Source organism: Thermobia domestica, chromosome 5 (assembly GCF_964235325.1).
Source record: "Thermobia domestica chromosome 5, izTheDome1.hap1.1, whole genome shotgun sequence".
NCBI classification, from domain to species: domain Eukaryota; kingdom Metazoa; phylum Arthropoda; class Insecta; order Zygentoma; family Lepismatidae; genus Thermobia; species Thermobia domestica.
Genome location: NC_137458.1, coordinates 42,346,598 through 42,418,686, shown reverse-complemented (window position 1 = coordinate 42,418,686; position 72,089 = coordinate 42,346,598). Strand labels below are relative to the sequence as shown.

General features: G+C 36.6%; 1 protein-coding gene across 1 annotated transcript; it reads right to left on the bottom strand.

The window, feature by feature from the left end:
* Nucleotides 1–16,291: 16,291 nt before the first annotated feature.
* LOC145684640 (uncharacterized) lies at nt 16,292–68,064 on the bottom strand. Its single transcript, XM_081757030.1, has 5 exons — nt 67,971–68,064; nt 62,965–63,076; nt 60,045–60,130; nt 36,675–36,828; nt 16,292–16,722 (listed from the first exon to the last, which is right to left on the bottom strand). The coding sequence occupies exons 1-5, from the start codon at nt 68,046–68,048 to the stop codon at nt 16,646–16,648; spliced, it is 507 nt and encodes a 168-aa protein (XP_081613156.1). The 5' UTR covers nt 68,049–68,064; the 3' UTR covers nt 16,292–16,645.
* Between the last annotated feature and the right edge of the window lie 4,025 nt (nt 68,065–72,089).

Sequence of the window (72,089 nt, the reverse complement as noted above, 5' to 3'; positions counted from 1 at the left end):
AAGATCATTGTTAACTCTAATCCTTCTAGATTATCAACTTTTAATTGGCCTTTCAATGAACTAGAACTGAACCCAGTTATATTGAGTCCCCAGTCTGATAGAAAAGTTAATTTTTAATTGAAAATTTTTAAACAGCAAATTTAATTAAAAATTTGCTGTTTCCTTTCCTATGAAAGAGAGTCCGCAATATTGAAATTTAGCATTTTATTCTGTTAATTGTGCTAGTGGCTACAGATGATTGTTATAAGAAATAGAAATAGGATTCATTTAGAACGATTGCTTTTTGCAAAACAATTGTCAATAATGTGAAAGTCAATAACATAACAATTTCTCAAAATTATTAACATAGTACGGAATTGGCTATCCCTAATTTTTCCTGACCGAGACTTGTTTTCAATATCAATATCAGCAAATCTATATAGTGCAAAGCATGCGTTGATGCAGTCTATAACCCTCACCATTTGAAACATAGCAACTTTCGCATTGCTCTGTACATTCGCTTTGTTCTCTATCCTCCACTTTATTATTTAACAATGTCCACTTGATCTAACTCCATCCTATTACTTCCTTTTCCCAAATATGAAAAATACAAAGTATTTGCGAGATAGGCGTTTCGCATGAGATGATGTCATTAATGCGCTGAAAATCTAGTTTTCCTCCGAGACTCCAGACTTTTATGAAGATAGCATTAACGGACTGATCCGTAGATAAGAAGAATGTGAAGTAATATCAAACGAATATTTACAAAAGGATGTGTCCGTGAACTCAAATTGCAAAATTTTTAAAATCTTATTTCTATCATAGTGATGTTAAGAACTTCCTCAATTCCCCTCGTATTTCAACCCAATTTTGACATACGTGAAATGGCTTCAGAGTACTTTTATTATTACATAAAATATAGAAGTGATTATGTAGTGCGCATGGTTATACCTTTAAAATACGTAGAAACAACCAAGGTGCAAAATTCTGGGAGGAATGAGGGAGAATTCCCCTCTCAGTTAATAAGTTTGGAAGAAAATTGTCCCTTTACTAAAAATTTACTGGCTAAGAAATAAAATGATGCTATTGTCAGAAGTTTGCAATTTAATTACATTAATTCATGCTATATAGGGCTGATTAACACATATTTCAAATGTAGCCCTAATTAATGAGTGAGCTAGTGATTAACGATATCCCGAATATTACGTCGTTTAGTAATCTGTGAAGTTGTTTCCTATTTTCTTACTTCTGTTCCCTCTTCGCCCACATTCACATACTTCGAATGTTACAATTTTGCACCCTGTTTGAAATCACTGTGCCGGGTAACTGGCAAGATGCGGTGTCTTCATGTCAGTACCTATCTGTAATAAGGCATATAAATACAAATATTGAGACTGTGACTACTTACCAGAAGATGCAGTATTTGTTCTTGCCGTAGACAAATAATGTAATCTCGATTATTACTGTATAAGGATGAAAGAGTCTGAGATTCTTAACAAATAACAACAGTGCTACTGCGCAACTGAAAAATGCATACAATAAAATGGAGAAAAAGGAAAATAGATTATTATCATTTCATCCAGTTTCAATATGTTACAATGTACCATGAACGTATGTACGAAAACCTTGAACTTTATTAACATAAAAACGGAAGTTCCATAAAATATCGATTGGTCAAATAGATATTGTCATTTTGCATGCAATAACATGAATATAATTTCCTGCCTGACATTTTGAACTGTTTACATGAAATATCGTAAATTATTTTCAAACAAGTATGATCCATATAATTGTGAAAAAGACGGTATAATATAAAACTTGTCTGTCAAGATGGACCGAGGCTTCCGACCAATCGTCTTAATCGTCAATTATAAAAGCAAAGGAAATTTCGGGAAAGATCCAAATTTTTACAGAAGTAGAATGCAAAGAAGTTACTGGTACAGGCATATAAATACAAATATTGAGGCTGTGACTACTTACCAGAAGGTACAGTATGTGTCCTTGCCGTGTACCCCGTAGATCCAGGGTACAGAATTGAAGATGGGTTGGATTTCTAGTAGCTAATAGTATCAGAAGCAGCTATGCTTGTTGGATTATAAACTGAACCACTTATTTCTGAGATTGATTGGGAGATCCACCTTTTCGTAGCTTCAACTTTTCGGGAGATCCAACTTTTCACTACGTTTCCAGCCGATTTATCTTCTTTTGAACTTATATATCAACAAACAATATGTACATTTGGAAACAGCATTAAACCTTTAAAAATGTACTATTATTGTTTTTTCTTAAGGAACGTTTTATCACTAAAAAAAAGGCGGAAGTGAAGAAAACGTTTCCGTTTATATTTATTACTCAGTTAATTTACAATAGGAAATTATTGAGTTTCCTCTTAGCTATCTGGTTAGCACACGTACCTTTGGTGTGACAGACTTGGGTTTCCACTGCGAGATCATGTGGTTTGGATCCCACGTTAAATTGGAGGATCTTTTCTAATACAACCTTGGGATTAAAAGAGAAGTTCAAGTGATAAAAGCTAAATCTTGACAAAAATAAATCCATAGAGATCTCGTATTTGTCCGAAGTCTCTTGTCTTTCTGAATTCTATATAAAAATTTGAGAAGCTCAAAATACTATATAAAACAATAATTATATCTGTTGTACTGTATAGTAGCGGAACATAGTCGCTTACTCTGAAAGAAAAACGCAGACTGAAGGTATTAGAGAATAAAATTCTGAGTCAGATGTTCAGATCCAAGAAGAAGAGTCATGGCGAAAACTCCACTATGAGGAAGTGCATAATTTATACCGTGCACCTAACATTGTTAGGATCATTAAGTCTATACGAAGATGAGATACGAAGCTCATATAACCACAATGAAAGAAAGTAGGAACGCTTTCTAAATTTTAGCTGGGAACCAATTCGGAATAATTGCAGCATTCAAGAAATGTCAAAACACCCACATAATCGTTTGTAACCCCCCTACAAATGGACAAACATTGCACACACATCAATGGTCACAATCTCCACAGAAATTTACAAAACCATCACACAGACAAAATCCACACATAACTGGACAAATACTCCACACATAGAAATGGTCATAATCCCCACACAAAACTTCCACAAGTCGAGCTGAATGGTCATAACCCACAAATAGACTAAACCTTCACACACCGAAACTGATGTAAGTTAATGAGTAAGTATGTAATGTATTTTCGGAGGGAAATTTGGGGCGCTTGAGCTTCCTCAAACAGTGATGAGCGCAAGAGTCTTGGTATTCTGCAGTTTTAGTCTTAGTCTTGCATGAAAGGCCAAGCCCAAAACCAAGACAGGGATCCCGATGCAAGACTAAGACCAACCTTCAAGATACTTGCACGCCCTACTTGAATATTTTTGTTGAGGAAATTATATTTTATTGACAAAAGTGTAGAAAAATTTTTCTTGGTGTTCAACTCAAAAAGACCATAACAAGTATCAATTTAAATTGATACTGTATCAACCAGAGCTAAACATAAAATACATAGATCTCATGCAATTGTACAAGGTTTCTTTTCGGTTTATACAATATACAGTATTACTATCCAGACATTCACGTTCCGCTTAATACAACTCTTTAAAATCCATACTGTACTTGCTCTTTACTGCTTTTTGGGGATCGTCCACATATTACGTAACTCGGAAAGAGGGGTAGTTTTCGACCTTGCGTTACGAAGTGTGACAGGGAGGAGGAAGGGGTTTATGTCTTCGTTACGTAACGGATGAATTTTGCTGTAATTCGTATTTCTATTCTCAGGTTTATATGCAATCTTTTAAAGATATTATTTTATTCGGTTCTTTTCTTTTTGCAAATAATTAAATAAATATTTCTATTGTTTTGGAAAACTGTAAATGTATAGCCTATATAAATTGGATCATGTAAAAGGGATACAGAGACTCTAGACATCAGCTTGACTGGTGACGAACACTTCCTGTATTACAATACAATAAAACTGCATTTTGTGGCTATCGCAGCATTGCACTTACTGCACACGCTTTTCTGGAGTTAGTTGTTAGTGATCGCAACCACCCCTTGAAAATGACCCCACGTCCTCACTCGTATCGCTATTCCTGAGAATATTATTTAAAACTTTTGATTTGAATCACTACGGATTCTATTCTTCTAAGGGGTTTTGCATGTGAAACAGAAGAAACTCTTTTTCGTAGAATAATATTTTCCGCGACGGAACGATCTACGATTTGCAGCCGAAAATAAAGTATTAAAATCTAATTTGTCGGATATTCATCTGGTACTTATTTTTTAAAAAAAAAAATATTTTTGGATTTGAATATTTCTGAAGGAATCGTCTTTATTCGCAATTTGGCACTGATTAAAGGACAAGAAGAATTTGAAAAGGGGTAAACTCAAGTCTAAAGTCCAAAGAAGATGCTCGAAAGCTTCTTCACAAAAGAGATATCCTTGCTCCTTCACGTGTGCAGCGATTTCGAATCTGTTCTCGACGAGGAAGGAAATTTCTTTTCATCGTCGAAACTGGCGAACTTCAAATAAACGAATCATCCTGGATCCCTGAGAAAAAGGTCGATAAAAGCTCTTCAGATCCTGTTTCACCTGTATATTCCGGCATTATTTCCTCTTGTCAATCGTTGGTGACCTAAAAGAATGGGGGCGATCTCCTTGGTAAAATAACAGTATGCAAAATTTCGAAGAATTAAGACTGGTTAATTAAACAACTTTATGGAGTTAAAACATTATTACGGAACTACCATTTTCTAATACTTTCACTTGTAGGCGGAAAAATATATTTAGAATACATGCATTTTATAACAAAAAAATCTGCCATAAAATTATTGTTTCATTGTAATAACCCCCCAAAACAAGCAAAATTGCCGAAAAAACAAAAATAAAAAAAGTGTGACGTACTAAACGGGGGAGCGGTTCTACATTATGTTACGAAGTGTGACAAGAGGGAGGGAGTGGTAAAAATTAGTCAAAAATAGCGTTCCATAATGTGTGAAAGGCCCCTTATTTTTATATACTTAAACAACTTACAATAAAAAAACTAAAGTTTCTTTAGAGTGAGTAAAACGTAACAGACTGAAGTATTGACAATAAAAATGGTTCAAATTCACAACGTTTACATTGATACATTCGTTTGACAGCAAAATCCTGCTCTACAATCTCGAAAGTGATTTTACTTTCGATCACTCGTTTCTGCCTGCCAAAACTCTCTTGAGTTATGACCAGACACATTATCATTTCTAGTCTGAGGTTATGGGCACGAGTCCTCCTTACCAAAGGCAGGCAACAAGAGTAAGTGTCGCCGATCTTTGGTCTTCCTTTGGAACTTACCTAGAGTTGAGTTGATTTTGAGTTTAATGTCCCTTTCAGCAGCGAGGCTATATGAAACGAGACCTACTGATTAACGTGGAATTCGAACCACATCAACTCCCACTGGGAATCGAAGCCAGGTCTCCCACGCCAAAAGAGCGTACGCTAACCGCTTAGCCACAAAGGAACTCGGAACTTACGTAGAGAGCGGAGAATGGCAATAAATTGGAACGGTGTGTAGAAGACGACAAATTGCACAATCTTATGAACTGCGTATCTGGATCTAGAATCGAGAATCGGGTATCGGGTTCCAGAACAGAGAATCGGATACCCGGATATCGGTTGTTCGGATCCATTATTACCTGAGACTTAGGTATTTCAGGGTCCGGTTCTGATCATTACTAGTTCCTCTAGTTCAGTGGTTCTCAACCTAATTCCTATCACGACCCCTATTTAATCACCTCCGCTTGCCAGCGAAACCCTTATAATTTCTGGTTTGTAATAAGCTTGTGTGGGATTTAAATATACCTATTGCGGAAATCTCATGATATCCGTCTAGTTTTATAATAGTAGAATGCACTTCTTGTACAGCGGTGGACACTTCTAAATGGTACACCTTAGCCGTAAATCTCCATATGGCTGTACCATTTAGAAGTGTCCACCGCTGTACATAGTTGATACAGTAACTTCTCTAAAAGCGAATGGATTAAAACCAAATTTGGTCAGTTCATTTATATTAAAAATATATAATCCAATCCGTCATACCGTTTCAAAATGAATGTCATTTGTCGGAATGGGTTTTCTTCCATGGTATGCATTAAAACAGTCAAGAAATCACTTATCAGTTGAAAGTGACTTGCTAATGTTCATCACGAAGATTGAACTGGACATTACCCCAATAATGAAATCACACCATGCTTAGATATCGCATTAACTTTCAACTTTAATTGTATTTCAATATATAGGTTTTGTTGCACTTGTATTTTTCTGATATTTCGATATGCAGTTTTCATTACTTTCATACCGTACCTCTTTCATTGAAATTGGTTTTTAAACAACTCTGCACCTGTTGAAAATGTTTAGTAGACCTATATTTGTTGTTCTTAAAAGTATGTATAAAAATAAAACAATATGCCGATGAGACCAAAATTCAAAATAATATTTAAAAATATTTTCCAGTATTAGATTCTAATTATATCTGTCTCTTCCTCCTATCTTTACGACCCCCATGAAATCCTCTCCGTACCTGCCTAAGGTTGAGGAACCCTGCTCTAGTTCATTTCAATGCTGTATTTTTATATCACGAAGTGTTGTGTGGCTAGAAATGTAGATGTCCTGCAGATCTTTCCACTTCAAAGCAAAATTTGGCAAGACATTAGTATCTTATCACTGGAATCAAAGCACAATTACTATTCATTTTTACCGTTCTTATTCAGTATGGAATGGACTTACCTCGTTTATTCAGCAAATGCTGACATTTTTCGTTCTTTCATCTTAAACACTTTTTTTAAATTGTTTTTACAAACTCTAAACTTTTCTGTGGCAAATAAATATACGCTAGAAACCTCATTCTCTACCTATTGACGCCCTAATATAAAAACCGTTAAAAATGGACTTTCCACTTTTTTTGCGCGAATTCTTCCCATACTGTACAGTTCAGATTTTTTTTCATACTGGTATTGGAAAGAAAGTTGAAGATGAGAATTTTGTGTTTCTTCTACTTGTATGAAATCAATCAATAAAAATCTTGCGATAGGATAACAGCAATATGTAATAATCGAATAATGTACCCAGTAACTAGGGTTGCCAGACGTCCCGGTTTTCCGAGACAGTCCAGATTTTCAATGAAAGAATTAACTGTCCCAAAACAAAAAAGGCTTTCAGGACCCCTGTTTGTCACGGTTTTCGTTCTTCCAGATTGAAAAAAGGATCAACCTGCAGGAACTAATATGTCTCACCTAAAAACGGAAAGTTTTCGGAAGATCTGTATAGCCAATTGATTTTACTAAACAAACAGCAAGTAGTTTGAAAATCAAATTCTTTAGTTTAGTTTCCAGAGGGGAAAACGGGATTTAAAGATATTCAAGACGGGGCATATGTTATGAAAGGGATGCAAATAAGCACCAACGTTTTACTAGCCCAAGAGAGAAAGCTACTAGTCCGCATCCAGCAAGAGAAATCATTACTTACCTTCGGTATTTTAATAGTTATATTAAAAGCTCGCCCGCACCGATGAACCACTCGCCCCGGGCGAGTGATTATTTGAATTCCTGTCTTACGGCAATCATTTCTTGAATACCACTTTCAATAGAAACGAACTGTATTTCCCGGTCACGGGCCTTAGCTAGTAGTTAGTTTATACTTCAATCGGTCGCGAAGAACTGCTTCATTGTTGGATTCTTGGAACTTTAATCAACAATGGCGATACTGCTCTCAGTCACTACATGTTAACCTCATTTAAACTGTCTATATCGTCCTAGTTGCCTTCTTATGGGGTACAATTTTACAATCAAACGTTTTATCGAGTCCAGCGGGTATACTATACATATCTTCGCAAGTGAAGTGAATTGAATTTTTCTGTAGGTGTTGAGAAAAGTCAACGTTCTTGTTTCACATTGCTGATGTCCAGTGTATACAGTGTTCCCAACATGCCCAAGAGCAAGTATTATTTTCAGAAGAAATATTCAGTGAAATGGTCATTTATAAAACGAGGAAGAAATGACCATGAAGTGGAGTGTTAAATGTATAAGTGTTACATTAATATTATATTTTTCTTGCTAAATGTCAAATTGAATTTCTTTTAGGGAAGTGTTTCTGACTCAGGTGATGACAAAAAAGTATCCCTTCAATCATAAATGGGAGGGTGTGTCGTAATTGGCGCAATATTTGGGACCTGTTGAACACAACAAACCGGAATTCGAAATAAGGGAAGCCAGGCAGCTCTTCTTATGTTACGGTTTCACATACCTTATACATCCCTTGTTGGGCTTCATTTGTGTTAATTGTGTATAGAGTGAATTGGAAAATTGTGAATAGTAACCTAGAAAAGACAGGTGATTAATTAATTCTTACTAAATGAATAGGAACCTGAGATTGGTGTCCCGGTTTTTCCTTTACCAAACCTGTTAACCCTGCACATTCCAGTTTCTTACTACAGCGAAACATATTTCTTACCACAATTTCTTCTTCAAATTTAAATCCGAATATTCTTGCAAACCTTTTTTGTCTAATGTTAGACATCTTTCTATTTCTTCAATTAACTTTCCATTGTCTCCATTAGCAATTAGAGACATGGTAATTTGCAACATACACTGTTTCTTCTTCTTCTTCTTCTTCTTCTTATTATTATTATTATTATTATTATTAATAATAATATCTCTCAGAGCAAGGAGCTCTGAGCAACCTCGGAGCTGTCGTTGTCTCCTAGTTTCGACACAGCACGGCTTCTTTTTGGCTCCATCCCTTCAGTATGCGCGCTCCCATAAGATTTAATTCCTTTAGGTAGGAAGCTAAAACAATTGGGTGACATAATGTTTACAGTGGGCATTAGAACTTATAAAAGCAGCGTATTCCTATATTTTTTTTTCGGAAAATATAGGTAAGAGAGTACTTAACTTCATTGTTTGTTCGGGTGCAGAGTAATTCCAGTTCAATACTACATAGACGTAGTGCCTTGTAATATTCTAACCCCGTACTTTGGACCCTTCTTAACAAAAATTTCTGGATGAGTACCTGTTAAGGTTACCTCATAATTGGATTCTGTGAAATCGTACAGATAGTAGTTGTGTTTCTAAGACATCAACAAACTAAAAGAAAAATAACGAAACATGTTAATGAAGTACTAAAATTAAAACGTAATGAAGCATTGAACTTCGGCAATTCAGTACGATATTATATCATACTCACGTGTAGGGGAACAATATTACATGTATAAGAACAAATTCTGTTTCTGTTGACAAATTAAGACTGGCAATGATAGCGTAGCTTTTACTATTTCTTATTCTGTGTGAAAGTTAACTATGAAAAGCTAAAGATTTCTTAAAAAGCAAGTTAACTTTCAAAACTCTTGCAAGCAAAACCAACACTGGATGTGCAAGACCAAGACCAAGGGCTCCAGTCCAAGAACGAGACCAAGGCTGGATATGCAAGGCCAAAACTAATATCATCTGGATCTTGATCTTCATCTTGCATTTGCTCATTACTACGCCCCAAATAACGCTTAATGGCACCACTGGTCCAATCCATAGATTTCAGGGTTGCTGAGATGAAGAGTGGCACACCCGATACCGAAGTTCAAATTCATCCCCCTAGATAAGGGCAAGAGTGACTACGAATTTTATCATTACACTTTCGTTGTTACGAGTATCCTAAAAAGAGGAGTTACAAAGATTGAGGGGTGGGAGTGAGTCAATAACCTATAGGCTATTAGTGACATATCAATACTTTTCGGGATTGTTGAAATGAATAGTAATACTCCGTGTAATACAAAAACTGGTGGGACGCCGCCGCAATGGCGTGCTCCATCATTTGACAGATAAGGGAGTAAAGTCGGGCTTAAGGAACGCTGGCATTTCCCAGAGAGATTTTACCTCTACTCCCTGCCTTCTGAGATTCCTAGCCGGAACCAAACATACACTCCCTCCGTTAGTTTCGATTACCCTATCTATCTTAAAATCAAATTAGCAGCAAAGTCCCAGAGAATTAGTCTGTTATGACCGGGAAATCGATACAGTATTGTCCTATTAAGTGTATTTTCCTATTGTGGCTGTAATTCTGCGATAACCTCGCGAACTGAAATCTCTTAGAAAACGAAAGAAAAGAAAAGAAAACTTACATACTTGCAAAATTTATTCTTAGATATGTCAGGTTATTTATATGTATGTATTGTAACAGACATCTACGATTGGAAATTAAAGCTTAAACAATTTATTAGGTTAAGAAAAATGTTTCTATCTGTAATTGTATAACGCCGACTGTTACATATTCCTCTTAAATACAAAAAGAAGTAAGTTCATTATCCGCCAAGCTGAAACCAACATTATACTCATTTTTGCACGTGAAGTGAGAATCATATCAATATTCTTTACTAAATTATTAAACCATCATTAAAAACGAAATAAAGCTCAGAAATTAAGCCAGTAACTTTAGAGATTTTTTGATTAATTCAAAAGTCACCTTTACACTTCCGATCTCAAAATGATGAAAGCTGAGAAAAATATTAAAAATTCCCAAACTCAAGGCGTATTTTCATGCAAGCGTCCGTCGAGTTCTTTGCTTGCAATGTGGTTGAATAGGCAATTGAGAAAGTTGTTTAAATGCCGTTCTACGTGTAACACAACATTCTGTTCGCTAAACATTGAAATAGCAAGCAACGAACGCAACGGGTGCGTGCTTGAAAAACGCGCTCACTTTTGCTTTTGCCTAACACTTCCATCAACAAGTGCGAAGCTATTCATCACCTACCATCCAGTTAACATGAAATGAATTACTAACGAAATATGTTACCTTAAGCAAAACTCCGTCTTGGCTGACTTCATCGATGGGGAGCCGATGCTGGTCACCGATGTTATCACCGGAAAGATTTCATAGTACGTCTGTTTCTGTGCCTCTGCTCTCCTCTTAGAAGCTATCATCCTTACTTAATTGAACAAAGATTGTGAATCAACCTGTTTACTTGTCGCAGATTGCACGTCCAAGGATCAGACCGATCTTCTGATGCCCGATTATATACCCCTTTGAGTATTTTCTTAGTTATATACATTTCTATTAAACGGGATTCCTTCCTCCATTAGGTATTTTCAATCATTTTCCTAGAAATGTTTTAGGTTCCGCTTCCATCGATGATTATGTATAAAGGGGTGATATGTTTATGTATTGTACTTATAAAATACACATATCGCATCCACAGCTAATGAACTGTATGATTAAACCCATTTTACTGATTCACCCAGATATCATGGAGGAACGAGAAATGAGACTTAATGAATAGTTTAGGTATTACTTGCTTAAATTCTTATTCAAAAGTACATGCGTTAATAGGATAAATATGAGATGCTTTGTTCATATGTTAATATAATGATATAATACTTAAAGGTTAGTACAATGAATTACTTATCTTAACTTCTTTCTGTAGTAATTGTTGCTTGCTTGCTAGCTAAACCACATGGTTGCTTGCTAAATCATCATACTTTTTTCTTCGATCACACATAAACTGAGTAGCACTCTAAAACACTGTTAAGAACATGTACATCTTGTATATTAATTAACGAATGTTTTTCTAAAAACTATGAATAAATATGCTTTTCTAAAACTATGAATGAATGTGCTTGCCTAGTTGTACTTCATAGCACATCGTCGAATGCACAGACACAACTTGGGGAGAACCCTGGACGCACTGTTGTCAGTCAATTCAAACACAATTCACTAAAACTCACCAAAAAATAACTAAAAGAATTCACTAAAACCACTAAACTATATACAAAAATGAAACTAATATGAATAAAAATAGTGCACATATGGAAGCTTATCCAATCGACACGCCTGTCAACCCACACTAAACCACAAACCAAAAAAAAAAAAATTAAAAAATGGAAATGTACATTTTCTCTTATTTTAATATTGTTTATCTGCACGGCTTACACTTCCTTTATCATCTTTCAACTTCCTTCACCACGAGGGTAATGAAAATTCATTTCCAATTATCTTAAGAGAGCTTGTAATTATTGAAGACAAGATAGATATAGGTAAAGTAAATTGAAAACTAAAGCAAACAGGCAATGGGTTATGGATCGTCTACATTCTTTCAATAGCGGAAACGAGTTACCAGTCCTGTCTTTATCGTTGTTGAAGCGCTTACCACGAAGGAAAGACTTCAGATGCAGAAAGAGATGGAAGTCGCTAGGACCGAGGTCGGGACTGAACGGAGGATAGCCAAAAGCATCCCAGCCAAAACTTTCAAGGATTTGTTTGGTCACATTCGTAGTGTGTGGTCGAGCGTTGTCGTGAATGAAAACCACACCAATTGAGAGCATTCCTCTGCACTTGTTCTGTATTGCACGGAGCAGTTTCTTAAGTGTCTCGCAATAAACATCATTATTGATTGTTGCACCTCGTGCTAAAAATTCAATCAGTAAAATGCATTCAGAAAACGAATTATATACCTCTAAAGTCACAATCACACTTAATTGTTTGCATACTTCCACAAAACATACAAACACTAAATTTCGCATATATGTTCAACATGTGATGTGAGTAACGGGAAAATTACGATATCGTGAAAAGGCGACATTTTCCATGTAAATGAAGGGTCGAAATTTTTCGTCGTTTCGAAATGCTGGTTTTTATAGTAGTTGCACACATCATAGATACATTATGATTTCTCAGGCAGTGAAGCTAGGAATATAGTTTATATTAGAAGAATGAGCATTAAAATTCGTTTTCGTTTGGCCTAGTAAAGCGAGGAAATATGAAATTTGAAATGGCTGTCTCTAGAACGTCGAAATTTCGAGCTGATGTTTATTCTTATGTGTAGTTTCCGAATGCGTGCTTAAACTTGAAAAAAGTAATCATCTTGGGGGTCAAAAAGTGCTACTAATGTTTTAAGGGGGCGTCTAATTCTAGTCAACTTGTAGATATGGTGGAAACACGAAATTGCGTTGAAATGTGTAGATTGCAGCGTAAGTAAGGGGGGAAATCAGACATGTTGGAAAAGTCGTCATCTTCGATTCAATATGGCGTCACAAAAATTTGTAACCATGAAACTTGTAAGTTATGTTCACGGTAGGTAAGTCAGGTTTTGGTATAGTATTAAGGATGAAGTGTAGTTTAAGTGAAGAAACAAATCGTTCGAGAAGTAGCCATCTTGAATGCAAAGTTGCCATGTTGTTGAATTGGCTTGATCTTCCTTGTTATGTGCTATGTTAAGGGTAATAAAACAAACATAAATCGATGAGTAGTAACTTGACTCTGAACTAACGCGTTTGCTTTCAAAGTAGGAGGTCAGGGTTCGATTCCCAGCAAAACCTTGTTTTGTCTTGCCTATTTTTCTTATCGCCGTTGCTTCATATTAGCAAAGTAGTTTGTCTTTGTATTGCGCGAACGAAATATTTTCGTTATTGCATACGTAGAGGGAAAGGATATATTTATACAGTAACTGTTGAGATTGTCTGGAGAGGAGGTAATATGTTCGTGTGAAGCTTCGAGACGACACACATGTCTTTAAATACAAACATATGTAGCTTTGAACATGGAGCATTACCAGTGTTTCTTTCAGAAACAATGTTCCTGAGAGCACTGCTAATAATATTCTATTTATTATTTTATTATAGACGTATTATTTTGGTATCCTCCGGAGGGCACTTACAGAGCCCTCCCAAAATATACATGTCTGGAAGAAACACAGGGCATCACTTCCACGATATAGTGTCCAGACCAGACAACAATACAGTTTGTCTCGCGATAACAGTGTGTGCCTCAAACCGGAAACGATACGATAAATCGCAAAATATCTCATTTTATGACCATTGTGAATTCTCGTTAAGATACATGCGTATACCAACTTTGAAGTCTATAGCACAACTCTAGCCTCCAAACCGGAAGTGCGTCAATATCTGAACAACGGCTTGGAAAATAGTCGTAATAGATGCTGGAAAAGCATAAGATTATAAATTTTAAGCAGTCTCAAACATACACAAAAACTTCTTTTGGCAATTGTCTCGTCGGCAGCTTACATAGTTCTAATATATGGGATGTGGGAAAGTGCTCCTTTCTATTCATTAGTTTGTCTGTTGGGCAAGGTGGAAATCAAATTCTGTGCGTAATAGACTCAAGCGTTTAAGCAGTTAATATAAAAGTAAACGTTCCAAGATAGAAAAAAAATAAGAGAAGTTCGTAGGAATCGAACACAGGTCTCTTAGTCAGTAGCCTCTCATGTTTTCGCTGGACTATTCATTTTTTATTTTTTATTTATTTTTTTACATTTTTACCTTTTTTCTACTTACTGCTCACATAGTACATATGGTTTCAGTGTAGATACAATTAAACCTTTAAAGTCGAAATTCTAATGACTTTACATATGTGCTTTTTTAAAGAATATCGTTATTTAATAAAATGTCTTGTTAACTCATTGTATTAATAAATTGGATTTTGAGAAATTCGGTAGCTATTATTGTTTTATTTACATGAAAGTTAGTAATGGTGAGAATTGCTGCATTGTGTGATTCATATGTTTTTTTATGTGTGAATATGTTCGTTTGTTTGTTGCTTTCTTACTGCTTCTAAGTGTGGATGTCTGTTGGATATCATAGTGTCTCTATCAGAGTTTTTTTTGTATCGTTCGTTTCCTTTGGTTAAATATGTGAATACTTCAATTTAAATATTTTTTCTATCGTCATATGAAAGATTATTTACATATATAAATTGGGGTAGTACATGACGTTTCAATACGGTTTGGTCGGATAGGTGAAATTTTATTTGTGAGATGCGTTTGACTATTCGTATTTGTTTTCAAATGGAGTATTTAAATGTGATGAATAGCGGAATTCTAGGTTTTCATTTACTATATGTTAATGAGTAAAATGTCTAATTTTTGAGAATTATTATTGTTATATATCGGTAGTGTCTGAACATAGTTAATTGTTCTCATACTTCCCGAAAACATAGAAACAGATAATTTCGCGACATGTTCAGCATGTCCTCTGAGTAACGGGACAATTCGGATATCGTTAGAAAGGCACAATTTTCGTTGCAAGTGAAGTATGGTAATTGTTCATAGTTTCGAAACGCTTGTTTTTAAGGTAGTTGGCACGTTTTTGAATGAACTTGCTCTGCGTTATGTACCATGTGGAAGTAATAGAATAGTCATTATTGGACGTAGTAGCTTGGGCAAGAAATAAGACGTCAGCTTATTAGTAGGACTTCTGGGTTCGATATAGGAGAAATCTTGTTTTTCTCGTATTTTTTCCTATCCTGATTATTTTGTGTTATGAAAGAAGTTTTATTTGTATTGCGGGAGCCAAGTATTTTCAATATTACATGATTTTATATATGCGTTTATTTAAAAAATATCTAATTAATATTACAAATAGCTTTAAAGAATAACAACTAAAAATGAAAATAACAAAGAGGATACTTCAATGCTGTATAAATCAATGAAAGTTTTCTACCAACTTATTGTCTACATACAGATATACGAGGTTTCTGGAGCATGTCCTACTTCTGCGTTGCTCATCTGCGCTAAAGCATTGCTAACGATTGTAAAGGTTTTTGAATACATTGTTTACATACAGTTGAAGACAATATGCAGGAAATCATGCCGTTTGAATTGAAGTGTGTTTGGTGAGAGGTCTCTGCAGTAAAAGGACGTAAATTCGTCTACACTACCTTTTTTTACAAGTCATCACGGTTCATGGCAAAGCTATGACCCAGCAGAGTCCCCAGTGAGCTTTAACGAGTCACAGATCTAATTTCACAAGCGGCGGGATTTTTGATAAACGCTGCCATTATAAAGAGTCACTACGAACGACATATAACACAGAGCGATATTTAACTGGCATCATTTTGTTCTGCTTGAATCAGAATAACTAGTGCGCATGAGCGGAACTGCGATCATAGAGCTGCCACGGTGAAAAATAGAAACGTGACTTATTTTACAAACTTCCTATTCTAATATTAAGAAATGTTTTTTTCGTGAGTCCGTTACATTTTTATGCGAGTGGTGTGTAAGTCACTTCAAATCTCCGTCTCAATGTTTTTCACAATGCTATGTGTGTGGCGCATAAGGGTTACGACGCTCGTGTCATGTTAGCTGACACGAGCTATACGCGTCTTAATTCGCGCCTAGTCTCGTAGACGAATGTAAATTCTATCCCTGTCTATTGCAGAAAGCTTTTGAATTGATACTGCTGACAAGGGCATTGAATACTAAGGTAAAAAAGAAAAAAAAAGTTATTCACATAAAATTTCATTGATATCGTTTTAATGTGTTCATAAAATAAAAAAATACAGGAAATTTTTAATGTTTAGTTACTTCTTACTTACTTTGTAGAAGACAAAGCTTCAAACTTACTTATTCCCCCACTCCTCTCTCTCTTATTCACGAAAATTCATAAGTAGTGCTGAATTGCTTAGGCAAGAGTCTAGAAGTATTTTAAACAAAGCTTCACACTTTTCTTCGTTTCCGACGATCTCTCATTGTTAACTGTTGTCTAACACTAATTTTCCCATGAAGTTATCATCATGATGTAAAGATGCAAAATAACACTACACGTTCTTCCTTCTTACGCAATCCATCCGTTTCAACAGTGATCAATTATCACTCAAGTCGTAGTGAAGTACACAATTTATTCTCTTGAATTCCTCAGTGGTTTCAGCTGTAGATAATAACTGAATACAACCAAGAAGCAGTACATAAAGATCACTGTGAACAGAAGAGTAGAAATAATAAATAACATGGTAACAGTCATTTATAATAGTTATTTCATTTTCCATAGAAATAAACATTCTTAGATTTGTGGACAATATCGCGTTGTGACAAGTTAGAACCAAATATTACTGGAATGCAAAAGGTGCTTAGCTAGAAGTTCAACACAAAGAGCAACAAGAACAAAACAAGTCTCAAGATTCGAAAGAAAAGAAAAATGAAATCTTCTAGTTTTAACGTCGCACGATTATATCCTTTAGACTACGAGAAACGGATGATTTGCACAAGTGAATGTTGAAAATGGTACAATAAGAATATGTGGGGGAAAATGGAAAACACATGGACATGATGTCGTCCACCACAAACTTACTTGTCCGGGATCGAACCACGAACCCCACACACCAGAGATAAGAGCTCTGTCACTGAGCCACCGTGCCTCCCAATAGGATGATTGGACACATTTTTAGGGAAGAAGGATCGCGCTGATACTTAGGAAGGAAGTTGCATAAAGAAACACTGAAATATACGAACTAAATATTTCAAAATAGAAGTTAAGACAAAGTACATAGAAATTAAAGGTCTGGCTCACGATAGGAAAAGTCAGAAGCTATGTTAATCAATAAAACAAGATGTAGGGGGGAAAAGTACAGGGAAATGAAAAGTCTGGCTCAGGATAGAAAAAAGTAGAAAGCTGTGTCAAACAATAATACAAGATGTGGGAAAGAGAAAGAACATGTAGACGAAAGGTGTGGCTGAGGATAGGAAAGAGTGGAAAGCTGTGTCAAACAATAATACAAGATACAGAGAAGAAAAGTAAAGGGAAATTAAAGGTTTGGTTTAGAATAGGGAAGAGTGGGAAGCTGTGTTAATCAATAAAACAAGATGTAGGGGGAAATGTACAGGGAAACGAAAGGTCTGGCTCAGGATAGGAAAAAGTAGAAAGCTGTGTCAAACAATAATACAAGATGTGGGAAAGAGAAAGAACATGTAGACGAAAGGTGTGGCTGAGGATAGGAAAGAGTGGAAAGCTGTGTCAAACAATAATACAAGATACAGAGAAGAAAAGTAAAGGGAAATTAAATGTTTGGTTTAGGATAGAGAAGAGTGGGAAGCTGTGTTAATCAATAAAACAAGATGTAGGGGGAAATGTACAGGGAAACGAAAGGTCTGGCTCAGGATAGGAAAAAGTAGAAAGCTGTGTCAAACAATAATACAAGATGTGGGAAAGAGAAAGAACATGTAGACGAAAGGTGTGGCTGAGGATAGGAAAGAGTGGAAAGCTGTGTCAAACAATAATACAAGATACAGAGAAGAAAAGTAAAGGGAAATTAAATGTTTGGTTTAGGATAGGGAAGAGTGGGAAGCTGTGTTAATCAATAAAACAAGATGTAGGGGCAAATGTACAGGGAAACGAAAGGTCTGGCTCAGGATAGGAAAAAGTAGAAAGCTGTGTCAAACAATAATACAAGATGTGGGAAAGAGAAAGAACATGTAGACGAAAGGTGTGGCTGAGGATAGGAAAGAGTGGAAAGCTGTGTCAAACAATAATACAAGATACAGAGAAGAAAAGTAAGGGGAAATTTAAGGTTTGGTTTAGGATAGGGAAGAGTGGGAAGCTGTGTTAATCAATAAAACAAGATGTAGGGGGAAATGTACAGGGAAACGAAAGGTCTGGCTCAGGATAGGAAAAAGTAGAAAGCTGTGTCAAACAATAATACAAGATACAGACAAGAAAAGTAAGGGGAAATTTAAGGTTTGGTTTAGGATAGGGAAGAGTGGGAAGCTGTGTTAATCAATAAAACAAGATGTAGGGGGAAATGTACAGGGAAACGAAAGGTCTGGCTCAGGATAGGAAAAAGTAGAAAGCTGTGTCAAACAATAATACAAGATGTGGGAAAGAGAAAGAACATGTAGATGAAAGGTGTGGCTGAGGATAGGAAAGAGTTGAAAGCTGTGTCAAACAATAATACAAGATACAGAGAAGAAAAGTAAAGGGAAATTAAAAGTTTGGCTTAGGGTAGGGAAGAGTGGGAAGCTGTGTTAATCAATAAAACAAGATGTAGGGGGAAATGTACAGGGAAACAAAAGGTCTGGCTCAGGATAGGAAAAAGTAGAAAGCTGTGTCAAACAATAATACAAGATGTGGGAAAGAGAAAGAACATGTAGACGAAAGGTGTGGCTGAGGATAGGAAAGAGCGGAAAGCTGAGTCAAACAATAATACAAGATACAGAGAAGAAAAGTAAGGGGAAATTTAAGGTTTGGTTTAGGATAGGGAAGAGTGGGAAGCTGTGTTAATCAATAAAACAAGATGTAGGGGGAAATGTACAGGGAAACGAAAGGTCTGGCTCAGGATAGGAAAAAGTAGAAAGCTGTGTCAATCAATAATACAAGATACAGACAAGAAAAGTAAGGGGAAATTTAAGGTTTGGTTTAGGATAGGGAAGAGTGGGAAGCTGTGTTAAACAATAAAACAAGATGTGGGAAAGAGAAAGAACATGTAGTTGAGAGGTGTGGCTGAGGATAGGAAAGAGTTGAAAGCTGTGTCAAACAATAATACAAGATACAGAGAAGAAAAGTAAAGGGAAATTAAAGGTTTGGTTTAGGATAGGGAAGAGTGGGAAGCTGTGTTAATCAATAAAACAAGATGTAGGGGGAAATGTACAGGGAAACGAAAGGTCTGGCTCAGGATAGGAAAAAGTAGAAAGCTGTGTCAAACAATAATACAAGATGTGGGAAAGAGAAAGAACATGTAGACGAAAGGTGTGGCTGAGGATAGGAAAGAGCGGAAAGCTGAGTCAAACAATAATACAAGATACAGAGAAGAAAAGTAAGGGGAAATTTAAGGTTTGCTTTAGGATAGGGAAGAGTGGGAAGCTGTGTTAATCAATAAAACAAGATGTAGGGGGAAATGTACAGGGAAACGAAAGGTCTGGCTCAGGATAGGAAAAAGTAGAAAGCTGTGTCAATCAATAATACAAGATACAGACAAGAAAAGTAAGGGGAAATTTAAGGTTTGGTTTAGGATAGGGAAGAGTGGGAAGCTGTGTTAAACAATAAAACAAGATGTGGGAAAGAGAAAGAACATGTAGTTGAGAGGTGTGGCTGAGGATAGGAAAGAGTTGAAAGCTGTGTCAAACAATAATACAAGATACAGAGAAGAAAAGTAAAGGGAAATTTAAGGTTTGGCTTAGGATAGGGAAGAGTGGGAAGCTGTGTTAATCAATAAAACAAGATGTAGGGGGAAATGTACAGGGAAACGAAAGGTCTGGCTCAGGATAGGAAAAAGTAGAAAGCTGTGTCAATCAATAATACAAGATACAGACAAGAAAAGTAAGGGGAAATTTAAGGTTTGGTTTAGGATAGGGAAGAGTGGGAAGCTGTGTTAAACAATAAAACAAGATGAGGGAAAGAGAAAGAACATGTAGTTGAGAGGTGTGGCTGAGGATAGGAAAGAGTTGAAAGCTGTGTCAAACAATAATACAAGATACAGAGAAGAAAAGTAAAGGGAAATTAAAGGTTTGGTTTAGGATAGGGAAGAGTGGGAAGCTGTGTTAATCAATAAAACAAGATGTAGGGGGAAATGTACAGGGAAACGAAAGGTCTGGCTCAGGATAGGAAAAAGTAGAAAGCTGTGTCAAACAATAATACAAGATGTGGGAAAGAGAAAGAACATGTAGACGAAAGGTGTGGCTGAGGATAGGAAAGAGCGGAAAGCTGAGTCAAACAATAATACAAGATACAGAGAAGAAAAGTAAGGGGAAATTTAAGGTTTGCTTTAGGATAGGGAAGAGTGGGAAGCTGTGTTAATCAATAAAACAAGATGTAGGGGGAAATGTACAGGGAAACGAAAGGTCTGGCTCAGGATAGGAAAAAGTAGAAAGCTGTGTCAATCAATAATACAAGATACAGACAAGAAAAGTAAGGGGAAATTTAAGGTTTGGTTTAGGATAGGGAAGAGTGGGAAGCTGTGTTAAACAATAAAACAAGATGTGGGAAAGAGAAAGAACATGTAGTTGAGAGGTGTGGCTGAGGATAGGAAAGAGTTGAAAGCTGTGTCAAACAATAATACAAGATACAGAGAAGAAAAGTAAAGGGAAATTTAAGGTTTGGCTTAGGATAGGGAAGATTGGGAAGCTGTGTTAATCAATAAAACAAGATGTAGGGGGAAATGTACAGGGAAACGAAAGGTCTGGCTCAGGATAGGAAAAAGTAGAAAGCTGTGTCAAACAATAATACAAGATGTGGGAAAGAGAAAGAACATGTAGACGAAAGGTGTGGCTGAGGATAGGAAAGAGTGGAAAGCTGTGTCAAACAATAATACAAGATACAGAGAAGAAAAGTAAAGGGAAATTAAAGGTTTGGTTTAGGATAGGGAAGAGTGGGAAGCTGTGTTAATCAATAAAACAAGATGTAGGGGGAAATGTACAGGGAAAGGAAAGGTCTGGCTCAGGATAGGAAAAAGTAGAAAGCTGTGTCAAACAATAATACAAGATGTGGGAAAGAGAAAGAACATGTAGACGAAAGGTGTGGCTGAGGATAGAAAAGAGTGGAAAGCTGTGTCAAACAATAATACAAGATACAGAGAAGAAAAGTAAAGGGAAATTAAATGTTTGGTTTAGGATAGAGAAGAGTGGGAAGCTGTGTTAATCAATAAAACAAGATGTAGAGGGAAATGTACAGGGAAACGAAAGGTCTGGCTCAGGATAGGAAAAAGTAGAAAGCTGTGTCAAACAATAATACAAGATGTGGGAAAGAGAAAGAACATGTAGACGAAAGGTGTGGCTGAGGATAGGAAAGAGTGGAAAGCTGTGTCAAACAATAATACAAGATACAGAGAAGAAAAGTAAAGGGAAATTAAAGGTTTGGTTTAGGATAGGGAAGAGTGGGAAGCTGTGTTAATCAATAAAACAAGATGTAGGGGGAAATGTACAGGGAAACGAAAGGTCTGGCTCAGGATAGGAAAAAGTAGAAAGCGGTGTCAAACAATAATACAAGATGTGGGAAAGAGAAAGAACATGTAGACGAAAGGTGTGGCTGAGGATAGGAAAGAGTGAAAAGCTGTGTCAAACAATAATACAAGATACAGAGAAGAAAAGTAAAGGGAAATTAAAGGTTTGGTTTAGGATAGGGAAGAGTGGGAAGCTGTGTTAATCAATAAAACAAGATGTAGGTGGAAATGTACAGGGAAACGAAAGGTCTGGCTCAGGATAGGAAAAAGTAGAAAGCTGTGTCAAACAATAATACAAGATGTGGGAAAGAGAAAGAACATGTAGATGAAAGGTGTGGCTGAGATTAGGAAAGAGCGGAAAGCTGTGTCAAACAATAATACAAGATATAGAGAAGAAAAGTAAAGGGAAATTTAAGGTTTGGTTTAGGATAGGGAAGAGTGGGAAGCTGTGTTAATCAATAAAACAAGATGTAGGGGGAAAAGTACAGGGAAACGAAAGGTCTGACTCAGGATAGAAAAAAGTAGAAAGCTGTGTCAAACAATAATACAAGATACAGACAAGAAAAGTAAGGGGAAATTTAAGGTTTGGTTTAGGATAGGGAAGAGTGGGAAGCTGTGTTAATCAATAAAACAAGATGTAGGGGGAAATGAGCAGGGAAACGAAAGGTCTGGCTCAGGATAGGAAAAAGTAGAAAGCTGTGTCAAACAATAATACAAGATGTGGGAAAGAGAAAGAACATGTAGACGAAAGGTGTGGCTGAGGATAGGAAAGAGTGGAAAGCTGTGTCAAACAATAATACAAGATACAGAGAAGAAAAGTAAAGGGAAATTAAAGGTTTGGTTTAGGATAGGGAAGAGTGGGAAGCTGTGTTAATCAATAAAACAAGATGTAGGGGGAAATGTACAGGGAAACGAAAGGTCTGGCTCAGGATAGGAAAAAGTAGAAAGCTGTGTCAAACAATAATACAAGATGTGGGAAAGAGAAAGAACATGTAGACGAAAGGTGTGGCTGAGGATAGGAAAGAGTGGAAAGCTGTGTCAAACAATAATACAAGATACAGAGAAGAAAAGTAAAGGGAAATTAAAGGTTTGGTTTAGGATAGGGAAGAGTGGGAAGCTGTGTTAATCAATAAAACAAGATGTAGGGGGAAATGTACAGGGAAACGAAAGGTCTGGCTCAGGATAGGAAAAAGTAGAATGCTGTGTCAAACAATAATACAAGATACAGACAAGAAAAGTAAGGGGAAATTTAAGGTTTGGTTTAGGATAGGGAAGAGTGGGAAGCTGTGTTAATCAATAAAACAAGATGTAGGGGGAAATGTACAGGGAAACGAAAGGTCTGGCTCAGGATAGGAAAAAGTAGAAAGCTGTGTCAAACAATAATACAAGATGTGGGAAAGAGAAAGAACATGTAGATGAAAGGTGTGGCTGAGGATAGGAAAGAGTTGAAAGCTGTGTCAAACAATAATACAAGATACAGAGAAGAAAAGTAAAGGGAAATTAAAAGTTTGGCTTAGGGTAGGGAAGAGTGGGAAGCTGTGTTAATCAATAAAACAAGATGTAGGGGGAAATGTACAGGGAAACGAAAGGTCTGGCTCAGGATAGGAAAAAGTAGAAAGCTGTGTCAAACAATAATACAAGATGTGGGAAAGAGAAAGAACATGTAGACGAAAGGTGTGGCTGAGGATAGGAAAGAGCGGAAAGCTGAGTCAAACAATAATACAAGATACAGAGAAGAAAAGTAAGGGGAAATTTAAGGTTTGCTTTAGGATAGGGAAGAGTGGGAAGCTGTGTTAATCAATAAAACAAGATGTAGGGGGAAATGTACAGGGAAACGAAAGGTCTGGCTCAGGATAGGAAAAAGTAGAAAGCTGTGTCAATCAATAATACAAGATACAGACAAGAAAAGTAAGGGGAAATTTAAGGTTTGGTTTAGGATAGGGAAGAGTGGGAAGCTGTGTTAAACAATAAAACAAGATGTGGGAAAGAGAAAGAACATGTAGTTGAGAGGTGTGGCTGAGGATAGGAAAGAGTTGAAAGCTGTGTCAAACAATAATACAAGATACAGAGAAGAAAAGTAAAGGGAAATTTAAGATTTGGCTTAGGATAGGGAAGAGTGGAAAGCTGTGTTAATCAATAAAACAAGATGTAGGGGGAAATGTACAGGGAAACGAAAGGTCTGGCTCAGGATAGGAAAAAGTAGAAAGCTGTGTCAAACAATAATACAAGATGTGGGAAAGAGAAAGAACATGTAGACGAAAGGTGTGGCTGAGGATAGGAAAGAGTGGAAAGCTGTGTCAAACAATAATACAAGATACAGAGAAGAAAAGTAAAGGGAAATTAAAGGTTTGGTTTAGGATAGGGAAGAGTGGGAAGCTGTGTTAATCAATAAAACAAGATGTAGGGGGAAATGTACAGGGAAACGAAAGGTCTGGCTCAGGATAGGAAAAAGTAGAAAGCTGTGTCAAACAATAATACAAGATGTGGGAAAGAGAAAGAACATGTAGACGAAAGGTGTGGCTGAGGATAGGAAAGAGTGGAAAGCTGTGTCAAACAATAATACAAGATACAGAGAAGAAACGTAAAGGGAAATTAAATGTTTGGTTTAGGATAGAGAAGAGTGGGAAGCTGTGTTAATCAATAAAACAAGATGTAGAGGGAAATGTACAGGGAAACGAAAGGTCTGGCTCAGGATAGGAAAAAGTAGAAAGCTGTGTCAAACAATAATACAAGATGTGGGAAAGAGAAAGATCATGTAGACGAAAGGTGTGGCTGAGGATAGGAAAGAGTGGAAAGCTGTGTCAAACAATAATACAAGATACAGAGAAGAAAAGTAAAGGGAAATTAAAGGTTTGGTTTAGGATAGGGAAGAGTGGGAAGCTGTGTTAATCAATAAAACAAGATGTAGGGGGAAAAGTACAGGGAAACGAAAGGTCTGGCTCAGGATAGGAAAAAGTAGAAAGCGGTGTCAAACAATAATACAAGATGTGGGAAAGAGAAAGAACATGTAGACGAAAGGTGTGGCTGAGGATAGGAAAGAGTGAAAAGCTGTGTCAAACAATAATACAAGATACAGAGAAGAAAAGTAAAGGGAAATTAAATGTTTGGTTTAGGATAGGGAAGAGTGGGAAGCTGTGTTAATCAATAAAACAAGATGTAGGTGGAAATGTACAGGGAAACGAAAGGTCTGGCTCAGGATAGGAAAAAGTAGAAAGCTGTGTCAAACAATAATACAAGATGTGGGAAAGAGAAAGAACATGTAGATGAAAGGTGTGGCTGAGAATAGGAAAGAGCGGAAAGCTGTGTCAAACAATAATACAAGATATAGAGAAGAAAAGTAAAGGGAAATTTAAGGTTTGGTTTAGGATAGGGAAGAGTGGGAAGCTGTGTTAATCAATAAAACAAGATGTAGGGGGAAAAGTACAGGGAAACGAAAGGTCTGACTCAGGATAGAAAAAAGTAGAAAGCTGTGTCAAACAATAATACAAGATACAGACAAGAAAAGTAAGGGGAAATTTAAGGTTTGGTTTAGGATAGGGAAGAGTGGGAAGCTGTGTTAATCAATAAAACAAGATGTAGGGGGAAATGAGCAGGGAAACGAAAGGTCTGGCTCAGGATAGGAAAAAGTAGAAAGCTGTGTCAAACAATAATACAAGATGTGGGAAAGAGAAAGAACATGTAGACGAAAGGTGTGGCTGAGGATAGGAAAGAGTGGAAAGCTGTGTCAAACAATAATACAAGATACAGAGAAGAAAAGTAAAGGGAAATTAAAGGTTTGGTTTAGGATAGGGAAGAGTGGGAAGCTGTGTTAATCAATAAAACAAGATGTAGGGGGAAATGTACAGGGAAACGAAAGGTCTGGCTCAGGATAGGAAAAAGTAGAAAGCTGTGTCAAACAATAATACAAGATGTGGGAAAGAGAAAGAACATGTAGACGAAAGGTGTGGCTGAGGATAGGAAAGAGTGGAAAGCTTTGTCAAACAATAATACAAGATACAGAGAAGAAAAGTAAAGGGAAATTAAAGGTTTGGTTTAGGATAGGGAAGAGTGGGAAGCTGTGTTAATCAATAAAACAAGATGTAGGGGGAAATGTACAGGGAAACGAAAGGTCTGGCTCAGGATAGGAAAAAGTAGAAAGCTGTGTCAAACAATAATACAAGATGTGGGAAAGAGAAAGAACATGTAGACGAAAGGTGTGGCTGAGGATAGGAAAGAGCGGAAAGCTGTGTCAAACAATAATACAAGATACAGAGGAGAAAAGTAAAGGGAAATTAAAGGTTAGCTCAGGATAGGGAAGAATGGGAAGCTGTGTTAATCAATTAAAAAAGATGTAGGGGGAAAATGTACAGGGAAACGAAAGGTCTGGCAAAGGATAGGAAAAAGTAGAAAGCTGTGTCAAACAATAATACAAGATACAGAGAAGAAAATGTATAGGGAAATGAAAAGTCTGGCTCAGGACGGGGAAGAGTGGGAAGCTGCGTCAAACCGAGAAATTGCTGTCCTGAGAAGAATAACAAAGATATAAAGCCAGTTGCGATTGTCTAAAATTTTTCCATCAAACGATTGTGCCTAGTTTCATTCTGTATTTACTATATCGTGTATTAATTTCTACTACTTTGTTAAATTGCACACATTATTCAATAAAATTATAATAATTTACGGGGCAACCATGTTACCTATAATTCTTGGTTTTAGGTCACCAATCTTGAGAATGATTTCACGGAGCTTTTTACTTTTCAACATATCCCGAGACAGACCCTTCACTTTCTTGTAGTTTTTCTATCCAGTTTTATCATTCTTAAATTACTGTAAGGCTGTCACCGCAAATCAGTAATCTAACGAGACAGGAGAAGCACATTTGGGGCGTTCAAGACCCAAGTGAATCAAGTGCCATTACCGAAGTTGTGATAAAGAGACAAAGTTCGTACGATACGCTTATATTCATGGAAATGTTTAACAAAGTTTTTAAGAGTATAAGAGATATTTACAATATTTGGAGGTTATTTTTTAAGCTATGAAAGGAGCTTCAGATAGAAATTTTAAACATGAATTAAGTGCACAATGCCTAAAAAAGAAATAAAATAAAATTTAAAAAAGAATGGACTTGATCCCCTTGTGCACTGAAATTGCCAATTGTGGAAGTTAATCCTAATGAGGAAAGGAAAACATGTCCGTCTGTTCGTCATGATATCCTGGAACGTAATATTATATTTATATTACTCTTTTAAAGAAAAAAAGTAATGAGCGTTTATAGACTTAAGGAGGAAATAAAAAATATTACATGATTAAAATTTTAGTTCACTTCAAATGGAAACTTCAGCGCAGGTGCTAAACGCTGTTAAAGGAGGAAATTAGGTGCAACAGTAGTTTGATCTGTCTATATGTGTCCGAATTTAAACCTTCACCCCTGCTCACACAATCGAGCGATCCGAATTCTCAAACAATAGGAGGAAATCAAAGGCACCTAGTATCGCGTCAAGTTTGGGTATGTGTGTAGTGTCACTATCATTTCTCTCAAGGTGAAACAGTTTTTCGTAGCACTTTTCCATGACACAGATGCAATAACAGTGCAGAGAGAATGGATGTGCATTGCGGTCAACGATCAAGGATATAAGTAATGGGCATAAATATCACAACGTTCCAAGACTTTGTTCACCCAGTAGGGGGAGTAGAAAAAGACAGTGTACTGCCATGACTCCACTTTTAGCTTGGAAGTTACGTTGCAAGGCCCTGCAGGAGAACCTTCCTACACAACATGTGATGCCAAGACGATTGTACGTGGCAGTCAACTGTGAACCGCAACCTGCGTGGAAATTAAATTTCCGGATGTTGTTTAAAAGTCGTGGACATACTCTTACTGCGGTCCATCGGAGGAAAAGAAAGACAGACTCGGACTGTTCAGGGCAGGAGGACAGGGATCCTTGCGGGGGCCCTCTATATATATATATATATATATATATATATATATATATATATATATATATATATATATAATGAATATTGAATAACATGGAAAGTAAGATAAAAATATCTGCTGTATTCGGCCATAGTTACTAGTTGTAGTTTGTTTCGTTCCCAGAGTACAGTAGCCCCCAGCTTTAAATGTGGTCATGGGAAATTATTGGAATGAAACTAACAGTATTGTAAATTCCTGTTTGGGTCCCTTTGTGGCCTAGTAAGAATATATTTCAGCAATATAAAGAATGGGGCTCCAGTATCATATTGTTTAAATGTGTATTAGGGCCTTATGAATGCCGAAATGAGACGACTTTTATAAAGTCGTGCTGGGGCCCTGTAGTAATCATTTGACAGTTATTACAACCATAAAGAAACAGAATAGGCGCCCACCCTGAGACCCCATTACCACGCGTAAATGAAGCTGACATCTTTATGTAGAAAAACCCCTCTCCCCGTAGCAGTAAACAGTGTGGAAGAAAGGTTAGAACCTGTTTCTATATTACTTAAGGATTTTCAGTTGTTAGATCCTAAATGTTTCAACTAAATAAAAGAACGGCTTCCAGAGAACGCATTTGCAGCACTTGCAACTAAGTTAAATCTCGATACGGCTCAACTATCGAAAGAACTTTTTTAATTCGCAAACATGTACGAAGCTTTATCTGTTAGTGACGTAACCTTAAAAAAAGTGGACAAAAGTACCAAACAGGGATACATCAAACGAGATTTCAATGGTGAAGACTCGGAAGAAAAGGAAGGGGAAGAAAGTGTGAAAACTGTTTGAGTTTGTGGCACTGATTGTCCTGTGAGCAGTTATTCTTTTTGACTTTATACAACAGACGAGTTCATTAAGTGCACTCTATGTCACCTATAAATATGCCTTAACATTACCATGTACACAAATGTGCTGCGAGTGAGTATTCTCAAAACTGAAATTAATTAAAACAAAATTGCACTCTCTCCTATCTAAAAACGTACTGAGAAACTTTTATGTTAATCAACATGGAATATGATGTCTCTAGTATATCGATCTTAAAAAGGTGTTAGAAGATCTCTGTAAATTTTCCGTAGAACTGGAGAGGTTGTTGCACTGTTAACTTAGAGTGGTTAGTTTCTTGTGTTCCTTTAACTTCGAATCTACCAGCAGTACCATAATATGATTCAGTAATATGTTTTATATACTTTAATACCTATAATAAACTCTATGCCATATGTTTATATCAGCTTTTAGATTCCTAGAGACATATAGGCTATGAATAAAATTTCGTACACATATATACATTAGGAAACATATGATAAAATTTTAAAACGGTTTAACATATAATTAAAGGCTTTTGTGTGTCCACTAAAACCACATTTGTGAAGCAAACACTTCATTTTTGTGTTATAACTATTCATAATTCTCGATTTGCGAGTACTCTAACTTCAGGTTATATTGATAATGTTTCAGTTAGCATTTTATGAAACCCCATTGGAGAAATAGAGTGTTCATTATAATAATAAGAATAAAAAAATAAGAACATGAAGCTTGAGTCTCCTACATGCTATATTGGAAGGCAAAATGGGGCTCTCCAAGTGAGACTCCTGCTTGGATCCTATACCTCCTCAGTCCGAGAATGGAGAACGATCCGACTGCAGGCTCTACGAATGCTATCTATCTGAGGAAAGGTGGAGGTTTGTTGCCACACTTGATGAAACATGTGTTTATCTACCTCTATCAGATTGTGGGGAAAATTCGAGACGTACCGTATACTTCACAAGACGCAAAAACCCGTCCTGACTTCATCCGTCAGAGCAAAGCAGGTTTCTGAAAGGTATATCTGGTTGTTGCGGGATACCGCTATGAATGCAAGCTAACGATTCAGGAGGTACCTAAAAGCTGCAAAATCAACTCGAGCAATTTATACACAAGATCTGCCTCGTTTGTATGGAAATGCAATAAATTGAGTCCATGTGCGGATAAGGCCTCATCACACATTCTATTCTATACAGAGATTTCTGCTACACATGGTGGCAGATACCTGAATCCAGGCTACTTCCTTCCAGGACATACTAGTAAAGTTATCTGATGCCAGCAACATGTTGGTTTGGTCTATTGAAAAGAGCAATTGCATCTCGTCGTGTCACCATTGTCCGTGGCCACTGGAAATCCTGTCAGAATGAGTGGCTCAAGATTATTGCTTCTGTACTTCAACGGAGCATCCTACAACAGAAATCACGGTATAGAGCTACTGTCAAGACACTTCCTGCGGGTTTTCCGTTCGGAAGATGAGATGTCAAAATCGGACACTGATAGATGGATCAACCTTGTATACAAATATTGTCTTATCTAAATATTAGATGAGATATACGGACCTATTCCAACTTGAAATATTATGTTGGCCAGATCTATGGTTCCTGAGTTATTGGCCATCAAATTTGCGGCTTTGAACTTAGTGAGATTCACCCGATCTTGATCGGATTTGCTGTGTTAGTAGACATTGACCTGCCTAGTGAATTTGTAAAACTTTTTTTGTTGACAGCCATTTAATGTGTCAGTTAGGATGAAGAACATCCGGAATGTACTGTCACGGACGCTCATCGATATCATCGTTAAACTTTGTCCGTGATTGTACTTTTAGTTCAATGCCGTGGAAAATTTACCTCCGCTAAGGACGAAGCGGTCAATTTGACAGCTGCATTAGTTTTGAAGGTGGAAGCGGGTTGCTGGCGATCTATCGTATATCTTCTGTGGTATTATTTTATGGCATCCGATTTTTAATTTGCCAATCATAATTTTTAATGGTTTAATTACTTCATAATAAGTAAAAGAGAAGTAAAAATTTTGTACATAGTATATAGCCGAATATGCATTTACTACAGTGTTAAAAGTATGTAATATATACACAGATATATATTTTTATGGTAAGGGGTATAAATTTAAAAATTCTTAATTCTGTGTATTAAGATATCATTTGAAAATGGTATTTTGCAAAGAAAATTTGGAACCAAATGTTTTAAATTACCGCTGCAATGTCCTGTATTATCTTCAAAGTTATAAGTAACATGCAAAAATATATATAAATTTTTTCTGAACAGTTGATATATTATTTTTATTATTCTATTGTTCGCTTGTTTCTGTTGCACTAGAGAAGAAACACCTCCTCCAGTTCCTTTCCAGGTGGCAACGTACCAAGAACTGACGAAACGTTGCCACGTTGTACCGCAATGGAAATACGTTGGAATAAGAAGGATGCTGAACGAACATCTCCAGAAACGATAGATATGCGTCTGCCTACTTCTCTGATAAAATCAAGGCTTCTAGAACCCCATGCTCCACTGGTCTCGATAGCTATTGGAGCAAATATAAATTTATCGAGGAGATTATTGTATTTCCTTTCCTTTTCTGCCTCTCTACGTCTAGCAACTTCTCCAGCATTCACAACGGTCAACGGCAGGCTTGAACGGGCAAATGTGTACGAACATGTAAAATCCCATACTAGAGATTTGCCTCTCATCCAAGGTATTAATGTCATGCCATCAGGTCGTTTACCATCGGAACGACAACAGCCTGACGGTTCACGAATCGAAGGAATTCCTGCCGTCGTGAGGGCTCGCAAAATGATGTCATTAACAGATGAATGTCTGGTGTTTCTGCCTATGCTCTTCATGCATGAGAGGCCATGCAGGCCGCGTTGGGTAACTTGATCCCCGCATGCTGGACAGCGATGTGGCTCACAAACAGCTGAACCTAGTCTTAGGGCTACTGCGATTCGAAAGGTTTCATTAGACATGTGAAGACCTAATTGGGGAGAAGGTAACGCATTTAACCATGCACCAGCATGGGGAGATGACGCAGCAAGAAGTCTAGCTTTATCCTCTGGAGCAGCAACGGATTGTAAAAGAAGTTTATGGAAATGTACTGCTATTGGTGTGTACCGAGATGCCTGAGAACCTCTTTTGCTGATTTCTGGAAGGTCCGTATCTGTTATATTTATCCATTTGGTAGAGCCTTCTTCAACTATCCCATCTGGGTCCAGGTGGTAGCCTTGAGGAAGGAGAGCCTCGATTAAACGAAGGGATCCGTGGTAGGACGCTAAAAAGGTAGGAATCGCCATATCAACGGTTCGTCGAATACCAAGGCCTCCTAATCCAACAGGTAAGGATGACTGCATCCAAGATTCGTCACTCAAGGAGCAGTTCAAAATTGACTCCAGACCCACTTTGAGGATATGATCATATTTCTTCAGCAGTGGAGTCTCATTCCAAGATGGAAAGCACCGTAGAAAGTAGTTTAGACGAGGGATTGACAATGAAGCACGTAGAAGGAAAAAAGCTCCGTGTGCTGAAATCGAGTCAAGACGAGAGAGAAAATATTCTAATTTGGATATTTGGGTTGATAGCACAGTTGTAAATGCTTCCTTTGTGAGAGCAGAACCCAGAAGACAAGCATCCTGTTTGCTTAGGAGACGTATTCCTGGTGCAACTTCTCCAAATCTTCTGAATAATTGTTCGGATGTGACTTCATCTGATCCAAGAAAACCAACTTCGCATTTTGAGAAATTCAAATGTAAGCCCAGATCTGACGCTTTCTCATTTATATGTGTTAACGTTGAAAGGACTGCCTCAGGTGTTTCAGCAATAGTCCCATCATCCAAATACCAGATGTTTAGTTCAGTATTAATCGAATTTACTAAAGAATGTATTGTTATGGCAAAAAATGCTGGGCCCAAGGGATCACCTTGTTGTACTCCTCTCTGGGATGAAATAGTGTCTTGGCCTAAGAATAGGTTACTGGGTTGAGCGTAACACTGGTGAACATATGGGTATATTGCGGGAAAATATTTCAATACCTCAGTAAGCATGGAGTCCCGGCGAAGTTCATTAAAAGCGTTGCGAAAATCCAGCTTTACGTTAGCCTTTGGAGCTCTGTGTGTGGAGGAGAAATATATCCTGGTTGCATGAACGGCTGCTTCGACTCCGTTGGGAATACAAACTCCAAGTTGATGGGGAGACAAAAAGTTCTTAACAGTTAAAACAGATAAATAAGATGCAAAAATTATTTTTTTATATAAAAAGAGTATAACTATGTTTGCAATAATTTTGAAATACTTTCTTTCATCGCAGAATATCTATTCCGTAGTGATGGAAAACAGTTAGAATGTTTTATACGGAAACAGTTTACACATAAATCAATCACTTTTTTTTGTAGTAGTCTCTCTCCCAAATTGAACACTCATTAAGAAACACACTTCTTACAACACACTTGCTTCCTGCATTTACCTACACACTTCTTACATATCTTGCACACCTCCGTAGTATTATTGCCATTACATAGTAGAATTTGGCATTTTTTCCCTTCTTGAACTGTGGTTGATCCCCATTATCCCAGAAATTGCAAATGCTCAGCTTTAGTCAAACATTCTGTGAGCATTCTGAGGAATTGTGTTCTGTTTATATACATTTTCGTTACTTCCTTATAAGCAATCCAGGAGTTGGGACATGCTATATTCATCACGTTAATAAACACATGAACCGGCTTCCTTCTGTTGGGTGATTTTACAGAGTATCTCTGAAGCAACTGGTCAACGACATCGACACCAAATTTGTTTTGCTGTAATAAAGTACAATCTCAAGTTTCTTTTTCTTATCTTGTGACACACGAACTGTCTTATGCATAGTACTGAAAAGAGTGAAGTAATAAATCGTCTTGTTTATCTTGCATTTGTGTATTGTCAGTGTTTTGTCGTTACTGTCTTTGTAAATGTCAGTTGTATACAATTCCTTATTCTTTTGGGAGGTAATTCCTTTTGGAACTACCTTTCGATTGGGCCTGATTCTACCAACTAAACTATTATTATTTTAAGATACTATCATACCTATTTTTTTTTAGGTATTCTATCTACTGAGTAATTCTTCATTATATCTGGAAATATAGATCGTAGTCTTTTTTGCCTAACTCCAAAGCACACTCCAATAACAATGACCACACACCACAATCGCAACGAAATTACAAACCACTAATTGCAAATAAAATATGTTTTCAGTGTCAGTATATGCAAACGGTCAAAATGACCGCTTAGTCCTTCTGGGAGTATTGCAGCATAGCGCCCTCCCTAATGATGTGACAATCTCCAAAAAATTTACACATAACCTACACGTTTTAGTGGAATTTCTTGATTTCCATTAAGTTCAAAGACTAATTTTGATGGACAATAACTCGAGAATTAAAAATCTGACCACCATACTATTTCATGTGCGTATTCAGCTGGTTCACATCTATCACTATGCAGGATTATCATCCGTCCGGCTTTTGTTACAAATGTCCTGTTTCTAACCTGATTTTAATATGTTTCTACCATATATGGTAAATTTGAACCACCATAAGGTATTCAAATTTCAATGTCTAGCCAGCGAGAATGGAATCCGAGTTCCCGTGCACCAGAACTCCGCGTGATAGACATTACACCAGCGGGCGAAACACATTATTTTTGAAGGGCTTTACAAATACTTATTGAAAGAATATGTCTCTCTTCTGTCAACAGTAAGGCCATGGACAAGTTTTATTCCAATTTCACAAAACTCATCGATCCTACAGTTATTCTCGGTTTTATGGGATTTTCTGTAAATGGACAAGAGCTGTTTCTGTAAATGGAACTGGACGACTTAATTATAAGATTAGCTGTTTTCAAAATTATATATTTAAAATAAAAGTGTTTCTCCTTTTTGAAATATAAAGAGTAAGGCATTTTCTAATAAAATGTACCATATTTGACAATTTTTATGTAGCGTCGATATTACTATGACAAGTTTAGTAAAACTTAGGTGCGTTTAGCCGATTATATAGTTTATACAAAATTCTTCCACTAAAGCGAAATCCTGAAGTTGATGGCCAATAACTCAGTAACCAAATGTTTAAGGTTTGTAATATTTTAAGTATGCTAAGGTCACAAATGTATATTATTGTTCTAAGTTTCAACGAAATCAACGAATAAGTTTTATCCGTAGCTTTAGGATACAGCTACTATCCTTGGGATGCATTTAAGAAATATCAAATGAGAAATAAAAAGTAGACAATATTTTGAAAAATATTTTAATGGTTTTCTCGGTTTCCTTTAGCTTAAATCATTTAGTCTAAAAAGTAGTGAGCCCTTGGAGCACGAGATATCGTTAGTATCCCAAATCTCAGGGTATTAGAAATGACAGCGGGCCAGGTTTAAAGTCATACCACAGCTGACGGTTGAAACTGGTATATTTGCAAAGTGTTAGAATTCGTATAATCAAACAAAAGGTATTGCTCCGTAAAACGATATGTGTATGGTCATAATATGTTACTAAAAGCAACAGCTAAAAGATGGTTCAGGCGCTTCAGCTCAGTAAGTTTCTATTTTCAAGATGCTTCTTGCAGTGGGCGACCGATCATAGAATAATAGGTGGAAATTCTAAAACAGGGATGCAAATACGCAACGAAATCTTACTCACCCAAGTAATAAGCTACTAGCCTACATCTCACAATAGAAATCGTTTACTTTTCTTCGGTATGATATTAAATACTCTCCTCCCGCACCGATGAACCACTCACCCCGGGCGAGTGGTTATTTACGTCCCTGTTCTAAAACTTTAAATTTGGATTTCCATTCCGCCTTACAATCAAATTGATATTTTTAATATAATTTTTTAATGTTTGCAATGAAATAAGCTGTACAAATTTCATGGCTGCTTATTTTCTCGAACATATCTTTAACTAAGCAAACACTTATCAAGAGTGGGGGCAGGGAGGAGGTAGCAGGAGAAGGTTGAGCCCTACTGGATACCCGCTATCTACAAGCCTGATTTTTGTTACCTTGACAGCTATTTCTGAGGCATATATCCACATTAGGGCTTCTTTGGTTTACCCAAACTTTCAGTATATAAGTTTGAAGTTTTGTCGTAAGTTTTTATTTGCATAGAATTATATGGGGTGTATCCAAAAGAAGGATCCAATTTCAAAAGTCTATATATCATCCAAATGGAATAAGTTGTAATTGCGAAAATGTTATAAATACTTTGTATGTCCTTTATCACCCTCGTAGACAATATCCAGATGAAAACTAAAATCTTCTCAAACTCTCTATAGAATGCCTTCTTCTGCTGAAATCACTAGCATTATAATTCTGTTTCTGAGGTAATTCACATCAGTTAGTGATGGAGACACAAAAGCACCGTATTTCATGTAACCCTAGAAGAAGTAATACGGTGTAATGTCTTCGGACCTCGGAGCAAAGAGTGTAATGCTAAGTCTTCGGCCCGTTGCGACCTATCCAACGTTGAGGCACTATGGTACTTACATTGGAAACTGTTGAACCTGCCGGTACAAAACTGGTACTGCTCCGTTTCGCTTAAAAATGAGGTTATTGGAGTGGTCATTAAGTTGTGGGAGAACCCTGTTTTCCAACATTTCGAAGTTAGTACTCTCATTAACTGTGTTTTCCTCATGGAAAAATGGACCGTAAAGCTTTCTTGCACAAACGACGAATGCTCTTAGCTAAGAGCGGATTAATTCGAAAATCCCGCCTGAAAGCACGCTCCTGCGCAGTATTACGGAACCAGTTCTATGTCATTTCAGCTTTCTGTTGCAGACTTACTATACTGTATTACATAAGACACTTCTTTTTTACTCAATCGTTTATATTTCCAAATGAAAATTTAACCGTACTTGTTAGATTCGCAGAGATATCTAGCAAGGTCATTGGAACTATATAGCGAACATTTTAAATCACGGTCGACTTGTAATTGCATTGATACGTGTAGAGCTCAGAAGTTGGACTCATCTTTTTGATATGCGGTATATGTCGATCATGTTGGTAATGTTTATACAAAGTTTACTCATTTTAGTAAGTCTAATGGCATTGGAGTAAATTCTATGCTGTTTGTATTTTTACGTCCAGAAAGGAATCTTTCTGCTTTTCCTTCTCCTTTGCTATACTAGGATTAAACTTACCTCCAGATATAGAAAGTTTAGTTATCACTAGGATTAAACTTTCCTCCAGATATACAAAGTTTAACTTTCACTGGGATTAAACTTACCTCCAGATATAGAAAGGGTTACTATCATAGAAATTCCCAGTGTCCTTTGTTGCATTTCTAAGGCCATTTTTATTAGACAAGTACTCAGCCCTAAATGAAAATGTGCTATGATGAGAACACCTATGAGCCATGATAAGAGTAGTTTTGCTTTCTTCTGTAACGAAAAAGTGAAAAAGAGGGGTAACTTAACTATATTTTAAACATTCATATACCTTATACTAGCAATAGCTGGTACCATCTAGTTCTGGTATTATAAACTACAAGATTAACATTAAATTTACTAGATACAAATGTTTATCAAACTGTCTGCAATTTGTAACAAGTAAGACTATGAAGCTGTAACACTGAAGATACATATACGTTTACGCGTTTCTAGTCATGTGCTATATGATTGTCAATAGTACGACAGGTGGGGTAGGCGGAGGCGTGTTGAAGCGGGGAGATGGTGATGATGCAAAATCCGAGACTTTTTTGAAGGGGACCAAATTGCGTGTAACCAGCAAGTTGGCACAAAGACACCTAAGGTGGTCAGAGTATTAAGTGTGACGCGAACAATACCTTAAACGGAATTAAATACAATAATGTTTTACGTCACACAGTTATGCTCCGTAGGCTAGTAGAGACTGATAGTTAATGTAAACTATTATATTGAAAGTATATGAAATAGAAAACAGGAAAATCTCTAGAAAATCAGAGAATACGACGTTGTGCACCACTAACTCACATAGTTTAAGATCGATTTAGGAACGACAGTGTTCAACGTGATTGTGCTCTAAAGAACTCATGATGAGTAAACATCGGCGAAGAGTAGATCTAATAATGGTTGGAAGAGAGACAGTGAACGTAAAATAGTGAAAAGAATAGTCACCAATGACTTTAGATTTCGACAAATGTGACTGGGGTAAAAAATTGGTCCCTACAATAGTATTGCGATGCGAGTTGTAAAATCTGAATGATCCGCAATTAGACTGGAATCACAACTAACAACGGTTTAGCGCAGTGGTCGCGAAACTTATGGAGCTTCTGAGCTATGGTCCCATTTTTAAATCCTACTGTGAGCTACCAGCGAAAAGAACTACCAACTTTTTTTAAAAAAATCTTACATTTGTTTATTTCCTGTAAACTTACATTTCTAGCAAATATGAAATCAACATAACGTGCACAACAGCACGCATATACAATCAACTGTAACAATGTCAGTTGCGCGGGGGAAACAAGCAGTTGTTGTTGTTGTTAGCGTCGCCTGTCGTTATCGTCACCTCGGTAGAAGAATCAAGGTTAACACGATCTACCTAAAATGTCCCCGCGCCCTACTATTAACTTGCGATCAACAATTTGGTAATTCCTGCTTTAGCGCGATGAAAATAATGCCGAGATCATCCAAAGTGGACTTGTTTCTGTACGATGGACTCAATGAAGCTTATGCCCCGAACTCTCTGCAGCCTACTGTGAAACATAGTGGCAACTCTGTGATGCTGAGGATCGCAATTTCCTGGTATTCAGTGAGTCACACTCACAGCATATACTACTGGCAGGGAATAGGGGGACATTTACAGTGACTACAAGTACCTTATAGTCCAGATGTTCTTTTCAACCAATGACACATTTTTTTAAGAGGACAATATGCCAATTTACACTGCTGAAGCTGTTGTGGTGTTGTTTCATGAACATTGAGATAAACAATACCACCATTCCTGACGCGTCTAATTCCCAGACCTCATTGCTGTTGAATACCTGTGGTTAGTTCTGAAGCTTGGACACCGAAGCTGTTGTTATTTTTGAGTTTAGCGTCCCTTTCAGCAGCGAGGCTATATGACACGGGACCTACTGATTAACGTGGTATCCGAACCACATGAGCTCCTGCCGGAAATCGAACCCAAGTCTCCCACGCCGAAGGAGAGTACGCTAACGGCTAAGCCACGAAAAAGCTCACCGGAGTTGTTGTATCCTCGCTGACTGAACTGAATGCTGTACTGCGCGATGAGTGGTATAATATCCTTCTATAAGCCATTCCTGACCTATATGTCTCATTGCACGACGAACGAAAGCTGTTCTGCAGGATAATAATGATAATCCCACACTGTATTCATAAGGGAAGTTCCATTGTCTTTCCGTTATTTTCAGAGCCATCTGTGTACTAGATATAAACTTTAAAATCATGTATCTACTTATTAAAGTGCTACAACAGCAGTGAAAGCGATTTTAGTGCTAGCTTGATGGCTAGTTCCCCAAAGGGTTATGCCCTTTATATGGGAAGAGAAGGAAGAGGAATTTGGATAGATGGTATGTACTGGTGGTCTATGAGTGCATTCTTTATTTATTAGTTTTAATAACAAACAAACAAAAACAAACAATCGATATATTACGAAGGTAAATGTAGAAATAAAAGAGAATATATAACAGCAGACATTATAGCATTATGCTATAATCATAAGGATAGGGAGTAGGTACTATTTCAAGAGATGGCATTGCATTTATTGTGGTTGTGAGATCATATGAAGGACATTATAGCTTTAATGCTATAATCATAAATGAGGGGAATGTATGAGATGGAAATGAAGTGCATCGGACGTCACAACACGTGGGATATGTTAGTGGATGAATGAGCTTATCTTCCGGTCCTGGGGTGGCTCAGGGCCATGATGAAGACAACGTGAACACTGTTAGAACAAATGGACTACTGTGCAACATAGAATGGAAATATGAGAGGTGAATAATAGGTGAACAGTAGGTGAGAGGTGGACCTACTATTATTAGGTTTTATATGCAGTAACGGCATGAATATCGGGATGATCAGGGGGTAAAGTGTAATGATATAATGAAAATGGAAGGGAAAGTGAAGTATGATGAAGGGTGTGTGAAGGGGTATAGGCTATATCAAAGTTCATTGTATCTAAGAGAAGAGCATGTCGTTCCTCGAACCGTTAAATGATATACTTCAGTCGGAGTGCTTCGAGGTGGTATAAAACATGGAGAAAAATGAGGAGCTCGTAGAGTTCATGTGTAGGGCAGGGTAGTTTAATGCGGAATGCAATACGTAATGCATGGCGTTCAAGAATTTTTAGTTTCTCGTAATAAAAGGAGAGGCGTTAATCCAAGCCACGAACCCATACGTTAGTATTGACCGTAGAAAAACTTTGTATGTGTTTAGGAAGACAGATAATGTGAGTCCCCAAATCGTTCCAATTAATCATCTTAATAGATTCAATCTATTATAATCCTTAGCGAAAACCGTCTTTAAATGAGGACGCCAGGTAAGGTGTTTGTTGATGGTACGACCAAGATATATAAAGAAATTAGCGGGTTTCAGGCGAGTGGCGTCAACGGTTAAATTGAGATAAGATGGATTTTTCAGAATTTTACTATGTTTCCTGGGAGAAAGTAGAAATAATGTTTGCGTTTTATCTAGATTGATCTTGAGCCTCAACTGGTTGCATCAGCTGACGAAGGAGTTTATAGCAGACTGCATAGCAGGATTAGTTTGCTGTACTATTTTCCCTGAAGCAAGGAAGGCTGTATCGTCTGCGTATTGAAAAAGTTGGTTGTTGTCTCGAAGTGGTGGTAAGTCTGCAACATACACAAAATGTAGTAAAGGAGAAAGTGCTGCACTGGAATGTAAAAAGATGGGATGTGAAAGAGCACTATTGATTGAGATATAGGCCAATGTGCAAGATAGAAAATTATAAATGAAGGTGACGTTGGCAATAGGAAGTTTGAAATTCAACAATTTAGCAATGCGACCTCGGTACCAATCTTTATCAAATGCTTTTTCGAGATGAAATAATACTAAACACGATGATTTGAAAGTGTTGTAATGATCAGTTATTATAGTGAGCATCCTTAAAAGTTGGTCGTTGATACAGTAATTTTAATGAAAGCCTGCTTGATGATTCGGGAGAAGATTCTTAACATATAGGTTTTGATGGAGCCTGCGAACAAGAATATTTTCTAGAATTTTGCTGTAGATGGATGTTATTTGAATTGGCCTGTAAGAAGTAACACTATTGGCAGGTTTGTCCGGCATTAGGACATTTGACGTTTTCCAGTATGACGGTATGTAACCTGTTCGGAGTATAAATGTGAAAATAAGAGCTAAGAGGTGTAAGAGAATATACGATCCTTCTTTGATATGGCGGTATGTGATATCATCTATGCCAGGGGCATATTGCGTTTTCGTGGTATGGTGTCTTGAATTTCGATTGTGATTATAGAAGCTGTAAGTGAATGGGTAGCTCAAAGTGAGTGGAAATGGGTTGAAGGTGAGGAGACTGAAAACTCACTTTATCGACTGGATGAGCTTTCGACTGGCCAGTAGGTAGTAGAGGAATAAAAGTTGTTTGTAGATAATCGGCAAAAGCATCCGCTTTATCCTTATCGGTATGAAGAGCTTCGTCGTGGTGAATTAATGGATGTGGTGTATGAGTCTTTTTACCTATTAGGATGTTGAATCTTTCCCAAAATTTCGTGGGGTGAGTAGTCTCTGAAAGTTTATTTCAAGTGTCTATCCAGCGGTGATTTTTATATGTTTTTATATAATTTCAGACTATCCGTTGCAATTGTCTATGAAGTCTCAAGGATTCGACATTGCCAGTGCGTTGATAATTTCTACATGGTTCTCTGGAACGACGGATAATTGGAAGGTACCGGGGAGGGAGCTGAGGATGTTGAGGAAAAATATTTAACTTAGGAATGTGGCATATAGCGGCTGCATGAATAGAAGTTGTGTTAACGTCAAGTCCATGATATAACTTTCTTCTGTAGTGGGCGGTTCTAAGTTCAAGAGGAATGTGATATGCTCATTCAAGAGAAATGCGATATGCTTCCCAGCCTGCTTTATCAAATAGTGTGATTTCACGTGATGAAATAGGATTGGAAGGGTTTAAGATTCGGCGTGTGATAGAAAGTTTAATTGGGAGGTGATCACTGCCCATCGGATCAAGTACGTGCACAGTATATCGGTCAATGAGATTATGCGAAATTATGACTAAGTTTGGTGTAGTGTTAGAAATATGTCGAGTTGGTTTGGGTAGTTGCAGAATAGTGCTATAGTATGTGTGGTGATGAAGTCTTGGAAGTGGCGTTTTTGACGATCGGTATGGCTGTGAAATTGATGTCAGCCATGATAACAAACATTCAAAAATTATTGGAAATATATTGAATAAACCCATAAGGAATCTCATGACCTGGGCGAATATAGATTGTTGCAATGGTAACATAAAGGTTTGAAAAATAGAGTAATAGTTAAGTTGTCAGACAAATTTGCTATTGAAAGGTTGAATATGCGATATGGTAAGCTTCGAGGGAAACCAATAGCTACCCCGCCACTTGCTCTACGGGCTGGTATGGTGCTGTTACGGCGAAGTACATGATAGTTTGAAACTTTGCTAGAGTGTGTAGCTGTAAGGTGAGTTTTATTTAGCAAGAATGCATGAATGGTTTCCTCCAAAAGAAGTTGTTCGAACAAAGTCTTATGTTCCTGTAAGAAGCTGATATTCAGAAACAATAAACTAATATGAGAATCTATGTCTAAAAACTCAATGTTGATCAGTTGTAAGATCCGTGTTATAACGAGATACTTTGTATCGGCTCATAATTACATATATCTCGGGCAGAAAGTGCTTTTACACAAGCACTATACCTGTTATAATGTTAATTAAAAATAATAAAAAGAAGAATGTTTTAATATATAAGAAATATACATTATTGTCTAGTTGGTTGCTATGTCGTTGTTTATAGATACTCAGTTAACATGTTTGATTGCAAGTCGGTTTGTGTGAATATACATTAAAAGGGAATCAAAGAATAAATTATTTAATATTCATTATGGACTTGTAATTTCAGTAGAAAAGGTGAGCATACTAGTGAATATCTACCTTTGGTGAGCGACTACCTTTGGTGAGTCGTTGTAAAATTTTTGGTTTACCTCACCCGGAATTCTTGTAAATTCATATCCCGAAGTCTAAAGTAAGGGTGAATTTACTTTAGTAAGAAGGTTCATGAATACGAACTCAACTATTCTTAGAAGTGGCAGAGTAATCACAAGAAAAATCATGATTGGTGAGACAGTAGAGAATGAAACTGTTGACAGTGCTAACAACGAGCAGAATATAGCTCCTATTGCACCCGGAATGTTGACATTAGAAGACAGAATTCTACTAGCATTGCAGCGACAGGAACAAAGCCGAAAGGATGATTTAGAAATTATGAAACAAAATTTAGCCCAGATGTCCGAAGAAGTAAAGCAAACAGTACAGCAAAAATCTGAAGAATTGAGTAGACGGTATGAAGAAGTGAATGGACGATTAGAAAGACAGTATGAAGAATTGAATGGACGATTAGAGAGACAGCATGAAGAATTGGGTAGGCAGTTAGAACAAATAGATCAAAAGTCCGAAGAAGCGAAACAATCTGTAATACAAGCTGTGACAGACATCACGTTACAATTCGACGAGAAGTTAAAAAGATTATCTGAAGATTGCAAGGATAATTACAATCATGTAATCCAAGAAGTTAATATTGAAAAAAAGATTTTGAAGTAATCGAATCTTCTGTTCGGCAGCAAAAGATTCAGGTCACAGATAATTCTAACCAAATACGTGCAAATACACAATTGATATCTACCTTACAGGAGGAAATTAGGACATTACAGATTAAAGACAACGCATACAACAACAACATGGTTAATGATCGTTTGGAGTTCCCTCATTCACAAGAGATGACCTCGCATTCACCCGCAGTAGATCGACGTGGACCTTGCGTTATCTCTTCTTCAAGTAACCCATCCGATGAGGATATTATTTTGGAAAGAATTCAACCAAGGAATACAAATGGGCGGAAAAGAGATGGTGGAACCACACATAACGCAGTAGGTAGAAATTTTCACTCAACACGAACACGAAATGGTGAAAGAAATGTAAAGTTAAGTGTAAAAATGAGCGAAATACGTGCTATGAGTAAGTTTAGTGGTAGATGTAATGAAAATGCTACTTCTTTTCTAGAAAAATTTCAGGACGAGTGCAGTATAATGTGTATAGATAAATCTCAATATATGAAACTAATCCCTCATTTATTACTTCCACCGTGTTCTTTATGGTTTAAAGCAGTACGGGAACACGTCAACACATATGAGGAATTCAAGGCAGCGCTGATTGCAAATTATGAGAATGACTTTCTACTTGCAAACAGAGACGCTACGATTAGAAATCAACCTTTTAATCCTCGCTTGCACAAATCTGTTGTTGATTTTGTTGTGAATACGTATAATGAATTAAAAATCGTAAATCCACTACAATCTGAATCTAGAGTGATCGCATCTATTCGAAATCTACTACCGTTTAAATTACAACAAATCCTGTTTTCTACGCAATGCATGAGTTTTAATCATCTATTGATGCTTGTTCAATGTTATGAAACTCAATACCAGGCGCAGAATCATCAAGCGGGAATAGGCAAAATTAAAAACAATTCAGATAACTTTAGATCAGTACCAGTCCGGAATCTAAATATCCGTAATGTAGACGATACGGAACATAACCTAAATCGAGTAAATTTAAACAATCAGAACAATCAGAATAGGCAAAGATATGATGGGAACACACCTAACCTAACTAATCGTGACAATAATTATGTCAGACCATTTAACCAAAGTAGATTCAAAAACAGACGAAATACATGGCGAAATTCTAGAAATACTGTAAACTACATTGATAGACGTAACCGTAGTTCAAGAGATGGCACTTCGTATCAAAATCAAAATAATGACGCAATTCATGTACAGAATAATAATGCGGAACATAATCATGATTGTGCGGTACAATGTACTTTATTGGAATCATATACAAGTACGAATCTAAACTGATTGCAGTTGATGTGGTAGGGGTTAAACCCATATCAGCTATTGATTCTTATGAATATTTATGTGTGAAAATAAATTTAATTCCTTCTTTTCGTTCACTCGAACATAGATTATTATATCTACCTTTGGCGAATCGTTGTGTTGTTATTGATTAAAAACAAAGGTTATTTATATTATATTGATTTATGTTGAAACTTTATTGTCAAAGATTATATTCAGTAGAAGGTTCATTCTATTAAGCTAATTATCCGACGACTGTACTCATGTGTCACCTTATATGATACTTGGATAAGATTCTTTTGTATCATGACGCCTTGTTGATATGATGTATACTTTAAAATACCATCTTACGTAATTGTTATATAATGCGCCCTGGAAAGAGCAAACATTTTTTTTAACATGACCGTTTTTAATGATCAATGAAATCGTTGATCATTGTAATTTGTGTTTTAAAATGTAATTATCTCTTACGCTTTTGATTTCGCATCCTTCGTTGATTGTATTAGTAAGCGACGACATTTTTAATGATAAAAGATAAATAATAATGGAATAAAAGTTTTATTATAAATGTACTTATATGAAGGAAACTTAATGAAGTTATATATGAAGGGCGATCAAAATGTAGAGAACACAATTATTATCATGTCATTATTATAAACGGACCAGTGTTTCTTAAATATAAAAGTCAAGCTCCCTTGTAACTTTTATATTTAGTCCCTTTATCGGGCGACATTTTATATAACGAGATACTTTGTATCGGCTCATAATTACATATATCTCGGGCAGAAAGTGCTTTTACACAAGCACTATACCTGTTATAATATTAATTAAAAATAATAAAAAGAAGAATGTTTTAATATATAAGAAATATACATTATTGTCTAGTTGGTTGCTATGTCGTTGTTTATAGATACTCAGTTAACATGTTTGATTGCAAGTCGGTTTGTGTGAATATACATTAAAAGGTAATCAAAGAATAAATTATTTAATATTCATTATGGACTTGTAATTTCAGTAGAAAAGGTGAGCATACTAGTGAATATAACTTCAGAAGATATTTTAAGGTGAAAACGATTATTGCCACTAAAGATATAACTGAACCAGGGTTTACGACTACCTTTGGTGAGTCGTTGTAGTGTTAAGAATAGAAGAGTGAAAATAGACATTCTGACCAGAGTAAGGTGCTTGGAAGTTAATATTGAGGATCAGTTTGGTTGCCAGTTGAATCTGTTGGAAGACGTGTTGCCATTGAGAGGGAAGAATATTATGAAGTGTTGTGGTGAGAAAGGAAAGAAACTGGTTGATTTGAGTTGGTTGAAAAACAGAAGTTGGTGTATACATAGTATTGTCGGTAGGTGCACAACTACATCTGGTCGGTAACCATTAAGGGCACAACTACATCTGGCATGCTTGATTCAGGACGGGATCGTGCTTTGCACTTATAACTAAAAGTAGGGTGAGCATCTCCACAGGTAATACACGCTAGTGGATTTTGGAGGTTGGGACAGGTTTTCGTGTTACGAAGTTGTGAGCAGCATCCGCACTTCGCAGGATTACGGTATTTCGCTCTGCTATGCGGGTTATAAATTTGGCATTTCTCGCAACGCAATGGAAGGGGAGCTGGAGTGTGTGATGGCTCTACTATGTGGCGTTTTATATAAATGAAAGCTCCGTTACAAAGTAAATCATCAATGGTCTCTTGGGAGTTAGTCAAAACGCGGACAATGTAAGTTGCGCCATGTACGCTTTTAATGCATAAGCACTTGAGAATGGAATGTCCTTTAGCTTTTAGTTCTTTGCTGACTTCATCGTCGCTTATACTAGGTTCGGCTCCACGCATGACTACTGATAAAGCAGGTTGTCGGCGAGTAGAAGATTGCTGTTTGATATGCTTATCTGTTAGTTTCTGCAGGTTAGCGTTTTTGCCAAAAAATTCAAATGAGTATTTATTTCGAATAGTGGTGGCAAAGTTAGGATCTGGTGATTTAATTACAATCCCGTTGCGAGTTTTAGTGATCTGAGTGACTAGTGCTCGAGTGAAATACTTGGTTAGTTGAAGAAAGATTTCCTTCTCGTTTTGGAAGTTTGGATATTAATAAGTAAGTAACTAAGAATAGAACGTCGGCTTCGAAATGACTTGTAGAGAAGGAAATTGCTGCCGATCGTGAGGAGATTGTACTTCCATCTCGGTAGCTGTAGATTGCACAGATTGTGAAGAGTGGTACTTTTTTGGCGGTGGCGACTTTTGTTGACAAGTTCGCATTGGAGCTGGGGATCGCGAACGAGCTCGAACACCTGCAAGTGATCTCTTGCTGTTTTTGCGTTTATCAGTCTTCTTGATAGTGCCAGTTGAACGAGAAGGTGAGGGTGTTGTTTGTCCGGTGTCGATATCTATGGTCGTCCAGGTCGATGTGATGAACCGACAGAATATGTAACTCAGATGGTGTACTGAATGAGAAGATGATGAATGATGCAATAGCCAAAAATATATGGCCTCTCTCGGATGAAACCCTCTGTCTCGCCGCAACCCCTACGCCCGCAGCAATGATTGTCTGGTTGCGTCCACAACTCAGGATCGATCAAAGCCTAAGCTCGATACCTAGGTACGTCGATCGGAGAGTCGAGAGTCAATATAAAGTATGGTAAAAGAGCTTTTTTATTTTACATTGCTAGCTGAGGCTAGCTACCTTTGAGATGGTTACGTCTTCTTTTAGGGAAGTGATTTGAAGGGATTGTTGGTTTTGTGGTCGGTGGTTGTTCTAAGTGCTTTATTTATTTATTTCATGGCAGTAATGGTCATAAGGAACTTTACGTTCCGTATCATTAGGTGGAGAGATAGACATAAATACATATATTCAAAATAGAACATACATATATAGCTGTTATGAAAGTAGATGAACAATGATTTACAAAACAATAAATAAGGAACACTAAGCAATATATTCAATAAATGCGGTCCGGAGAATAGAAACTAAGTGATAGTAATGTATTATTATAGTAATATAATTAATGATTATAAAGTATGAGATGAGGTGCAGTCACAGGATAACATAGGAAAATGTTAGCGGACGAATGCAGTTATCTTCTTGCCTAAGGGTACTCTAGACTATGATGAGAGACATGATGAACCAATGTTAGTATGAGAATATTACTGTGCATGAAATGATGGAAAAATGAGACGTAAATGAGCATGAGTGACGTAATCGTTCAGAAGCAAGAGTGAGAGATCGTCAGGAGGAAGAGTGTAATGGTATAACGTAAACAAAAGAGGTAATGGAGTGTGAAGATAACGGGTAGGTGTGAGATGTACTGCTAAATGGTGCATTGTGTTGAAAAGAATTGGATGATGGATTTGAAATCGGCGGCGTATGTATGAGAGTCGAAGGGATTCGAGATGGTACTTCAAGGCGGAAAAAGTAATGCGCCGATATAGTTCTCGTGTGGGGCTTAGTAATTTGATGCGATAAGCAATTCGGAAGACATGGCGTTCGAGAATAAGAAGTTTGTGGTAGAATTTGTCTGATGCGGTAATCCAAGCTGTGAAACGATATGTGAGAGTAGGGCGGAGAAAGACTTTGTAGGTGTTCAAAACTGTATGTGATTTGAGACCTCATGTCGTTCCAGCGTAATGTGATTTTTGGAAGGGGGGCTGCAGCTCAATATCAGTCACTGACACATGTAAGGAATATTAATTTTGTATTATTTGTGATCAATCTGACACAAACTGGATTTTCCAAAATAAAATTTGAAATGTTTATAAAGATCCACCAACTTATGCCTTACCCCCTGTGCCTTCCTAAGGTGGTGCATTACAAAAATATTATTCAAGATTTGATAAACGTATAACTTTTTACTGACCCGACGCTAAGTTTTATATTAATGGAGAAAAAAATCTTTCTTCTCGTATGTCTATACTAGGGATATTTATGGTGATTTTTTTTTAAGTTTTGAAAGCGGGCTAGCCCCATATAAGTCACTTGTCATGCAAGGAGCATTGGAATATTAATTCTGTGACATTTGTGAGTAATCTGACACTCACTGGCATTTCCGGAAGAAAATTTGAATTTTTATAAAGATCCATTATCTGATGCTTTGCCTCCTGGGCCCCCCTAAGGCGGTGCGTTACCAAAATAACATTCCAGATTTAAAAAACGCATACTCTTTTGCTACAATGACGCCAAATTTCACATTAATTGACAAAAAATACCTTCTTCTCGTATGTCCCTAAGGATATTAATGGAGATTTTTTTTATTTTTGAAAGGGGTCTGTAGCCCCATTATCACTCACTCTTACATGTAAGGAGCATTGGAGCATTAATTCTATAATATTTGTGATTAATCTGACGCTTACTGGCATTCCGAAAATAAATTTTGGGAGTTTGGTAACACATCACCCACCACCTTTTTACTCCCCTTGCCCCCCAAAAGGGAAGCCTTCCCAAAATAATGTTTGAGACGGTTTTACTAGCTTTGTGAATGAGTGTTTTTTCATTCTGTAACAAATACAACTCTTTTGCCCCAAAATCTTTACGAATAATTATTGGAAAAAACTACTTCCTAAATTTAACATTGATTCTCCCATAAGGAAAATGAACTTTCGTGTTTACACTCCTAAAAGAGGGGCTAAACAGCAATTTTCTGTTATTTCCTGTAGAAATTCGAAAATTTCAGATATTTCTCAATAAGAGTGCCAAATTTTATATTAATAGTGTGAAAACTTCATCTTCTCCCAGTGCTGTAGAAAATTACGTGAATTGTGAACAGTCTCTCTCTCTCCCTCTCTCTCTCTCTCTCTCTCTCTCTCTCTCTCTATATATATATATATATATATATATATATATATATATATATATATATATATATATATATATATATATATATATAGAGAGAGAGAGAGAGAGAGAGAGAGAGAGAGAGAGAGATAGACAGAATCATTGTCAAAAATTAACTTGGTGCTTGAAGGAGTATAAACACTGTTTATAACATTTGCACTTGACAGCAGGCAAATACCTAATGGCAATATCACAGTCTCAGCGGTGTTTCCTGATGATAACCGTGCTAAGGAGTACGGGCAGAGGTAACTCTCTATAAGCTACCGACAAATGAAATATTTATGTTTTATGTCCCACGATTATGCCCTGTAGGTTTAAGGACATGGCGATGGTAAGGCTAACAGTAAGTGAATTGGTGGAATGAAGAAAATAAAAGGAAACGGCAGAAGCCTGAAATATTTGCTGACCACGATGTATAATTGGTGCGAACTGTGATCGAACCAAGGGTCCCGTGAACCAGAGATGAACGCTCTACCACTGAGCCACTGAGACCCCTCAATATAGGCTACTTACGTCAAGGACATTTCACGTGGCAGTTACATGAAACACGTATAGTATACCGACAACATTTTTTCTGTCAAATCACGCTTTCACGTTCCATGTCAATCTGTACGGATGTTTCATGTTTCGTATGCTGCAATGGTACGAGTTTATTCCCTGTCCAAATGCCCTTTTCCTACGTCCATCGTCTACCTTACCTGCATGGTGTGAGGTGCACTCATAACTTGTGTTAGATATTGATAACGAATGATTCGTCACAGTTTAAGCAGAAATTCTACGACATCTGTATAAATATTCTCACCTGCCAGTGAAGACTATTTTTTTCTTTTTCTGTCCGTGTACTATGATGCTATTCTATCATGAATGGAAACGTACGCTCAAAAAATGCTCCACACCGAATTTGATGCGTGTACCGTATATCGTGAAGTTTTTATCTGCTATTTTTCTTGGAGATAAGAGATTTTAACACATTTCTTCTACATTTCCAATGTATGATCTGTCAGGAAAGTAAATGTACACCTATTTTTCGAGTCTGGCATTCCTGCGCTCCATCCGTGGAGAGTATGAGAATTAAATCAATCAAATGTTTACTGAGGGGCAAAAAGAAAAGCTTAATCTGAATAAGACATTGCAGAGGGGCACAAGCTGTGAATACGAATAGTGCATTGTGTAAATAAAGGACGACACGAAAGAGAAAGCCAGAAACAGCTGTTAAACTTACAAAAAAAGAGTAAAAATTGTCGAAGTGGGAACATAAAACACAAATACAACAAATACGCCGACAACTAAACGGTCACCATGCCATGATCTTGGTGTAGTGGTTAAGGTGCTGGCTTACAAATGCAAAGGACGCAAGTTCTAATCCTCGGCAAGGACATTTTTAAAAATTTTTGTTAATAATACATACAACTCATGAGAGATAGTAAAAGAGGTCGTATTTAGTTTTTCGTAGCAATTATTATTGGTAATGTTTAGTACTGATAATACTTTTTGTCTTTGCGTATTGCTTTTATTCTTTTCTTCATTTCCAAAGAGAAGAATATCCGAACAAATGCCACCAAAATTCCTCATATTTTGAATGTAAACGCCATTTGCAATTAGTAAAGAATAAAAATTGAACGTTCCGATGTAGCTGCAAAAAGTAAAAAGAAAAACATGGAAGTGGACCATACTCATGGTTATTAAAAATACAATTTCTACATGCCTTACACCTCCCGACCACGTTTCTACGTTAGCAAGTAAGAGGTTTGTGTTTAGGTTAGGTTGGTCAATACGTTTTACAAAGGGGCCCGGTTTAGCTCTGACGCACCACAGGTGCGAGAAGGGAGAAAAACACTTTTTCTCTCTCCCTCTGTGTGTCTATTTATCTATCTATTTGTATATATATAACGCTATTTGTGAATGCCATAACCACCCTAATTTTCAGCGGATTGAGACGAAACTTGGCACAAACATTAATTGTTGAAATATCTTGATCTTGATGAGTTCGTTAACCAGAATAATCAGATGAAAATGTTCAAAATGGTGGCCCTTCAAACTCTTAAAAAGTTCCAAGGGAACCAAATTTCGCCCATAAATAGGTATTCAGAAAGTTTGAATAAATTTTCCTCTTTTACTGAAATATTTGTGTGCAGAAACTTATTGAAATATTGGACCCGATTAATCGCCTAAAGAAGGTTCACGCCCTTTCGCTACAGTCAGGTTTTTAATTTTTTTTTTTTTTTTTTTTTTTTTTTTTTTTTTTTGCAGGAGGGGGTTATTTTCCTATCGGAACAAGATGATTCTTAGTGATGATATGAAATTACACATTGAAAGTGAAGTAACTTGTGTAACGTGTTATTTGAAAGAATAATATAATAAATGTGCATTCCTCTAACACAGAGAACTCATGTATTTCGAGTTCGGGAGCCTGAATGGCGAGGAGTGTTATTTGATTTGCTTTTTAGTAACACATTGCATTGGAAATAAAGGTAGGCACCATTAGTGGTAAGTAAAATAATAATAATAATAATAATAATAATAATAATAATAATAATAATAATAATAATAATAATAATAATAATAATAATAGGTGTTGTTTGTGGCAAGGTAATATCTTAATCAATTCTTCTTCAAACGTAATGATTGTAACGCCATATCTCCCTTACAAACAAATTATTAGCAATTTATATCGAGAGAACGAGAAACTGTAGAGCGATGGGAGCAACGTTGGACCGTATGCACTCATAGTACTCAGAAAAGTAAGCGATTTCAATGCAAAAGGAACGAAGAGTCATTGTCATGGGTAGTCATGGGGCCACGGCAGAGCCCTCTTTAGGCAAAGTGTCAATAACTTATATCGAGAGGTGATACTGGGATGGGACCAACTTTGGACACCGTAGACCCATAAAGCGCATCGAAAAAAATAGGGGGGGGGGCGCCAGCCAGCCTTACTTATTTCCACATAATAATATAAAATTATGTTGTCGAAATACACACACGAGTTAGCTACTAATATTTCATATTATTATTATTATTATTATTATCGACAGCGTCTTTTCATTACGTGTGCGTGTTTGACATGAAGCCAAAGAGAAGATCCATTATTCGTAGAAAGAATAATAGTCAGTTACTTTAACTGTGAACGACAGCGAAAAATACGAAAAGAGTGGACTACCTGTAGAGTAAAGAAGCAATATTTTCTCTCAAATGGATAAAAAAATCAAGCCGAGATTAATTCGAACTCGCATGGACGGCGCGAAAAGCCAGTGCTTTGTCCACTTTTTTTTTTAAACTGACTCACTGAACGTGTTTCAGTAACTTACTTATTGCTAATTTTACTTGCTTCACTCGTTTAACTTGCTATTTCTAATAACTTATAACGACAGAGACACGAACACAGAAACATCGAGAACAGTTAAAAATCATAGATGCTCTCCCGCCGGGAATCGAACCCGGAACTCCATACACCAAAGGCGCACGTGCTAGCGACTAGACCAGCGGGAAGGGCACCACTCTCTCCCTGTGTCGTTAGGGATTACGACCACTGTCTTGCCAGCTATCACTTCTGTGGGTTGTATACTATGATCACATGTTTCTTTTTGCTGGAAGAGTAAGACCTACATTATATGTAATACATGAGGTATTTAAACCTACATGCTCTTCATATAATGTATTAAAAGGGTCATGCTGGGAATAAGAAAAAGAACATTCCTTGGACAAAACGGAAACTATTGGCATCAGAAATATTTATCTACGAGGCATGCGCAGTAGTATATTTCAGAATAGTTACTGTTTTGTTCAGTAAACGAAGAAAGGGGTATAAAAAAGCAAATATGTCGCGTCAACGAGATCGACCAGATTTGACAGGGGCGGAAGCAGATGTATAGTAATACAACAACTTCGCTCAGTTGATACGAGCCGAGCCGGTTGATATCACTACCCGAGTTGGTCTTCTGCTTGGGCTCAAGAATTCGATCGTGCAGGTCTCAGCCTTAATTTTAAGAACTACAGTATAATTTTAAGTACTACAAGAAAAATACCTTTGACTCGACTCGGATTGAACTCGAGTCGAGTCGAATTTTGGCTCGACTCCTGCTCATCCCTATTCGTATTTGTATTTTGTTTCCACTTCAACAATTTCTACTCTTTTTTTTCTTCGTTTACCTATTGTTTCTGGATTTCTCTGTCGGTGTCGTCCTTTATTAACACCATGCACTATTCTTATTCCCAGCTTGTGACCCGCTTCAATGTCTTATTCAGTTTAGGCTTTTCTCCTTACATTGACTTGACATGTGATTGATTTAACCCTGCAATACGCGCGCGGATTTTTGTTACGTGGATAGTCGCGCGGGCTACCACTGTAGCCCATTTGTTTTTATTTTATTACGTTGCCTAGCTTTTCTAATATTTCTGTCTTTCTTGTAGAGAATAGTATTTATAAACTGCTTCAAGGGTTTTATACACAATTTGAGAAATATCTTTATTTTGAAAGCTATGTATATACAAAGAAGACCAACACCATTCTTTTTTTTTTTTTCAAAAGTGATATACGAATAAGGATGTAAAAGTTATTTGTATTTGTCAATAAATGGACCAATCTGGAGCATTTTTAGCTTTCCTTCATCTTAAACATATATGTTAGAATTCTTTAAAAGTTAAGTATAATCTTTCAAAAATTTTACAAAGCTTACAAATATACGTATTATCCATAAAACATATACCTTTTCAGCATAATGAGTTTCTGGTATCAAAGTTTGATTACGATTTGCATAGTTATACATATGCTATTTACGCTCATATATTTTTCTTTTTATGTTTCCGTATTCATGTCCTTCTAAGCATGTTCTGCACACAAATAGTGAGTTGTCAATGTACACTTTCCTTGAAGAATTGACCACTCACCAAAAGCATCAAAATGTCAATATGGGTACGTACAATCTCGTCTGTAAGTTTTGCATGACGGTTAAGTACAAATCTCAATCTAGCACTGCCAATGTAAATATTGGTAAAATCAACTTTAAGTCTCAAAATGTTTGCATCTAAAAGCACTTGTAGATATTCAAGCTCCGACAACGCAGACCTACCCCTACCTTTAGGTCTTGAAAAACGAAGCACAATATTATGAGCACGAGCGCAAATATTACGGGTAGGAGTCTCTTTTTTCCATTTGAGATTGTCTTTTACTACACAATAATTTACTTCAGAACTATATTTACTACTACTATCAACAGGTATCAGTGATTCCTGATTCCCGGAATTCTCAGTCACATCTTCTGAATTTTCACTATTTCTGTGTCCGAAAATGCACTTTTGCGGTCTCAAAATGTTAACTATCGCCATCTAGAAAACATTCCTCATCAGAATTAGCATTTTGCAAACTCATTGAACATCTGATCAATACACAAACTATAATGAAAAGAAATTGACGTTTTGGAACACCCGTGACATCAATAGTCGCGCGGGCTACAGGTGTAGCCCATGAAACTTTCAAGCAGAATAACAATGAGCTCCTTTCGATTTTACGTTTGACCACACACTAAACACGCAGAATGATAGTTGATAGAAAGGTACACAGACACCCTTTGAGTTATCATCTCGAATTACTTTGCGGCAAGGAAAATAAAAACGATGGGCTACAATTGTAGCCCGGGCGCGTATTGGAGGGTTAATTCTCACTTTCCGCGCACGACCGATGAAAATGTTTTATTATTATTATTATTATTATTATTATTATTATTATTATTATTATTATTATTATTATTATTATTATTATTATTATTATTATTATTATTATTATTATTATTGTTTTACTTACACTAATGTTGCCTACCTTTATTTGCAATGCAATGTGTTACTAAAAAGCAAATCAAATAACACTCCTCGCCATTCAGGCTCCCGAACTCGAAATACATGAGTTCTCTGTGTTAGAGGAATGCACATTTATTATATTATTCTTTCAAATAACACGTTACATAAGTTACTTCACTTTCAATGTGTAATTTCATATCATCAGTAACAATCATCTTGTTCCAATAGGAAGATAACCCCTCCTGCAAAAAAAAAAAAAAAAAAAACTGACCGTAGCGAAAGGGCGTGAACCTTCTTTAGGCGATTAATCGGGTCCAATATTTCAATAAGTTTCTGCACACAAATATTTCAGTAAAAGAGGAAAATTTATTCAAACTTTCTGAATACCTATTTATGGGCGAAATTTGGTTCCCTTGGAACTTTTTAAGAGTTTGAAGGGCCACCATTTTGAACATTTTCATCTGATTATTCTGGTTAACGAACTCATCAAGATCAAGATATTTCAACAATTAATGTTTGTGCCAAGTTTCGTCTCAATCCGCTGAAAATTAGGGTGGTTATGGCATTCACAAATAGCGTTATATATATACAAATAGATAGATAAATAGACACACAGAGGGAGAGAGAAAAAGTGTTTTTCTCCCTTCTCGCACCTGTGGTGCGTCAGAGCTAAACCGGGCCCCTTTGCAAAACGTATTGACCAACCTAACCTAAACACAAACCTCTTACTTGCTAACGTAGAAACGTGGTCGGGAGGTGTAAGGCATGTAGAAATTGTATTTTTAGTAACCATGAGTATGGTCCACTTCCATGTTTTTCCTTTTACTTTTTGCAGCTACTTCGGAACGTTCAATTTTTATTCTTTACTAATTGCAAATGGCGTTTACATTCAAAATATGAGGAATTTTGGTGGCATTTGTTCGGATATTCTTCTCTTTGGAAATAAAGACAAGAACAAAAGCAATACGCAAAGACAAAAAGTATTATCAGTACTAAACATTACCAATAATAATTGCTACGAAAAACTAAATACGACCTCTTTTACCATCTCTCATGAGTTGTATGTATTATTAACAAAAATTTTTAAAAATGTCCTTGCCGAGGATTAGAACTTGCGTCCTTTGCATTTGTAAGCCAGCACCTTAACCACTACACCAAGATCATGGCATGGTGACCGTTTAGTTGTCGGCGTATTTGTTGTATTTGTGTTTTATGTTCCCACTTCGACAATTTTTACTCTTTTTTTGTAAGTTTAACAGCTGTTTCTGGCTTTCTCTTTCGTGTCGTCCTTTATTTACACAATGCACTATTCGTATTCACAGCTTGTGCCCCTCTGCAATGTCTTATTCAGATTAAGCTTTTCTTTTTGCCCCTCAGTAAACATTTGATTGATTTAATTCTCATACTCTCCACGGATGGAGCGCAGGAATGCCAGACTCGAAAAATAGGTGTACATTTACTTTCCTGACAGATCATACAACAATTCATTCAAATTGTAATGATGAAAAGAAATTACTATAATCAAAGTATAGATTAGATACTCAATGCATTTTCTAAAAAAAATGTTTTGTTCAGTATTTTCTCCTTTTTAAGCTTTCCACAAACAGAATACGTCGTCGTCTATCAATAAAGTTTCTTATCATGTATTTTATAATATTCTCGATGTTCTATGAGGTTTTACATACATATTTATTTTGTTAGGAAATAAAACTCGTAAATAAGTCATAAAAATTGGTAGTAAATAGTAATATTGAATATATCCAAACATGATACATATGCCAATCACTGAATTCCATTAAGCTTAACAGGTTGATATGGAAGACTGTAAATCCCGAGATGTATTTTCCGAGAATATCTAATATTTCCAAACCAGTAGGACCGTATTGATCCTGTACGATAAATAAACAACTTAATCCAGTTTTCTAATTCCGTCTCTCTTAACAGTTTGTGTCTTCTGCTGTTTTATTTCATCCAGGGGCGGATCCAGGACCGACTTCTGGAGGGGGGCGGTGGGTTGTCATACTGCTACTTTTAAGGGCTCCAAACTTTGGGATGGGTTTTATTTATATATATAAAATAAGAAAGTTTCCTGTTCTGGGGGGAAACGATCGTCCCGATTTCATCTAGCATTCACACACGTAACAGTGACACAACCTTATGTAAAAATAACAGAAACCTAATCGAAATATTACTTTTAAAAACAATTGAAAAACTAACAGAAAATCTATGTGCAAGAAAAAGGCGTAAAGTATTTAAATATAAGCATATACCACTTAAAGGGATTGGTTGACCAATGCACATAATAATAATAATAATAATAATAATAATAATAATAATAATAATAATAATAATAATAATAATAATATAAGGGCAATATGTACGGAAAGGATTTTTGAGATTAAAAAAGTATAATATTCGTGTCCCTATTAGGAATACATGTGTTATATTATCAAACAACAATACTAATAATAGATAGAATATATAGCTGTGAATGTATTACTTTATTGTTTTACAAATTCAGTAAATAAATAAACTAACTATTCGACCAGAAGAAAAAACTATTATTTTTTGACAATATCTTTTATGTAGTACCGTAAATATTTATCTTGATTTCTCGAAAACTGCATAGGCCCTATGACATTTATCCTTAACCATGTTACTTTGAAATGAATTGAAATCTTTTAATTTTACGAAACGATTATGCCATGTAGGCCAAATGAGACTGTGATGATGAGGTATAAATGAAATACTGAAATCAAGAAAACGGGAGGAAACTGAAAATCTTTGAGGAAACACACGCACGGTGTTTGTCCACCACAAAACCTACTTGTTACGAGTTAAAATCAAAGCAAGGACTCCATGCACCAGATGTGAACGCTGTACCAATGAACTACTAAGACCATAAAAGTTATTTTCTTTAACTCGATATGATCAATTAATTTGATGTTTTTTTCTCTCAACAATGTTGCAGGATAGAGTTATTTGGGTCGAGCGGGAAACAAATGAGTGGATGTTAGAAATAGAGGGGGAGAAAATAACAATTCTGTGACCTAAACGGGCCAATGTCACTTTTTGGCAAAAATGTGATATTCTTCAACTTTAACGTCTGTAAATGGATTTTTCCTTGTCCATAAAGAGCAAATGTTAACACGAAATACTTTGGAATATACACCAATCATATTAACATTTGCCTTCCAAGTAGCATTTTTGGTTAGCAAATGCTTGGGCCACCGACCATAGTTGGTTGGCCAACGGTGATTTTGGTGGTACTGCAAATCGTTATGCCAACAATTATTTGCAACGTTGGGTCAACAGAAGATTGTGTACAGTTGGCCAACCAACCAATGGACGACAATGTGCCAACTGTGGAGGAGTTTGGCCAACGAAATTCCAACAAAATGCCAACGAGAAAATCACAGTTGACCAACGATCGTTATCCTACAATCTACCAACTATGGTGTAGTTGGGCCAATGGAATGCCAACAAAACGCCAACGTGGAAAAAAACAGTTAGCCAACGATCGCTATCCTACGGAACGCCAACATTGTGACAACAAAATAGAACATCGTCTTTCGATGCGTTGCCGAAACAACGATGCACCTACGTTGAACCACTGTTTTGTTTTCGCTTGTTGGCATCGATGGTTGATGGATTGTAGAATTTGCCGTTGGCATTTTGATAGTGGCTTTGCCAACGATGCCTACAAATAGACAACGGTTGGCACACCGTTTGACAACGAAAATGTTCTTTGGGCTTTCTTGCACAAGAAAATATCCTTTTTATAGGCGATAAAATTGACGAACATCTCATTTTTGCCAAAAAGTGACATTGGTCCTATTAGATCCAAGCCACAGAATTTTTAGATGTTATTAAGAAGAGAAAGAGAAACAGGTTCGGACATTGGCTAAGAAGGGGACATGGTAGAGGGTATGATGCCAGGAAAGTGGGCGAAGGAGGCTACAATTAATGAACGGTATCAAAACAGATAAGTCATACGTGAAGACGAAGAGGTTAGCGGAAGAGCGTGGAGTATGGAAGCTTCTCAATTACGGCAAGTGATTTGCCAATAATGTCCCAATACCTATTATGATGAATACTGCAGTTACACAAAACTTGAAAGATAAGAGACTGGAATTTACGATTTAGATTTCTGGGCTTTCAGCATCTGTGACCATTTAGCCCGTCATGTATGAGAGATGACGTCACTCGGCGAGCACACTATCCAGGGAAAGGGAAGGAAGGAAGCGGCCTGGGACCTATAATTTAGGTACCACCCCGGCATTTGCCTGGTGTAAATGAGGAAAACCGAGGAAAATCTCAAGCAGATTGGCTTTCTTGAAAAAGCGTTTTATAGTTTTTTGACCGAATGGAATCGGAAATCGAATCCAGAACCACTCGCACTGAAGGCGAGAGCGTTAGCGACTAAGCTACGCGGGTCCACAAGAGACTGGAATTATTAATGTCATATTGAAGAGATATTTTTCTGCACTAGTTTCATTTTGATAGATGGCGTGGTTGTAGCAGGAGTGGATCCAGGATCGACTTCTGGGGGGGAGGGTTTGTCATACTGCTACTTTTAAGGGCTCCCAACTTTGCGATGGATTTTATTTATATATATAAAATAAGAAAGTTTCCTCTCCGGGGGGAGGCGATTGCCCCGATCGCCACCCCTGGATCCGCCCCTGGGTTGTAGTACAGCATCAATTTTCAGATTAATAAAAAAAGTACTTTTTTATTATCTTGAAAACTGCGCATGAGGATTAACAGTCACGCATATAAATATGTTTAGCATAATGACATCTATCAATTGGAATGTCTCATGTTTAGACATTTTCTTTTATTTCGTTGTGTGCTAATAATATCGGTATACCCAAAGTAGATTTCTTTACTTACCCGACATGCACCGACGATCAATCGCGCACCAAAGATGAAAGCAGCAATGCCAACGAAAATGCCAAGGACATAAATTACCTTTAATTCTATATAATAACATAAAAAAATCATATTAGTTAAAATCAAACAGATAGAAAATTTATTACAATGTTTAACTTATTTTTAGTCATCACATATAGCCTTTAACTGTAAGTAACCTTCTAAGAGAGACAGAAAAAAAATGATTCTCTCGCCATCATAACTCTCCCTTTGGATCTGTTAAATATCAAAATATTGCTCCTAATTTCATCACCATCAATCCCCTTATCACGGAAGTTCACAGTATTTAAATAAGTATAAAAAATTATTAGGATCACCTAAGTCGAACATTTAGTACGTCCGTTACTCCAAATAACTTTCTGGAAGAAATCGATATTTTTTAAATTCATTTTTGTGCAATAGGCAACTAGAGTCATCATTTCAAATAGGAAATTAGAGCCATCATCTCAGATAAAAAAAATTGAGTCATCATCTCAAATAGGGACCCAGAGTCATCTCAAATAGACTAATAGAGCCATCGTTTCAAATACGCAACTATAAACATCATCTCAAATACGTAACTAGAATCATCAATATCAAATAGGCAAGTAGAGCCATCACCTCAAATATGCAACAGGAGCCATCAGCTCAAACAAGCACTTAGAAACATCTCAAATACGCAACTAGAGCCATTATCTCAAATAAGCTACAAGAACCATCATCTCAAATAAGCAGCCAGAGCCATCGTTTCAAAGAGACAACTAAAGCTATCATTCCAAATAGGCAACTAAATCTATGATATCATAATAGAGACTTAGATCGATCATTTCAAACATGTAACTAGAGCCATCATCTTTAATGTACACTGTGTCCGGTTGAAAATATTCAAATAGGAAATGAAATTACGGAAGCAATCAATAGTGACAGGATCGTACGGTTTAGTTTTTTTTTTTTTTTTTCTGAAAGAGAAAATAGTCGAGTTTATCACCAATAGACGGAAGATCCCGACGTTACAAGAGCACATGTCATTTCCGTTTATTTACAAGTGAGGGAAATGGTGTCGTTTACTGTGCGTCAGAAAGATGAGTGCTGTTTTCAGTTTGGAATATTCAAGTGTTCCTTCTAACAGTGCAGAGAAAATTTAGGCTGTGATATGGACAGGAACCAGGCCCGTATCCAGGGGGACTAGGGGGCGCCCCATAAATTATGACTGCGCCCCCTAAATTTTCACGGTAGACTGGCAAATGAACTATAATATTGTGATGAACTATAATATAGTTTCATCGGGTTCTCCCTAACTTCAGCCGGACCCCCTCTACATTTTTGGGTTGGCTACAGGCCTGACAGGAACCACCAAACCATGTTCGTTGGCATAAACTGGAACTGGTTCTGTGTGAAGGAAAAATGTGGAGCCGCTTCAGGGATATGTTGAGCAAAGCTTGTACAAATCAGTGAGCCATGTGAGTAGATAACTTCAACTTCCGTGTGATGATGTATCACATGGACACATTCCAACTAGAGGGAGTCTCATCGTTTTACGCCTGTAATGTCAGAGATTTAGTGGATAACAATTTCCAAAGAAATTGGATTGGAAGGGAATTTCCTGTTTAATGGTCCCCGAGATCGCTCGACTTCAACCGTAATTTCTTTTTCTGTTGTTCAAGACTATTGTGTACCGAACACCACTGCAAAGGTTTGATGATTCACGGCAAAGAATTATCGCTGCCTGTGGCTCTGTGACACCTCAAATGTTTCACTACACCTAGATGGAGATTGCGCAATGCCTCAACGTTTCTCGAACAAGCAAAGAAGTGCTCAAGCACTCCAGAAGTGCTCCATAAGATCTATTGAGTTGAGGACAATAATGTCGTACTCATGATTAAACTTCAAGGTTTTCTTCTCCCCGAAAAACGTAACCGGACAATCATGACACTATTGGTTGCTGAGATAATTTGATTTCTTATTGGAGCATTTCTAACTGGATATACTGTATTATTTTAGCATTTAAGTCATCCAGTATTTATGCATGTGATAGACTTAGGAATGGAAAAATAAAAATAGAAAAGCTATAGTCATTATAAGTAGTGACTAAAACCTTGTATCCATAGTTAATTATTATCCCAAATGGCTAGTATTAAACATGTATGGAATTTTTCCGATCGTATTCAATTTGCTGTGTTGTCTTTTTTTCTTATTATTTTTAAATTTAGTTCAGTGAAACAACATTAGTCATACTGACTTGTTTATCCTATTCTTACACAAAACGAAGATGTGATTTGTGTATGGTATGTGATAGATATATGATAAGGTGATGTGATCAGTTTATGGTATGTGATTTTTACATTGTTAGAAGATGTGATTACTATACGGATGTGATTTAAACATTATTAGGAGATGTGATTAGTATACGGATGTGATTGAAACACTATTAGGAGATGCGATTCATTTACGGTATGTAATGTATGGTTAGTGACATACGTGACTGAAATGTAGGGGCAAGTGGTTTAATGGTAGAGTTCTCGCCTATGGTGTTACTGGTTTCTCCTTCTATCCCACTTCATATGAGCTTATGGTGGACATCACAAAAGTGGATTTTCTCAGGGTTGTTCCGTGTCCTTCCACATTTTCATTCTACAAATTCTTTCATATCCATCCTATAGGAGATACAACACGACGTGGGATATAAAACTAAAAGATTAGTTTTTCATTTTTATTGTGAATGGGATGTAAAATGTGATTGATGTTTTATTGTGTAACAGTTTTAGTTTGAAGATCTGCCAACGTTTAAATTGGTGTTCTTACCAGCAGAGTCCTCTGGTGAGATAACATAAGAGCATAGCTTAAGAATACTATTATTAGGTATAAAACGATTATCATACCTTTGAATAAAAACATTACTTACTATATTCGTTTCCGTCGAGTGCTTCTCGAAAGAGTCCTTTACTGTAGTAAGTGTTTTGGTTCAACCTGAACTTCTCCATGGCTGAGAACATTATGATAAAAACTGAATAGATCTGCCAAAGAAGTTCATATTAATAACATTTGTTAGTATATATATATATATATATATATATATATATATATATATATATATATATATATATATATATATATATATATATATATATATATATATGTATTTCTCAGTGTTTTTTTCTCTGGAGTTATACGTACAATTGGATATCATGTGAATCATGTTACTTCTGAAACTGACCTTATAGCAATTATTTTTTTTTTAATGAATTTCTTTCTTAGAACATTATGACGAGTTTCAAAATAAGGCAAATAAGGGAATTGCTATCATGAATTAGTCCTACTTGCGACAGGAACTGTTATCTGTCCTATGAGCGACCGATTCATTTACATTGAGATGATGGAAGATGATATGATTCCATCTCGTAAAGTATGTTTGCCCCTGGCGTTATTAGCGCCCGAATAACCTTGGTATGAAATATGTACATGCCAGTGATACTGTTCGTCAAATATATTTTTCCTCTACTGTGAGTGCAAATAAAACTTTTTTAATTTTGATTTGACATAAAACGTATCAAATAACTTAATGAGACAACAGGGATATTTCCATGAAAAGTATATTCCTATGTAACTATTGAAAATCTAGTTGTAATATCTCCTTTCATCAAAAGCTCTGTTTTCTGTACTTAAATTGATTCAAATCTAATTACTCACTAAGCACAGTAATATATTTTATTTTGAAAAACCTAAACGTGTAAGAGTTTCGCCGTGAATAAAATAAAAAAATATATATATACCAATGACAAAAGACAGCTTTTGAGATCCCTTACATCTGATTGGCTATTCTAAACCAATCCCACCTATTACAATGCAGTTCACTCTAAACAATCCAAAAGGTAAACACACTCTTTAAACTACCTTCTTCCCTATTGTAAGCTACTAAAACGTAAACTAATTGCTTAATTTGCCTTCCTCTCTTGTTTTGACTTATACATAAATGCTTGTCGTGTAGCAATCTGAAATAGTACCTTATAACTAAACGAACTGTTAAGTCCTGCGAGAGATTTCTAACTTGTGTAATAATTTCTTCGAATACAGCGTGTTTTTAGATTTCTTTGATATCCTCAAATAGTGAGACCCGACAGGAAGGCAGGGGTTGTCCCCCTGGCTCACAAAAATGTATATGTAATATAGCAAACCACATATATTAAGTATAAGATATACCAGACGTGATACAGCAATTATGGAGATGTCCTTCCAAAATTTTCTTCGTGCGCCCCTACCTCTTTCTGATTTCTTTCTTATGCCATAAAAATATTCAATCTAAACTTATGCTCCATATAATTTTAACATGAAATTTTTAATTATATTAGAATCATACACAAAGGCGGAGTTACTCTAAGGATTTAGTTAGTTTTCCCCTTGATATAGTCAATGTATTCATAGAAATTAATTCAAGAATATAATATTAGGAAAAACGTATGAAAGATTGTTAATGTAATGAGAGCATCCTCGCGTATTAAATTCAGGTAGAGCGAAATTTTTCATAGTACATCTCGTTAGGTTCTAAATCACATTAGCATGAAACAAGTTAAAGAAGACAGGACCTTATCTTCTTCCATTATCTTAGTATGAACGAATCGGTGACTCATAGGGCAGTTAATAAATAGAATCGGTCGCTCATAGGACAGTTAACAGTTCCTGTCGCTAATAGGACTGTTGCAAGTGGGAAGGCACCTGCTATCATGATCCAGTGATACTTGTAATTCATTTATCTTAAATATGGTCTCCCAAACTGTTTTGATTGTCGAGTTCACAACATGAAACACATACAGCTTAGCTTAGATTAGAAATGAGAATTGTTTGAGCAGTCGCTGTCGTTGACTGGTACACTCTGTATCAAAATTAATAGACCATTTGGATAGCATTTAATTTATCCTTAAATTCTAAAAGCTATCGTCTTATATTATATACTTTTCGAATGGGACATAAAGGCAAGCAAAAATGACACAGGTAACATGCACACTGATTGGTTAGGAAACCTAAATCTCCGAATCATTAATTTCCAACAACTTTAGTATATTTCATTTTTTCGTATCTTTACACAATGGAGTTGACTTTTCCTGGGACTTTTGATACACCCTGTATATGTATATAGGGTGAACCACTTATCATGAAGTGACCTTGTAGCTTTTAAACTAATGGATAAAATTCGATGAAATTTTGTGAAATTTCATCACACAATCACTCGTGATATGTTTATTATCAATGACATGATTTACAATCTCACTCGATTAATAGTGTTGCCAACTCCACACAAAGTTAAATCTTTTAAATGACAATTGCGTCAGGTTATTACATATTTCAAATAGATTTGTAAACAAAAGAAAATATAAATAAATACATAAAACATCACATTTATTATTCAATATTAGGAACTAAGGAGACAACAGTATCACAAATAGCTGTAAACATACGAATTTTGTTGAATTCTGCAACAGTAATGAAGCAAATTAGAGGGATGTGTCAGTGCTCATTGCAAGCATCATGGTCGTGTCGAGTACCATGAGCGTGATATGACGAATGGCTAAGAACTAGGAAGAAACTTACAAAGCATTGAAAATTCTACTTTCTTCAAAAGGTTTTATTTCGAGAAAATGCTTAGATAAGTATTACATCAAACTATACAGTTGATCTCCAATGAACGTAAAGATAGCGCTCTTTTTCTTCTGTTCACGAGTATATATACGGTGCACCTGAAAAGTTCGGTGAATGGTCCCATATATTATAAACCAGGTTGGTTATGGTGAGGCGCCTACCCATACACGTTGAGAGTCATGTCAACAAGCCGTCGTATAGTGCAAATCACCGAAGTGAAGCAGCGGTGCACCTGACACCAACAACCTAACGGAGTCAGTGTGGGGATTCTTGTCATTGTAAAATGGAGCAACCCTAAGTTTTGCTTCAAATTAGGGAAAGCGGCGACGAAGTTTCATGTAAATGTATAGTGTTAAAGCAGTAAGTAAAAACTGTGAATTTTAAAGGTTTTAGAGACGGAAAGGAAGGTGTCGAGGATGAGCCGCGTTTGGGTCGACCCTCAATAAGCACAATCTACGACAACATCAAACGAGTGCTACGGATGTTTGGGGATGAATGGCGGATACCTTTAAGAATGATAGCAGAAGAGTTGAAGATAAGCAAACGTAAGCACTGTTGTTCAAAAACATTTGGAAAAGCGGAAGATTTGTACCTGTTTTGTACTACGCACGCTGACAGACAAGCAGAAGCAAACTCGGATGGAAACGTCTGGAGATTTCTTCGATATGTCTAACCGGAATCCTCAGTTTTTGGAAACCATCATTACAGGTGATGAGACATGGTGCTACCAATATGATTCGGAGATCAACTGATAGCCAATGGCATGGTGTTCGTCATCTTGTCCGTCTCCCAAACAAGTCGGCTGACAACATCCAAGATTAAGACGATTGATCGTCTTTTTCGACAGCAAGGATTTGATCCATTATGAATTTCTACATGAAGATCAAACTGTCAACGCGGAAGTATACGAGGGAGTTTTGAAACAGCTGCTACAACGCATCCAGCGAGTTTGGCCAAAAACTGTACCAGAATGGACACTGGAATTTTCTCCATGACAGCACTCGTCCGCACACTACGATTCATATCACAACACAAGGTGACTGTTCTTCAATATCCTCCTTATTCTTCAGATTTGGTTCCAGCAGACTTCTTTTTGTTTTCCAGCCCTAAAATAGCCCTGAAAGCCTTATGTTTTGCAGACTTTCTAAATATCCAACAACACGTGACCATGGTACTTCGAGCGATTTCACAAGAATCTTTTGCTAACAATTTCTAACAGCTTTAAACCCGATGTCAGAAATATGCTGTAGCAAATTGTGATTACTTTGAAGGCCAGTAAAGGTACTTTGTGTTTCATTTATTTTTTGAGCTATTTACCGAAGTTTTAGAAAATCTTGATAATAAGTACACTTACAGTGCATTTCTTTAGCACTTAACAGGATTAGCGTTAAAACACAAATTATCATTTATTAAGTTTATTCCATGTATTTCCCTTTAGTATCGTTCTAAATACTAATTTGTGATATTCTTTGGGTGGGGGACTGGGAAATACAAATGTGAGTACATCCAAACTCCAGCTTCGATGGGTAATAACCCGGAAACCAAAGGTCTTTTTTATAATAGTAATATTTCACAAGCCTACTAAACAATTTACGGACCTAAGTCTCTGTGCCAACTTTGTCAAGGTCGGTTAAGTTCTGTGGATTGCATATATATATATATATATATATATATATATGCTGTCTGTATGATTGATTTTTTTAAATAAATAAATAATAATGAGTGCGACAGAAAGAACTACTGTGTTAAGGAAGGTAATAAATTCTAATTCAAAGAAGATACGGCAATAGAATTTTTATTTCTGGAAAGTACAAAATACATATAATGCAGTTTTATATCAACGTGTTTTCAACAAAACATCGATCAAGTGGCGACCTCCATTATTGACACAGAGTGCGAAAAACATGCGAAATGCACGCTATGACATCATACTTTTATTTTTGAAAAGTTTATCAAAAAGAGCGAAACGCTCATAAAACCGTAGCGTGCATTTCGCATCCGCCTCGCGCTTTCTATCAATAATAGAGATCACCACTTGAGTGATATTTTGTTTAGAACACCCTGATATAAAATGTCATTATACCTTACGTACTTTCAAAAAATAAAAATTCAAAATTCCTCCTTCTCCTTTTAGAAATGTATACAGCAGCCATTATCTCTCTTTAGTGAAACTTGTTTGAAGGTTGATTTGATTGGGATAAAGAAAGCTCGTGTGTGACTCTAGTTACCAGTATGTATTTTCATGGCAACAATATTACAGGACAAATTGATACCTACCATCGTCATGATTCCAATTGTGATTGTCCCTGCTTTTAAAGAATAAATACAGCAAAAATTCTTCAACGTGAATATCATCTTCGGATGTATCTTCGAATCTGGAAAGCAATACGAATTTAAACTTGTTATTTTAAAATTTCAATTGAATCAGGAAAATTCAAAAGAACACAATAATTTAATTGTGTTAAACACACAAGTAACGTCTTTAAGAGTTATCAATTGCTCGGAGATAATCGATAGATCAAGGCATATTTGTTTACTTTGGTTTCCAAAGAAATATGCAACAAGATCACAAGGCATGAATCAAGCATAATGTACTTCTGCCGTCATTTATTTCCAGTAAGCTCTAAAAAAGTGTGCTACATGTGGAGTTTACGATGTATGAATCACATATGACATCATTCTGCCATCATTTGGTTTGGATGGGTTTCAAAATATGTGGTATGTATATGAAGCTTATGATGGATAAATCAAGCATAAGGTTCTTGCTGCATATTTGTTTCTGCTGGGTTCCAAGTAAATGTGCTACAAAGAAACTTACAATACAGAGATATGCAGACGTACTTGTTCCTACATTCCCCGTTGAAATTTTGAGCTGAATAGGCTGCATAAGCAACAGCCAATCAGATTCATATAAGGTCGAGATAGAATAGCGCTGTCGTCGCTGTTTCTCTTGACGTCACAAGCATAGGATGGAGGAAGTCGGCTGCTTATCAGGTTAAAGAACTTCAGATGAAAAAAGGGGAAAAAAACACTAAAGAGAGGAATAAGTATATTTGTTAAGTCAATAAAGCAACATTCTATATAAAAAAAAAAACGTATATAACCCGTTTTCTTATTTAATTCAAAATCACAGTAAAAAACTTCTCGGTTCGTGGCTTATAATTTCCTAAAGCTTTCCTTAGATTTATGAAACTTTTTGTATGGCTATCAACCTGGCACAACGTTCTTCTTCCTCTGTGTCGGAATCCTCCCACTAGTCTCGCCTTTGTGTCAGAGTTGATTGTTTGTATGTTTACCTATAATCATTGTAGTGAAACCAGAATTGTAAATTTTGTTCCAATTTTCGAAAGTCAAATCTTTTAAGTAATGAATGAGGAAGCGTATCACCATACAAAATAAGCGTAAAATTATTTATATCGACCTCTGTTTTCTTTACCTAGCAGCCATATTGTTTGGAAACGGATATATTATTTTTGGAATACAACAGTTTTTATTGCTACCGGAAGTAGTGAAATGCTTCGCTCATCCATTTTAACAGAAAATAGTCCATGTATTGAATTATGTTTTTTTTTTTTTTTTAACTTACTGGTAACAATGAAACAAAGAACATTTTCCACATAGAATACGTAAACTACACAGAGAAAAATCCGTTCTCCGGACAGCGGTATATTGTACAAATGTACGGTATCCTCTTGCTTACTACAGAAATCAGTACGGAGCATGCGTTATCCGTATGCTACATAGCCACTGTCCTTAGATGTTACATCATGCAGGATGCCTGACATCTAACAGTTTTCCGTATATCACATACATATACTTATGTTACCTTCGTCGGCTATATGTTATATACGTCCATTTGTATGTGATATCCTGACCGCCTACATTGTTTCATACAGAAAGTATGTATACATTAGAGATGGCCAAAATTTTCCGGAATCCGGATTCCGGAAATTTTGTTTTCCGGAATCGGAAAATTTACTTTCCGGAATACGGAAAAATTCCGGATTTCGGAAAAATTCCGGAATTCGGAAAAATTCCGGAATTCAGAAAAATTCCGGAATTCGGAAAAATTCCGGAATTCGGAAAAAATCCGGAATTCAGAAAAATTCCGGATTTCGGAAAAATTCCGGAATTCGGAAAAATTCCGGATTTCGGAAAAATTCCGACATTCGGAAAAAATCCGGAATTTAGAAAAATTCCGGAATTCGGAAAAATTCCGGAATTCAGAAAAATTCCGGATTTCGGAAAAATTCCGGATTTCGGAAAAATTCCGACATTCGGAAAAAATCCGGAATTTAGAAAAATTCCGGAATTCGGAAAAATTCCGGATTTCGGAAAAATTCCGGAATTCAGAAAAAATCCGGAATTTTTCCGAGATCCGGAATTTTTCCGATTTTACTTTCCGGATTCCGGAAAGTAAAAATTCTGGAATTATCCATCCTTAGCTAATAGCTGTTAAAAGAGAAACACAATAATGAATAGGCTATATATACTGTATTAATTTCTTGTAGTTGGATATGTCTTTATCATTTACGTAGACAATTGCTACTGCAGTTATTTACTACTTTATGAGAAAGGTCTTATTTTCACACACAAAAAAGTCGCCGGTATGTCTCAAACATTATCGCGTTCCCACCTGCAGCTGCTCCAAAGCACTGCAAACTACTTTTTAATCAGGCGAAAGGCAGTGAAGGAAAATAAATCTCAACAAATATTCTAATAACATTCGCTTATTGTCAACATACCTACAGTGAGCGCAGAAAGTGTTCGTACACCGTGCATAGTTTATATTGAAAACAGCTAGCATGAGAACGGGAGGTGGAAAAATATATATATAACCAGAATTAAGACTACACATTCATACATTTTATTTCTATATACAAGAGAAAGGCCAAACAAACACAATCACTGTTTTGTTCAGAAGAAAAGAGAGAATTCCTTTTTTGTAAACGCAAAAAGTCACCGTACACTTATGCTTGAATTAATGCTTATAAAGTATATTACGTTATTTAATATTTTGTGGGATTACCCTGTGCGTTAATGATTGTCTGTAATCTTCGTGGCATTGATTTCACCTGTAGTAGTTCGTAGTTCTGTAGCTTCGGGACTGATTAGGTCCCATTCTTCTTGAATAGCTTTTCTTAGGCCTTCTTTAGTAGACAAGCTGTGCCTTCTGATTCTTGTCTCCAGAACAGATCATAGATGTTCTATGGGGTTCATGTCTGGGGATTGGGGAGGTGTGCGAAGCTGTTTCAAGGTATTATAGAGTCAGGGGCGGGTCCAGAGGGGGCAATCGCCCCCCCCCCACAAGAGGAAACTCTTATTTTATACATAAATAAACCCATCCATAACAAGTTTGGAGCTCTTAAAAGTAGCAGTATTACCGCCGACCGCCCCCCCCAGAAGTCCGTCCTGGATCCGCCCCTGGCAAACCTTGCAGACAGGCCTTGTTCAACAGTACAAACAATAATTGCGATGTATAATGTTTCTATCACTGTGCGAAACCATAAAAAAAATAATAAAAAAAGAACTCGAAGACCAAGAGTGTTGAGTGAACAAGTTAAACGTTACATTATTAGGGAAAGAAAAAAGGTTCCAAAAAGTAGTGCTGTGCAATTGGCAACGGATCTGGAAACACGCGGTGTTAAAGTATCAGCCAGTACAGTGCGGAATATTTGCAGGGTATCATGGTCGGATAGCCAGGAAAATGTTCTGGGTGAACAAGACAAATCGTATAAAGAGACTAAAGTTTGAAAAAGAGTATAAAGATAAGGGATCAGGCTTCTTTCTGGAATAGGGTCATATTTTCGGACGAAAATAAATTTAATTTTATCGAGTCCAATGGGAGGCGTATGGTATGGCGCAAGGTGAATACAGAGATGAATCCTCAAAATCTCGTCTCTAAAGTAAGACACGGAGGAGGGTCCGTGCTCGTCTGGGGTTGTATGAGTGCCTCAGGAGTGGGTCGTCTCCACCTTATCGATGGAGTGATGATCCACAAAGTGTATATTAACATATTAAAAGAATATCTCCATACTAGTGCGCAGAAGATGGTTCTTGAAAACAATTTATTGTTCAGCAAGACAACGACTCCAAACATACAGCGGAAAATACTCGATTGTGGCTACTCTATACAGGGGCGGATCCAGGACGGACTTCTGGGGAAGGGGCGGTCGGCAGTAATACTGCTACTTTTAAGAGCTCCAAACTTGTTATGGATGGGTTTATTTATATATAAAATAAGAAAGTTTCCTCATGTGGGGGGGGGGCGATGGCCCCGATCGCCCCCCTCTGGATCTGCCCCTGAGGTTTGCTATCTTTCTCAAAGACTTACCCTTCTTATGCACTTTAATAATTACTTTTCTTGTCTCCTCATTTGTTTCTGTTCGGTTGCTT

What these genes read in the sequence shown, in the direction of transcription:
- LOC145684640 (XM_081757030.1), bottom strand. Translation starts at nt 68,048, where the DNA reads ATGATATTCACGTTGAAGAATTTTTGCTGTATTTATTCTTTAAAAGCA. An exon ending in CAATTGGAATCATGACGATG is followed by an intron (nt 63,077 to 67,970) that starts GTAGGTATCAAT and finishes CTTCTTTGGCAG; the next exon opens with ATCTATTCAGTTTTTATCAT. An exon ending in ACTCGACGGAAACGAATATA is followed by an intron (nt 60,131 to 62,964) that starts GTAAGTAATGTT and finishes GTTATTATATAG; the next exon opens with AATTAAAGGTAATTTATGTC.